The 72,089-nt window shown below is 40.4% G+C and overlaps 1 protein-coding gene across 2 annotated transcripts; it reads right to left on the reverse strand.

Moving 5' to 3' along the window:
- Positions 1–26,447: 26,447 nt before the first annotated feature.
- On the reverse strand, positions 26,448–56,552 carry PTP4A1 (protein tyrosine phosphatase 4A1). Of its 2 annotated transcripts, XM_053710408.1 has the most exons (5): positions 56,423–56,552; positions 55,325–55,417; positions 54,216–54,346; positions 48,125–48,199; positions 26,448–29,036 (listed from the first exon to the last, which is right to left on the reverse strand). In XM_053710408.1, exons 1-5 carry the CDS (start codon positions 56,525–56,527, stop codon positions 28,919–28,921), a joined length of 522 nt encoding a protein of 173 aa, XP_053566383.1. In that variant the 5' UTR covers positions 56,528–56,552; the 3' UTR covers positions 26,448–28,918. The 2 variants fall into 2 exon arrangements, with proteins under 2 accessions (XP_053566383.1, XP_053566384.1); XM_053710409.1 differs by lacking the exon at positions 48,125–48,199 and having other exon boundaries at positions 27,752–29,036.
- Between the last annotated feature and the right edge of the window lie 15,537 nt (positions 56,553–72,089).

Raw genomic sequence — 72,089 nt, forward strand, 5'->3', positions numbered from 1 at the left:
AATCTGACAGTGATCTGGCCTCCATGAAAGGACACAAGTTTAATAGAGATCAGGAAGATTATGTGAAAAATACTGTCTATGATTGGTCCCGTTTTACAAGACGACCTAGGAGATTCTCAACAAGTCATCAGAACAAACAGGGGAATGAAGATGCTAAAGCTGATGGCAATAAACAAGATAAGGTATTTTCACATAAAAAGAAGAAAGAGAACAAAAATAAAAGTAAGGTAACCGCACCCACAATGGAGCCAAGATCAATTCTAAAAAATAAAACAGATAAGAAACTGATCTTTTCATCCACGGAACCTGAGACATCTGACCAGGAGTCTCTACTCTCTGATGAGAGTTCTTCTTCTTCCTCTCTTTCCGCTCATCCCTCGTTGCAGGGTTCAACAAATGATAGTTCAGATGGAAGTGAGCCGGTGGTACGCCTCAAGACAAAAAGTGTAGTTGTCCCTTTAGGAAAAGGAAAAGAACACATAGAGCTGGATGTGGAAGAAGGAAAAAGAGCCTCAAAGCGAAAGAAGAACTAGCATTGGCAGTTATGAATTTATCAGACATTTGATCATATTAGTGTTTTATCTAAGGGTCTAGGTTTTGTTCCCACTCATGTTTTCTCTACTTTCAATACATTATTGGACATTAACAAGTTTGTAAGAAAGTTAACTTTGAAAAGGTTTTTTCATCTGTTGTGGGTTATGAGACATGTATGAATACTAATGAAATATGTGGTGATACCCATACTGATCCAAGTAAGATTGAAGTGAGCTCTAATCTGGATTTTGCAGATTTGTGTACATTGGAACAATTTAAAGACTTGGATCAGAGTGGATATAAACCATGTGATGAGGATATACCTAGGCCCAGGAAAATGAAGTCGGATTTCTATCCCACTCATTTTAGGGGTAGTTATCTTAACCTGTTTCAAAAGCAAGTAGAGCAGGAGGTCATGGAGCTGGGGAGGAAAGTTAAGAATGATAATCTGCATAACATTCTTACAGTTAAACAGAGGTTAGCTGTCAAACAATTAAGAGAGAACCATGAGATAGTAATTAGATCATCAGACAAAGGAGGCAACATGGTTGTTCTGAATAAGAAAGATTATATTACAGAAGCTGAAAGGCAGCTCCATGATGGGGTTACTTATAGGAAGCTACCCTTCAATCCAGAACGTGACTTCACTAAGAAATTGATTAAATTATTGGATGAAGCAGTCGCACTGGGGGTGATGACAAGTGAAATGACCATGTCACTGGTTCCACAACATCCATTGACACCCGTCTTACACCAACTACCGAAGGTACACAAAAATCCCCTTAGTCCGCCAGGACGTCCCATTATCTCTGAAGTGGATTCATTATTTGAGCCTCTTTCAGAATGGGTTGACTCGATATTATAGCCTTTGGTCCAAGGACTTAGTAGTTACCTTAGGGATTCCCCTGAGTATTCTCAGAGGTATGAGTTGGCATGGGGACTCCAGGTGGGTGGTGATAGATGCGGTGTCTCTATATTTCAGTATACCTCATGCATTGGGTGTTCGGGCAATATCATTCTTCTTGAATGGTAGAACAAATTAATCAGATGAATTTAAATTGTTCTTTTACAAGGTGGTTGAGTTCCTGCTATCCCACAATTACTTTATATTTGATGGAGATTTTTATTTGCAAATTTGTGGAACGGCAATGGGGGCTGTTTGCCCCCTCATTTGCAAATTTGTTTGTGGGATGGTGGGAACTCAACATCCTCTATAATATAGGTAATAATCCTTTTGCTCGTAACATCAGTTTATTTATGAGGTATATTAATGATTTGATCTTTGTAGTGAGGGGTTCCTTTGTATTGGAGGAATTTTTGAGTTATGTGAATGACAATGACATTGGCCTGAGTTTTACAAGCGTGATCCAACAAGATAAAATTAATTTCTTAGATCTCACACTAACAGGACTGGTTGAAGAAAATAAAATAATTACTAACACCTATAGGAAGTCTACATCTGGTAACACCATATTGCATGCTAGATCATGTCACCCTAATCATCTCATTAGGTCTATACCAAAAAGCCAGTTCTTACGGCTAAGGAGAAATACTAATTCTGATGAGCTTTTTGAACAGCAAGCCAATCAATTAATTGATAGACTAGTTGTGAGGGGGTATAACGTGGATGTTTTAAAACGCACAGCAACACATGTTAGGGAGATATATTCAAACCAAGTCTCTACTGATTATAAAGAGTCTCCTAAAGAGCATAGATTTAATGATGAAACTATAGTGTTTTCTACTGAGTTCTCATTACAGTTTAATCAACTCTGTGATATTATTAAGAGAAATCTATGTCTTTTGGATAGAGATGATCTTCTATCTAATGTTAGAAGTAAAGTAAAATTTGTTTCAAAGAAAGCCCCCACCTTAGCTAAGACGTTATCTCCAAGTTCAGTCACTAGTCATCAGGGCAAACATATAAGTAATTGGTTATTGAAGAAAGGCACCTTTAAATGCCTTTCTAGGAATTGTGTTATGTGCGAAGTGATCGCTTTAGGTGATAGATTTAAGAGTACTGCCACTGGCGAGAGTTTTAATATGGAGCATTATGCCAATTGTGGCACAAACTTTGTTATATTTACTAACAAGCCCAAAATATTGGTCAAGGCAATAGATATAGCAAGGAAACCGTCACCGGGGGGGGGGGGGGGGGTAACAGGTTTAATGTCCTCACTAAAAAGGAATTGTACTGGATATGGAAGTTGGGTACTAGGGAACCGACAGGCTTGAACAAGGAATGGGACATTAGCTATTTTGTGGAATAAGATGTTTAATTTTTAATATTTATTGCAAATTACAATTTAATATAGCTTGTGTCCTCTCATTTGGTTCTATTCCCTCCTTCTTTGTTTTCATGTGTTCTCTTTTTTTGTTTCCTTGCGTTCCTTTTTTGTTCTTTTTTGTTCTCTTTTACTCTCTTTTGTTCTTGTTTTCTATTATTCAGCAGCTAATTTCTAGAGACATTTCTAAAAATATTTCTGGAGATGTTTCTGGAAATGTTTTGAAAATATTCTAGAAATATTCTGGGAATTTCTTGGGTGTATGTTGAGTGCATTCTGGAAATGTCAAGAAAAATTAACACATAAAAAGTGTCATGAAATATCATGAAATGTTATAAAAGCTGTGGGAATTCATGAATTTTCAGGGTGTTACATATTTTTAAGTATTTTTGTATGATAACATGATGATTTTTAGTGTATTTAATATTTCATGATTGTGTAGATTGTTCAAACATATTAATTTTGTTATAAGTGAGGAATCATTGAGGGCTTATCCTTGTTTTTATTATTACTGTTATTAATAATTTCGTAGATTGTTTGAACATATTTATTAATGATGTAATGGGTCAGGAATCTCTCATTGAGGGATTATTCCGGTTATCATCATCATTATTATTAACATATCAGTTTGTTGGGGCTTGAAATGAGTACTGTACAGTCTTAAATCAGATTTATTGGTGGAATTATTTGATTTTTAAATATATTTTTATCTGTGTTGTACTTATTTAGCACGTTTGTCTGTGGGTTGGATTTGTTCCTGCTTATAGTGTTATAAGTGAGGAATCTTTCATTGAGGGATTATCCTTGTTTTTATTATAGATTATTTGAACATATTTATTAATTATGTAATGGGTCAGGAATCTCTCATTGAGGGATTATTCCAGTTATCATTATTATTAACATATCAGTTTGTTAGGGCTTGAAATGAGTACAATAATAATTATTTTAAATATATTTTTTATCTGTGTTGTACTTATTTAGCACGTTTGTCTGTAGGTTGGATTTGTTCCTGCTTACAGCCGTTGATATGGCAACTGTTGTTGTTGCTTTTATTTGATTAGGCTGTGGTTGGTATAAATTCCTTCCCTTAGGTGCAGGGGGTGAAGCCTATGATTAAGTGCCGCAGGGTACGAAACATGTAAGGTCTCCTCCTCCTTCTCCTATTTGTTTAGTGCCAGTGAGTTTCTATTTTATATATTGGAAATAAAGCAGTGTTTTTATCTTTATTTCTGTGAAGCCTTTTTTGAGTGCCGCCTATTTTTTCTACTTCGTGTATATCTTGGTAAGCTCAACCATCTTAGGGCTGGCACCACGCTATTGTGTGCAACGCACTTTGCGCATACCGGACTGCTCTGAACCCTGCTGGGATTGGTCAAGTTCTCTGCCACTCACTCATGGACTGGAGCAACACCACTTCCTGACTACCAAGCATTCCCTCCGCTCCCTGTATATAGTTGGCGCATATTTCCCTATTGGACCCTTTTTATTTATGCCGTTTACGAGTATACAAACGGCGGTCCATTATTTCTTTGTTGAAGGAATTTTTCAGGGAATATTTACTTAAGGTGTTACACAGTCTTTTTAAATTATTATGTGTAATCTGACTGTAGCTGTATGCTTCACTGTAACTAGTGCCTGTTCGTTTTTTTTGGGGGGGGGGGGGGGGCTGGTTAAAATACAGTACTTTTTCCTGATATTAAGCAATTGTCAGTTCTTTGATGCCACCCAGTGGTGTGTAAGGATCAATGTTTTATTAACGGAGGTGTGAAATATTACTCCTTAAGGGAAGTTTTCAATCTGTACATTTTTATCAGTATTTAGACTTTGTTTTATCGTTCAGGTTAGAACAACTGTCTATCCTCAGGTTACTTTCCCTGTATAGCAGAATTTCTGATTCACTTATATTTGATCCCAGAGAATTTTTCTGCCTGAGCATTGCTATATGAATGGTAGCGTTCGTGAGCTCAGGTTTTTTCAGACTAGGAACCTACTCTAATTTTCTCCTCAGAGGGTTTTGTAGAGTTCCTTTTCTCTCAGGGTTTTTTGTGTCACAACTTTGTGGCAGTTCCTCATAAATTCTTTCACCCTGGATTGATCTCTGTGGCAGAACAGAGATTTCCTTTGGTATCCAGTGTCCTTATGGTGAGATGACTCCCTCTCTATATTTCAGGAGCATGACTGGAGCAATCTTAATATAGTTCTGGGTGCTCTCAGGACTTTAAATTTCTTGTCTTTTATAGAGAATTTTTATTTAATTGAAACATGATTTCAGCTCTGTTTCATGTCTTTTGCATGTTATATGGCCATAGGTTTATGCAGTACTCATTTTGTCTATTGCTTTTTACACTAAAACCTTATTTTATGTCCCTAGTGTGGGCATTGTGGTTCTATATTATCAAAATAGGATCAAGTCTTGCCCTCCAAGGGGCAGATTTCTCCTGTCAAGACCTCCCTCAATCCAGAGAAGCTATGACTCAGTGGTTAAAGGCATGGACTGGAACCTCAGAGGCCTGAGTTTGAATCCAGGTGAGAGCAACCTTGTATTTTTAAAACTTGTATGGCATAGAGGACCTATCCTTCCTGGGAGTTATTGTTACTGTCCCTCTAGAGGAACTAGGTCCAAGATTTTATTCAAATCTATTTGTGGTTCCCAAACAGGAGGGAACTTTCTGACCCATCCTAGACCAAGTGTCTAAACGAATACCTCAGGGTTCCGTCCTTGAAGATGGAAACTATTCGTTCCATTCTTTCTATATGCAGGAAGGTCAGTCCATGACCTTTTAACCTAAAGGACACATATTTACATGTTCCCATTCACAGGGATCATCATTGTTTTCTAAGATTTACTTTTCTAGACAAACATTTTCAATTTGTTGCACTTCAGTTTGGTCTTGCCACAGCTCGCAGAATTTTCCAAGGTTCTCGGAGCTCTATTGGCAGAGATCAGATCCCAGGGAATTGCTGCGGGGCCTTATCTAGATGACTTCTTGATTCAGACGTCATCTTTTCAACTAGCAAAATCTCATACACAGATGTTGTCTTTTCTACGTTTCCACGGGTGGAAATTGAATCTAGAAAAGAGTTCTCTAGTTCCAGCTACAAGAGTGTGATTCCTAGGGGCAAACATAGATTCCCTATCCATTAAGATTTTCCTGACGGCTATAAGAAAAACATAATTTATGTAAGAACTTACCTGATAAATTCATTTTTTTCATATTAGCAAGAGTCCATGAGCTAGTGACGTATGGGATATACATTCCTACCAGGAGGGGCAAAGTTTCCCAAACCTCAAAATGCCTATAAATACACCCCTCACCACACCCACAAATCAGTTTAACGAATAGCCAAGAAGTGGGGTGATAAGAAAAAAAGTGCGAAAGCATATAAATAAGGAATTGGAATAATTGTGCTTTATACAAAAAAATCATAACCACCACAAAAAGGGTGGGCCTCATGAACTCTTGTTAATATGAAAGAAATGAATTTATCAGGTAAGTTCTTACATAAATTCTGTTTTCTTTCATGTAATTAGCAAGAATCCATGAGCTAGTGACGTATGGGATAATGACTACCCAAGATGTGGATCTTTCCACGCAAAAGTCACTAGAGAGGGAGGGATAAAATAAAGACAGCCAATTCCTGCTGAAAATAATCCACACCCAAAATAAAGTTTAATGAAAACATAAGCAGATGATTCAAATAGAAACCGCTGCCTGAAGTACTTTTCTACCGAAAACTGCTTCAGAAGAAGAAAACACATCAAAATGGTAGAATTTAGTAAAAGTATGCAAAGAGGACCAAGTTGCTGCTTTGCAAATTTGATCAACCGAAGCCTCATTCCTAAACGCCCAGGAAGTAGAAACTGACCTAGTAGAATGAGCTGTAATCCTTTGAGGCGGAGTTTTACCAGACTCGACAGGCATGATGAATTAAAGATTTCAACCAAGATGCCAAAGAAATGGCAGAAGCTTTCTGGCCTTTTCTGGAACCGGAAAAGATGACAAATAGACTAGAAGTCTTTCGGAAAGACTTAGTAGCTTCAACATAATATTTCAAAGCTCTAACAACATCCAAAGAATGCAACGATTTCTCCTTAGAATTCTTAGGATTAGGACATAATGAAGGAACCACAATTTCTCTACTAATGTTGTTGGAATTCACAACCTTAGGTAAAAATTCAAAAGAAGTTCGCAACACCGCCTTATCCTGGTGAAAAATCAGAAAAGGAGATTCACAAGAAAGAGCAGATAATTCAGAGACTCTTCTGGCAGAAGAGATGGCCAAAAGGAACAAAACTTTCCAAGAAAGTAATTTAATGTCCAATGAATGCATGGGTTCAAAAGGAGGAGCTTGAAGAGCCCCCAGAACCAAATTCAAACTCCAAGGAGGAGAAATTGACTTAATGACAGGTTTTATACGAACCAAAGCTTGTACAAAACAATGAATATCAGGAAGATTAGCAATCTTTCTGTGAAAAAGAACAGAAAGAGCAGAGATTTGTCCTTTCAAGGAACTTGCAGACAAACCTTTATCTAAACCATCCTGAAGAAACTGTAAAATTCTCGGAATTGAAAAGAATGCCAGGAAAAATGATGAGAAAGACACCAAGAAATATAAGTCTTCCAGACTCTATAATATATCTCTCTAGATACAGATTTATGAGCCTGTAACATAGTATTAATCACAGAGTCAGAGAAACCTCTTTGACCAAGAATCAAGCGTTCAATCTCCATACCTTTAAATTTAAGGATTTGAGATCCTGATGGAAAAAAGGACCTTGCAACAGAAGGTCTGGTCTTAACGGAAGAGTCCACGGTTGGCAAGAGGCCATCCGGACAAGATCCGCATACCAAAACCTGTGAGGCCATGCTGGAGCTACCAGCACAACAAACGAGCATTCCTTTAGAATCTTGGAGATTACTTTTGGAAGAAGAACTAGAGGCGGAAAGATATAGGCAGGATGATACTTCCAAGGAAGTGACAATGCATCCACTGCTTCCGCTTGAGGATCCCGGGATCTGGACAGATACCTGGGAAGTTTCTTGTTTAGATGAGAAGCCATCAGATCTATTTCTGGGAGTTCCCACATTTGAACAATCTGAAGAAATACCTCTGGGTGAAGAGACCATTCGCCCGGATGCAACGTTTGGCGACTGAGATAATCCGCTTCCCAATTGTCTATACCTGGGATATGAACCGCAGAGATTAGACAGGAGCTGGATTCCGCCCAAACCAGAATTCGAGATACTTCTTTCATAGCCAGAGGACTGTGAGTCCCTCCTTGATGATTGATGTATGCCACAGTTGTGACATTGTCTGTCTGAAAACAAATGAACGACTCTCTTCAGAAGAGGCCAAGACTGAAGAGCTCTGAAAATTGCACAGAGTTCCAAAATATTGATCGGTAATCTCACCTCCTGAGATTCCCAAACCCCTTGTGCCGTCAGAGACCCCCACACAGCTCCCCAACCTGTAAGACTTGCATCTGTTGAGATTATAGTCCAGGTCGGAAGAACAAAAGAAGCCCCCTGAATTAAACGATGGTGATCTGTCCACCACGTCAGAGAATGTCTTACAATCGGTTTTAAAGATATTAATTGAGATATCTTTGTGTAATCCCTGCACCATTGGTTCAGCATACAGAGCTGAAGAGGTCGCATGTGAAAACGAGCAAAGGGGATCGCGTCCGATGCAGCAGTCATAAGACCTAGAATTTCCATGCATAAGGCTACCGAAGGGAATGATTGTGACTGAAGGTTTCGACAAGCTGAAATCAATTTTAGACGTCTCTCGTCTGTCAAAGACAGAGTCATGGACACTGAATCTATCTGGAAACCCAAAAAGGTTACCCTTGTCTGAGGAATCAATTAACTTTTTAGTGAATTGATCCTCCAACCATGATCTTGAAGAAACAACACAAGTCGATTCGTATGAGATTCTGCTAAATGTGAAGACTGAGCAAGTACCAAGATATCGTCCAAATAAGGAAATACCACAATACCCTGTTCTCTGATTACAGACAGAAGGGCACCGAGAACCTTTGTAAAAATTCTTGGAGCTGTAGCTAGGCCAAACGGCAGAGCCACAAACTGGTAATGCTTGTCCAGGAAAGAGAATCTCAGAAACTGATAGTGATCTGGATGAATCGGAATATGCAGATATGCATCCTGTAAATCTATTGTAGACATATAATGCCCTTGCTGAACAAAAGGCAGGATAGTCCTTATAGTTACCATTTTGAATGTTGGTATCCTTACATAACGATTCAATGTTTTTAGATCCAGAACTGGTCTGAAGGAATTCTCCTTCTTTGGTACAATGAAGAGATTCGAATAAAATCCCAGCCCCTGAACTGGAACTGGCATAATTACCCCAGCCAACTCTAGATCTGAAACACATTTCAGAAATGCTTGAGCTTTCACTGGGTTTACTGGGACACGGGAAAGAAAAAATCTCTTTGCAGGAGGTCTTATCTTGAAACCAATTCTGTACCCTTCTGAAACAATGTTCTGAATCCAAAGATTGTGAACAGAATTGATCCAAATTTCTTTGAAAAAACGTAATCTGCCCCCTACCAGCTGGGCTGGAATGAGGGCCGCACCTTCATATGGACTTAGAAGCTGGCTTTGCTTTTCTAGAAGGCTTGGATTTATTCCAGACTGGAGATGGTTTCCAAACTGAAACTGCTCCTGAGGATGAAGGATCAGGCTTTTGTTCTTTGTTGAAACGAAAGGAACGAAAACGATTATTAGCCCTGTTTTTACCCTTAGATTTTTTATCCTGTGGTAAAAAAGTTCCTTTCCCTCCAGTAACAGTTGAGATAATAGAATCCAACTGAGAACCAAATAATTTATTACCCTGGAAAGAAAGGGAAAGTAGAGTCGATTTAGAAGACATATCAGCATTCCAAGTTTTAAGCCATAAAGCTCTTCTAGCTAAAATAGCTAGAGACATAAACCTGACATCAACTCTGATAATATCAAAAATGGCATCACAGATAAAATTATTAGCATGTTGAAGAAGAATAATAATATTATGAGAATCATGATCTGTTACTTGTTGCGCTAAAGTTTCCAACCAAAAAGTTGAAGCTGCAGCAACATCAGCCAATGATATAGCAGGTCTAAGAAGATTACCTGAACACAGATAAGCTTTTCTTAGAAAGGATTCAATTTTCCTGTCTAAAGGATCCTTAAAGGAAGTACTATCTGCCGTAGGAATAGTAGTACGTTTAGCAAGGGTAGAAATAGCCCCATCAATTTTAGGGATTTTGTCCCAAAACTCTAATCTGTCGGACGGTACAGGATATAATTGCTTAAAACGTTTAGAAGGAGTAAATGAATTACCCAAATTATTCCATTCTCTGGAAATTACTTCAGAAATAGCACCAGGAACAGGAAAAACTTCTGGAATAACCACAGGAGATTTAAAGACCTTGTCTAAACGTTTAGATTTAGTATCAAGAGGACCAGAATCCTCAATTTCTAATGCAATTAGGACTTCTTTAAGTAAAGAACGGATAAATTCCATTTTAAATAAATATGACGATTTATCAGCATCAACCTCTGAGACAGAATCCTCTGTATCAGAAGAATCATTAGAATCAGAATGATGATGTTCATTTAAAAATTCATCTGTATAAAGAGAAGTTTTAAAATACTTTTTATGTTTACCAGAAAGAGGAATAACAGACATAGCCTTCTTAATGGATTCAGAAACAAAATCTCTTATGTTATCAGGAACACTATGAACATTAGATGTTGATGGAACTGCAACAGGTAATGGTACTTTACTAAAGGAAATATTTTCTGCATTAACAAGTTTGTCATGACATTTAATACAAACAGCTGGAGGAACAACTACCAAAAGTTTACAGCAGATACACTTAGCTTTGGTAGTTCCAGCACCAGGCAGCGATTTTCCAGTAGTATCTTCTGACTCAGTTGCAACGTGTGACATCTTGCAATATGTAATAGAAAAAACAAGATATAAAGCAAAATTGATCAAATTCCTTAAATGACAGTTTCAGGAATAGGAAAAAAAAGCCAGTGAACAAGCTTCTAGCAACCAGAAGCAAAAAATAACGAGACTTAAATAAAGTGGAGACAAAATTGACGCCCACATTATTTGGCGCCTAAATGCTATTAGCGCCAAAAATGACGCAACTTCCTGCGACACGTATGACGCCGGAAACAGGAAAAAAAAATTTCGCGCCAAGAAAGTCCTCGCCAAGAATGACGCAATAAAATGAACCATTTTCAGCCCCCGCGAGCCTAACAGCCCACAGGGAAGTCAAATTTTAAGGTAAGATAAAAATTATATATTTAAATGCATTATCCCAAATATGAAACTGACTGTCTGAAATAAGGAAATGTTGAACATCCTGAGTCAAGGCAAATAAATGTTTGAATACATATATTTAGAACTTTATAAAAAAGTGCCCAACCATAGCTTTAGAGTGTCACAGAAAATAAGACTTACTTACCCCAGGACACTCATCTACATGTTGTAGAAAGCCAAACCAGTACTGAAACGAAAATCAGCAGAGGTAATGGTATATATATATATATATATATATATATAAGAGTATATCGTCGATCTGAAAAGGGAGGTAAGAGATGAATCTCTACGACCGATAACAGAGAACCTATGAAATAGACCCCGTAGAAGGAGATCATTGAATTCAAACAGGCAATACTCTCCTCACATCCCTCTGACATTCACTGCACGCTGAGAGGAAAACCGGGCTCCAACCTGCTGCGGAGCGCATATCAACGTAGAATCTAGCACAAACTTACTTCACCACCTCCATAGGAGGCAAAGTTTGTAAAACTGATTTGTGGGTTTGGTGAGGGGTGTATTTATAGGCATTTTGAGGTTTGGGAAATTTTGCCCCTCCTGGTAGGAATGTATATCCCATACGTCACTAGCTCATGGACTCTTGCTAATTACATGAAAGAAATTCAATCTTTTTGCTGCTAGCCTTTCTCTCCAGTCTGCCTTTCATCCAACAGTGGCTCAATGCATGGAGGTGATTGGTCTGATAGTGACTTCCATGGACAACATTCCTTTTGCTCGGTTCTATTTGCGTACGCTGCAGCTTTGCATGCTCATTCAATGGAAAAAGAGACCATTCCGACTTATTACAGAGGATAAATCTGGACTCCCTAACAAGAGACTCTCTTTGTGGTGGATTTCTCAGGAAATCTGGCTTGGAGCCAGCCTATTAGGTTGGTGAGCAGTTTGGTACTCTCTAAAAGCTCATTGCCTGTGCACTCGAGAGGAATCTTCTCTCCCCATAAACATCTTAGAGTTGAGAGCAAAATTCAATGCCTTTGATAGCTTGGACTCAATTATCTTTAGTCTGGTTTATCAGATTCCGATCAGACATCACCTCAGTGGCTTACATCAACCACCAGGGAGGAACTCAGAGTTCTTTGGCTATGAAGGTGACTTGCATTCTGCAGTGGGCGGCAGCTCACGATTGTCTCCTATAAGCCATCCACATTCCAGGAGTGGATAATTCTGAGCAGACTTTTTTTTTCCGGGGAGTGGGCTCTCCACCCGGAGGTGTTTCGCCAGGATAATTTTCATGTGGGTGGGTTCCGGAGTTGGGCCTGAGGGCGTTTCGTCAAAATGCCAAGCTTCCAAAATACGGTTCAAGGTCAGGAGATCCTCAGGTCGCCCTGATAGATGTCCTAGCGGCTCTGCGGTTTTTCGGTCTAGCATTTCTATTTCCTCCTGTTCTCTTTCCACGAGTCATTGCTCGTATCAAGCAGGGAAGAGCGTCTGTGATTCTAATATATCATACAATAAATCAAAAACTATGGGCGCCTAAAAGGCAAGTCTAAAGGAAAAAATACATATATGGAATGAAGCAATAAAATATATGTATATTTATTAAGACTATCACATAATATATGTAAAAGAAAGAATCATATATGTCTAAATGATTAAAAGAAAATATTGAACAGCAAATATTGCAATAGATATTACAGTATGTAAGCAGCAATCTGTAAGATAAATAATTTAATGCTGTTCAATATTTTCTTTTAATCAATTAGATGTATAGGATTCTTTCTATTACATATATTATGTGATATCCTTAATAAATATATTTTATTGCTTTATTCCATATATGTATTTTTTTTCATTTAGACTTGCCTTTTAGGCGCCCATAGTTTTTGCCACTAGGTTGTAGGGATCTGGTTAGACTGTGGTGCAGGTCTATCTCCAACTATTTGTAGCGCAAGTAGTGACCATTTGCCATATTCTAATATATCCTGCCTGGCCTTGCAGGATCTGGTTTGCAGATCTGGTAAATATGTCATCTCTTCCACCTTGGAGGTTACCTGTGAGGAAGGATCTTCTAATCCAGGGTCTTTTCCTCCTCCCAAGCCTGGATTCTCTGAAGCTGACTGCTTGTAGATTGAACGCCTAGTTCTATCTAGACATGGTTTTACCGAAGCGGTCATTGATACTATGCTTAAGGCTTGCAAACCTGTTACTCGCAAGAATACCATAAAGGTATGGCATAAATATCTTTATTGGTGCGACTAAGGGTTTCTCCTAGAGCCATGTACTGATATTCCCCATATTTTATCTTTTCTTCAGGATGGCCTGGAGTAAGGTTTGTCAGTCAGTACACTGAAGGGTCAGATTTCTGCATTATCTATCCTTTTGTACAAACGTCTGGCAGACTTCCCAGATGTTCAAGCTTTTGTACAGGCCCAGGTCAGAATCAGGCCTGGGTTTATACTTGTTGCTCCTCCTTGGAGTTTTAATCTAGTTCTTTAGTTTTGCAGCAGGCTCCGTTTGAGCCGATGCATGTTGTCGATATTAAATTGTTATCTTGGAAGATTTTCGGCACACTTTGTCGTTTTCTCTGGAAACCGTGAGGGTCAGAAGGCCACTTCTTATACTCTTTCCCTCTGGTTAAGAAGTATGATCGTTTGGCTTATAAAACTGCTGGACAGCAGCCTCCTAGGAGAATTTCAGCTCATTCCACTAGGGCTGTTTCCTCCTCTTGGGCTTTTAAAACTAAAGCTTCTGCGGAGCAGATTTGCAAGGTGGCAACATGATCCTCTTTGCATATTTTTTTCTAAATTCTTCAAATTTGATACTTTTGCCTCAGACTGAGGCTTCTTTTGGAAGAAAAATTCTTCAAGTGGTGGTGCCTTCTGTTTAGGTCCTCCTGCCTTGTTCTCCCTCCCTGTTCATTCAGTGTCCTCTAGCTTGGGTATTGGTTCCCACTAGTAATTGGAATGACGTTGTGGACTCTCCATGTCATAGGAAATGAAACAAAATGTATGCTTACCTGATAAATTTCTTTCTGGACATGGAGAGATTACGACCCCGCCCTCTTTTTTATAATATAAAAACATAATTTATGCTTACCTGATAAATTTATTTCTCTTGTAGTGTATTCAGTCCACGGGTCATCCATTACTTATGGGATTATATCTCCTTCCCAACAGGAAGTTGCAAGAGGATCACCCAAGCAGAGCTGCTACATAGCTCCTCACATGTCATATCCAGTCATTCGACCGAAACAAGACAAGAAAGGAGAAACCATAGGGTGCAGTGGTGACTGTAATTTGAATAAAAAATTTAGATCTGCCTTAAAAGACAGGGCGGGCCGTGGACTGAATACACTACAAGAGAAATAAATTTATCAGGTAAGCATAAATTATGTTTTCTCTTGTTAAGTGTATTCAGTCCATGGGTCATCCATTACTTATGGGATACCAATACCAAAGCTAAAGTACACGGATGATGGGAGGGACAAGGCAGGAACATTAAACAGAAGGAACCACTGCCTGTAGAACCTTTCTCCCAAAAACAGCCTCCGAAGAAGCAAAAATTTGTAAAATTTTGAAAAAGTGTGAAGCGAAGACCAAGTTGCAGCCTTGCAAATCTGTTCAACAGAGGCCTCATTCTTAAAGGCCCAGGTGGAAGCCACAGATCTAGTGGAATGAGCTGTAACTCTTTCAGGAGGCTGCTGTCCAGCAGTCTCATAGGCTAAGCGTATTATGCTACGAAGCCAAAAGGAGAGAGAGGTAGCCGAAGCTTTTTGACCTCTCCTCTGTCCAGAGTAAACGACAAACAGGGAAGAAGTTTGACTAAAATCTTTAGTTGCCTGCAAATAGAACTTCAGGGCACGGACTACGTCCAGATTATGCAAGAGTCGCTCCTTCCTTGAAGAAGGGTTAGGACACAGTGATGGAACAACAATCTCTTGATTGATATTCCTGTTAGAAACTACCTTAGGTAAGAACCCAGGTTTAGTACGCAGAACTACCTTGTCTGAATGGAAAATCAGATAAGGAGAATCACAATGTAAGGCAGATAACTCAAACTCTTCGAGCCGAGGAAATAGCCATCAAAAACAGAACTTTTCAAGATAACAGCTTAATATCAATGGAATGAAGGGGTTCAAAAGGAACACCTTGAAGAACTTTAAGAACTAAGTTTAAACTCCACGGCGGAGCAACAGTCTTAAACACAGGCCTAATCCTAGCCAAAGCCTGACAAAAGGCCTGAACGTCTGGAACTTCTGCCAGACGTTTGTGTAGAAGAATAGACAGAGCAGAAATCTGTCCCTTTAACAAACTAGCAGATAAGCCCTTTTCTAACCCTCTTGTAGAAAAGACAATATCCTAGGAATCCTAACCTTACTCCATGAGTAACTCTTGGATTCGCACCAGTATAAATATTTACGCCATATCTTATGGTAAATTTTTCTGGTAACAGGTTTCCGAGCCTGTATTAAGGTATCAATAACCGACTCCGAGAAGCCACGCTTTGATAGAATCAAGCGTTCAATCTCCATGCAGTCAGTCTCAGAGAAATTAGATTTGGATGATTGAAAGGACCCTGAATTAGAAGGTCCTGCCTCAGAGGCAGAGACCATGGTGGACAGGACGACATGTCCACTAGGTCTGCATACCAGGTCCTGCGTGGCCACGCAGGCAATATCAGAATCACCGATGCCCTTTCCTGTTTGATCCTGGCAATCAGTCGAGGAAGCATCGGGAATGGTGGAAACACATAAGCCATGTTGAAGACCCAAGGGGCTGTCAGAGCATCTATCAGCACCGCTCCCGGGTCCCTGGACCTGGATCCGTAACAAGGAAGCTTGGCGTTCTGGCCAGACGCCATGAGATCCAGTTCTGGTTTGCCCCAACGATGGACCAGTTGAGTAAACACCTCCAGATGGAGTTCCCACTCCCCCGGATGAAAAGTCTGACGACTTAGAAAATCCGCCTCCCAGTTCTGTACGCCTGGGATGTGGATCGCTGACAGGTGGCAAGAGTGAGACTCCGCCCAGCGAATTATCTTTGAGACTTCTAACATCGCTAGGGAACTCCTGGTTCCCCCTTGATGGTTGATGTGAACCACAGTCGTGATGTTGTCCGACTGGAATCTGATGAACCTCAGTGTTGCTAACTGAGGCCAAGCTAGAAGAGCATTGAATATAGCTCTTAACTCTAGAATATTTATTGGGAGGAGTTTCTCCTCCTGAGTCCAAAATCCCTGAGCCTTCAGGGAGTTCCAGACTGCGCGCCAACCTAGAAGGCTGGCATCTGTTGTTACAATCGTCCATTCTGGCCTGCGAAAGGTCATACCCTTGGACAGATGGACACGAGAAAGCCACCATAGAAGAGAATCTCTGGTCTCTTGATCCAGATTTAGTAGGGGGGACAAATCTGAATAATCCCCATTCCACTGACTTAGCATGCATAATTGCAGCGGTCTGAGATGCAGGCGCGCAAATGGCACTATGTCCATTGCCGCTACCATTAAGCCGATTACTTCCATGCACTGAGCCACTGACGGGCGTGGAATGGAATGAAGGACACTGCAAGCATTTAGAAGCTTTGATAACCTGGACTCCGTCAGGTAAATTCTCATCTCTACAGAATCTATAAGAGTCCCTAGGAAAGAGACTCTTGTGAGTGGTGATAGAGAACTCTTTTCCACGTTCACCTTCCACCCACGCGACCTCAGAAATGCCAGAACCATCTCTGTATGAGACTTGGCCCTTTGAAAGCTTGATGCCTGTATCAGGATGTTGTCTAGATACGGAGCCACCGCTATGCCTCGCGGTCTTAGAACCGCCAGAAGTGAGCCCAGAACCTTTGTAAAGATTCTCGGGGCCGTAGCCAACCCGAAGGGAAGAGCTACAAACTGGTAATGCCTGTCTAGAAAGGCAAATCTTAGGTACCGATAATGATCTTTGTGAATCGGTATATGAAGGTAGGCATCCTTTAAGTCTACCGTGGTCATGTATTGACCCTCTTGGATCATGGGTAGGATGGTTCGAATAGTTTCCATTTTGAATGATGGAACTCTTAGGAATTTGTTTAAGATCTTTAGGTCCAAGATTGGTCTGAAGGTTCCCTCTTTCTTGGGAACCACAAACAGATTCGAGTAAAACCCTTGCCCTTGTTCCGTCCGCAGAACTGGGTGGATCACCCCCAATACTAAGAGGTCTTGCACACAACGTAGAAATGCCTCTTTCTTTATTTGGTTTGATGATAACCTTGAAAGATGAAATCTCCCTTGTGGAGGAGATGCTTTGAAGTCCAGAAGATATCCTTGAGATATGATATCCAATGCCCAGGGATCCTGGACATCACTTGCCCAAGCCTGGGCGAAGAGAGATAGTCTGCCCCCCACTAGATCCGTTTCCGGATAGGGGGCCCTCTCTTCATGCTGTGTTAGGGGCAGAAGAAGGCTTTCTGGCCTGCTTGCCCTTGTTCCAGGACTGGTTAGTTTTCCAGCCCTGTCTGTAACGAGCAACAGGTCCTTCCTGTTTTGGAGCGGAGGAAGTTGATGCTGCTCCTGCCTTGAAATTACGAAAGGCACGAAAATTAGACTGTTGGGCCTTTGACTTGGCCCTGTCCTGAGGAAGGGTATGACCCTTACACCCCCAGTAATGTCAGCAATAATTTCTTTCAAGCCGGGCCCGAATAAGGTCTGCCCTTTGAAAGGAATATTAAGCAATTTATTTTTAGAAGTCACGTCAGCTGACCAGGATTTAAGCCATAGTGCTCTGCGCGCCTGGATGGCGAATCCGGAGTTCTTAGCCGTTAGTTTGGTTAAATGTACAACGGCATCAGAAACAAATGCATTAGCTAGCTTAAGTGCTTTAAGCTTGGCCATAATCTCATCCAATGGAGCTGTGCGAATAGCCTCTTCCAAAGACTCAAACCAGAATGCCGCAGCCGCAGTGACAGGCGCAATGCATGCAAGGGGCTGTAAGATAAAACCTTGTTGAACAAACATTTTCTTAAGGTAGCCTTCTAATTTTTTATCCATTGGATCCGAAAAAGCACAGCTATCCTCCACCGGGATAGTGGTACGCTTAGCTAAAGTAGAAACTGCTCCCTCCACCTTAGGGACCGACCGTCTGCCATAAGTCTCGTGTGGTGGCGTCTATCGGGAACATTTTTCTAAACATTGGAGGTGGGGAAAAAGGCACACCGGGTCTATCCCACTCCTTGCTAATAATTTCTGTAAGCCTTTTAGGTATAGGAAAAACGTCAGTACACACCGGTACCGCAAAGTATCTATCCAACCTACATACTTTCTCTGGAATTGCAACTGCTAATACCTCCCCTAGCAATACGCGGAGGTTCTCAAGCTTAAATTTAAAATTAGAAATCTCTGAATCCGGTCTCCCTGGATCAGATCCGTGACCCACAGAATGAAGCTCTCCGTCCTCATGTTCTGCAAATTGTGACGCAGTATCAGACATGGCTCTCACATCATCAGCGCGCTCTGTCCTTAACCCAGAGCTATCGCGCTTGCCTCTTAATTCAGGCAATTTAGATAATACCTCTGTCATAACAGCAGCCATGCCTTGCCACAATATCACGCGCCCCCTGAGCGGGAGGCGAAGGTACTGACATGTGAGGAGAGTTAGTCGGCATAACTTCCCCCTCGTTGTCTGGTGATAATTTCTTTACAGATATAGATTGACTTTTATTCAAAGTGACATCAATACAATTAGTACACATATTTCTGTGGGGCTCCACATTGGCCTTCAAACATAGTGAACAAGCAGATTCATCTGTGTCAGACATGTTTAAACAGACTCGCAATGAGACTAGCAAGCTTGGAAAAACCTTTCAAGTAAATTTACAAGCAATATAAAAACGCTACTGCGCCTTTAAGAAGCACAAAAAAACGTCACAGTTGAAATAAAGAACCAAATGAGTTATAGCAACCAAATCTTCACAGTAAATGTATTAAGTTAGAAGAGTATTGCACCCACTAGCAAATGGATGGTTAACCCCTTAATACCCAAAAACGGATAATCAAATGAACAATTAACGTTTTTTATCACAGTCAAACACACTGTCACAGGTCTGCTGTGACTGATTACCTCCCTCAAAATGACTTTTCAAGACCCTTGAGCTCTCTAGAGACGTCCTGGATCAAGGAGGAAGGAGCAGGAAGACTGAAACTGAATTTTTACTGCGCAAAAAAAGCGCTAAAATAGGCTCCTCCCACTCCTATTACAACAGTGGGAAACCTCAGTTAATCGTTTCTATATAGAAATAAACAGCCATGTGGAAAATTTCATGCCCCAAAAGATTTATCACCAAAGTACCTCACAAAAAACGAATAACATGCCAGTAAACGTTTTAAACATACACTTTAAAAGTTTGATAGTGTTATTAATAAGCCTGCTACCAGTCGCTTCTACTGCAGTTAAGGCTTATACAATACTTCGGTGTTAACAGTATTTTCTTAGTCAATTCCATTCCTTAGAAAATTACTTATTGTACATACATTCATCAGCCTGATACCAGTCACCGCTGCATTTAAGGCTGTACTTACATTACATCGGTATCAGCAGTATTTTCTTAGTCAATTCCATTCCTTAGAAAAATAATTTACTGCACATACCTCGTTTGCAGGATTCCCCGCATGCTATTCCCTTTCTGAAAGTTACCCCACTCCTCAGAATGTGCGAGAACAGCCAGTGGATCTTAGTTACTTCCGCTAAGATCATAGAAAACGCAGGCAGATTCTTCTTCTAAATACTGCCTGAGAGCAAACAGCACACTCCGGTGCCATTTAAAATAAACTTTTGATTGAAGAAATAAACTAAGTATAAAACACCACAGACCTCTCACAACGACCTATCTAGTTGAGTTGCAAGAGAATGACTGGATATGACATGTGAGGGGAGGAGCTATGTAGCAGCTCTGCTTGGGTGATCCTCTTGCAACTTCCTGTTGGGAAGGAGATATAATCCCATAAGTAATGGATGACCCGTGGACTGAATACACTTAAAAAAAAAAAAAGCTGAATTTCTCTTGTTAAGTAAACCTCAGGCACCTTTTTCACCCTTGTGTTTCTTCTTTTTCCATTTTCCTCAGATGGATTACTGGGGATTGGTAAGGGAAGTTACACTTAACAGCTTTGCTAGGGTGCTCTTTGACTCCCCCTGCTGGCCAGGAGTTGAATATCCCACTAGTAATTGGAATGATGTTATGGACCCTCCATGTCCGAAAAGAAAGAAATTTATCAGGTAAGCATACATTTTGTTTTTTCATCTTCATTCTCAAAATAAACCTAACCTTCCTATCCTTACATTTATTTATTTGCTACTGTACTTATTTGACATTTCATTCAACCACCGTAACAAACCATTACTAATTCTTACAACTCCTTTATCCGATCATCATTCTACTCTTACAAACTCGTACTAAAACCTTAACCTACTAAACCTTGTACTACTAATCACGCTAGGACATTACTTATAATTTTCCTAACTGTGAATACAAGTTGTATGAAAGTGATATGAATGTGTTGTATCTAGTAGAGATATTGCCGATTGGGCTTGTGAGTGTGTGGTTGTTGGTTGACAGCAATACCATGGTGTTACTGACACTACAAAAGTAAAACCACATTGCGATAATTCAACCAATGAGAAGTATGTGTGGAATGGAAAAGTAAATGAGTGTGTATTTGTTTTTTTGTTATCATTTGTAACCTGTACTTATTTTATTAACAAAAACACTGGAACCAGGTGCACACTGCAAATTCACTCAGATCCTGCTAACTCATATTGGGGGTGTGTGAAGGTGCCTGCCTGATAGCAAATGCATAGAAGATGTAACAGAGTTCCACCTCATATGTTCAGATGGAAAAATGTCAATGCCTGTCCTTGAGAGAATCCTAGAATAAATAAAAGCATGGATTCTCAATGGGGTTGGGTGCCACTTCCAATCTGTCCAGTGCAGAACTGTTGGGCGCTTTGTCAAGGAGTCTGGAGAGACCACGGCACTATGAATTGAATGCACGTTAGTGGGGGGTTTTTTTTTGTCCTCCAATTATACCATGATGCCAGTTTGCATATTTTAATGGAAACGTCATAAGAGGGATTTCCAGGCAGTAAGAAAGTATAACTACTGCTTCAGAGGAATGAAAATAAATTTAATATTTCAGCTGTACCAGCTATTACCACCCATGAACTTCAGCTTTTTCATAAAGGTGTGTGTACTGCACAAACAATAACATCCTTATTTCCTTTTTCATCATAGGTTTGGGTGAAAAAGATGAGGCGCTCAACATTAAAGCTTGTCCTCTGTCCTGGCTGCCTGCTTAGTTACTGTACTTTTAAGTTATTTTTTTTTTAATTTTACCAAAAATGTAGTGCATAAAAATCATATAAACTGAATGTATGCTTACCTGAAATCTATTCGACACTGAGTCCACAGATCATCATCAATTACTGTTGGGAATATCACTCCTGGCCAGCAAGAGGAGGCAAAGAGCACCACAGCAAAGCTGTTAAGTATCACTTCCCTTCCCATAAACCCCAGTCATTCGACTGAAGGAAAAGGAGAGAAAGGAAAAAAAGGAAAAGGAGAGAAAGGAAAAAAAAGAAAAGAAAATAACAGAAGGTGTAGGGGTGCCTGAGGTTTATATAACTGTCTGAAAAACAGGCCAGACCGTGGACTCACCATATCAAGAAAGAGAAATCAGGTAAGCATAAATTTAGTTTTCTTTCTAATGACACAGTGAGTCCACAGATCAATTACTGTTGGAAATCAATACCCAAGCTAGAGGACACTGATAAGGGAGGGACAAGATAGGTAACCTAAACAGAAGGCACCACCACTCAAAGAACCTTTCTCCCAAAGGAAGCCTCAGCCGAAACCAAATATATATATTTAAAAAAAAATTAAATTCGGAAAAATTAAAGTAAAGAGGACCAAGTTGCATTCTTGCCACTCTGCTTCTTGGCTTTTCAAGAATGAAGCTTCTGTGAAACAGACAGCCCTAGTGAAAAGAGCAGTAATTCTCTCAAGAGGTTGCTGTCCAGCAGTCTCCTAACCAAACAATTATACTTCCAACCAAAGGGAGAGAAGTAGCTGTCCCAAAGAAAAACAGAAAACTGGCGAAAAATCCTTAGTCACCTGTAGAAAGAAATTAAGAACACCAACATCCAAGTTGTGCCATCAACGTTTCTTATTATAAGGATTAGGACAAAGGGCAGGAACAACAATTTCCTAAATAATGTTCCCATCTGAAACAACATAGGAAGAAAACCTAACTTAGTACGAAGAACCACCTTATTGGCAAGATAAGACAAATCGAATCACACTGTCAAGCTGAGAGTTCCAAGACGCTCCAAGCAGAAAAGATAGCCTTCCGATGATAACCCTAATATCTATGGAAGGTACCGGAAAACTTGAAGAAAAAGATTAAGGCTCCTAAGGGAACAATCGACTTAGACAGGCCTGATTCTGACCAGGCCTGACAAAGGATTGCATAGCTAGCACATCCGCCAGACGCTTATGTAGCAAAATAGACAATGCAGAATCTGACCCATCAGGGTACTGACTGACAAACCCATCTCCAGGCATCCTAGAGACAGAACCAAATTCTAGGAATCCTGACTCCACTCCAAGAGCAACCCTTGGATTCACACCAACAACACCATATTCTACGGCAATCCTCCAGAACAGGCATGCAACCCTAAGTCGTGGTCCCAATGACTGACTAAGAAACCCCACGCTAAAACAAAACCAAGCGTTCAATCTCCAAGCAGGCAGCATCAGAGAAACTAGATTTAGATGAATAAAGGGACCCTCACTCAGAAGGTCCTTCCTCAGGTACCATCACCAAAGTGGAGAGATGACATAAGATGGCCTGCATACCAGATCCTGCGAGGCCACACAGAGGCTATTAGAATCCACTGCTGCTCTCTCCTATTGAATACAAGCAATGGCTTGTGGAAGGAAAACAAACAGAAAACAGTTATGCCAGACTGTAATCCAAGAAAAAACACACCAGAAGATCAGGATGTCAGTGGATAACTTGACTGAATCATACCTTGGAAACTTGGCATTCTGTCGAAATGCCCTCAGAATGCAACTCCGGACCCCCCATCGAAGAATCTTCTGGAGGAAGTACGATTGCCAAGAAGCCACTCCTGGGAAGAGGACGACACAGAAAATGTGAGCTTTCGCCCACTGAACAATGCAAGTCACCTCCTATATGGCTAAGGAACCCAGAGTTCCTCCCTGCTGGACAATATCTCAATGGTTTATATCAACCAACTGGAACGGAGACCAAGCCATCAGCGCATTGCAAATCACTCTACTCCAGATGTTAGAGGAGAGCAGACACTTCCGAGTCCATAATCTTAAGACCCAGACAGCTTACCAGCCCTGCAGGTTGGCATCTGTGGTCACATCACCCAGGAATCTCTCCAGAAGCACGCGCCCCGAGATAGATATTCCTGGAAAAAAAATACTAGGGAGAGTGACAACTGATCTAGATCTATCCTATGAGACAGAACTGAAGTTTCTCATTATATGGAAAAAAGCAAAAAGGAATGATGTCTATGGGAACCATTAGACCGATCCCCTCCAAAATCGAATCACTGAAAAGTGAAGGAAAATCAGCTGCAGCTAGATCCGAACTCCCAACCTACTGGTTGCAAAGGGCTAAGCTGTCTACTGGATATCTAGAGCTTGCTTTTGGCTGGACAGTAGACTGCAGAGAGGAAAAGGAATAAATGCTAAATATCTGACCTCTGTTAGGAAAATTCTTCTAGATACAGAGACTATAAAAGTCCAATAAACCCCCCATGAAGATGGAACAAGGGAACCCTTCTCCAGATTCATTTCTCATCCATGGGAAAATAGATTGGACAAAATCTCTTGAAGAAGAGATAATTCGAAGGAAGGATGAAACCTGAACCATATATAGCCCAGAAAGGCACCCTTATACTACCCCAGGACCTAAAAGTGTTTCGGCTGATGAAACTCAGAGAAAATCCCGAAACATGGGAAATAAATTTACAAGCCAGGTGGCCCTTGAAGAGGGGGTACCTGTCACACCCAAGGATTGAACCTGGGACCACAGCTTTCCAGGCTGTTTCTTTAGCTATCCTTGCAACTGTCCAAACACACATCCCTCAAGTCTATGTTCTTAGGAACAGACCACCCAGAACCAAAAAAGAATGGATATCTTTGAAGGTCAGCACCAGAGAAACTTAAGGTAAACACCCAGATCTCGTTCCCAGAAAGAAACGTCCTGAACCCTGTTGAAGGAATGTTTCTCATCGTACCCAATGTAAGATTTGCACCTGGGGGTGGATTCAAACCCTTGACCTTTTGCTTACAAAGCTGACATGATAACCATAGGGCTACATTAGAAGCACAATGGTTGGATTGCAGATACTCTAGAAGGAGAAATCTGCCCCTGGGAAATCCAAGAAGGGTCTAAAAGACAAGACTCACCCTGCAGAAAGATGAAAAAGGAACATTTTCCTTGACGAGTGAAAGAAAAACTTTTTTCACCCGCAAAGTCAGAGGAAAAAACCATCAGGCCAGGTCCAAACAAGGGCTCCTCAAAAAGCAAAAAACCCCAAAAGCGTGGATTTGGAAGAAAACTAAATATTGAATCTGCCACTGCAGAACTATAAAGCCTAGTCTGTACCATTAAGGCACATGTAGGCCTCTCAGCTGAACAGCTGCAAAGCCCGGTGAGCTATGACAGCAAGTCTAATGATGCATTGTTCTAAAAGAACAAAAAAAAACCTCCAGCTTCTTATCTTCTACTTAGGGTACCATGCATTTCAATGGAGTCAGCAACAGAAAAAAAAAAAAAAAAAAAAAACTATAAAAGGTCGGGAAACGGGTATCCCTAGCTTCTACACCTGTGCCATTTTTCTAGAAACTTCTCAAAAGAACATAGAAATGACCAAGTTTACAAAACTTCCAAGGGTTGACTAGCTAGCTATTATCTAAAACCTCCTAAAACAGTACACAAGGTGTGCAAGCATACATCTGAAGGAGATGACTTCAGTATCAGATGAAGGAATTACAGTCCAAATCTGAGAATTCACCCTCAAAATACCGGCAAATCCCCCTCACCAGACTTAGGAAAGGGAACAGCCTGAGTAGTAGAATGTGGAACAGAACCTTACCATCTGGATCTTTAAATGTCCTCTTACGTTTTCCCAGTAGGAAAGAAAAACCCGGAAAAAATAAACTGCAGATACCGCTGAGGATACCTGAGCTGTAAAATCTGCCAGCAATTATACTTTACCAGGAGATTTAGAGGAACCGCAGGGCACTGCATGTGATGCCATCGAGGCATGGGACAAAAAAGGAGAGCGGTGGCATTGCCTAAACATCTTGGGAGACAATGGCTCAAATCAAAACATTTAAACTTTAATTCCTAAACGAGAAACAAAAAAGTTAAAGTGAAGGTAAAGTTTAGCTTTTTTGTAAGCTGTATTATGTTACCCATGTACTATATAGTAAGATCGCTAACTTTTTATAACATAAGTATATATATCAAAGTATAAGAAACAGTTTATGTTTTCGGCCGGTCTTAGCTCCTCCCTCCATGTATTTCCTGGTTTCTCACTGTATTACATACAGAGCGGTCCCACCCGCTCTATACGTACTGGAAAAGCGCGTTCACGATTTAGGGGCAACTTGCGCATTCGCACGCCTCGCCGTACATTCGAATTGCGCCCGCGTGACTAATCATTTGTGACCTAAAGCACAGGCGTCAAATTGCTTGGAAGTAGACTACGTTCTGAAGATTTCAACTTATAAGGATGAATTGCGCATGCGCTAATCAGGAACGAGCACGGCTTGGAAGGGAGAGGAACTTAGAATAGCCAGCGCATGCGGAGAACTTCTCTAAAATGTGACGTCAAATGACGGCCGCCTAACGGCCAGACCTATTATTGGCTAATGGAACAACATGACCGGACTGCAAAAAAAACAAACAACGGGCTGTTTAGATAACGACTAAAATTGTATAGAAAACCGGGGATAACTAGGTAAATATTTCAAAATAACAAAACTGATGACAAAGTACAGATAAAATTATATTTAAACAGGAGCGTTGTAGCTAAAGGTGTTGGTGGATGTGAAACAAATCTCAAATTTATGAATAGAACAAGTGATAAAATTACAAAAAATACGTGTTAAAACATCAATATTGATAAAAATTGATAAAAATATTGGGATAGTGACAAAAACTTAGTGATAAGGTTATTCGTGCATATTGTGAATAATCAAAAAAAGGGCTTTATGAAGCAAAATAAACTGAAATAAACAGTGACAAGTAAAGTGTAGTTTAGCAAGGCTCTGCCTAAAAATATTTAATACAACATATGCAAATACAGAATAAAAACACAATATACTAAAAACGGACGTCTCCGTATATAACAAAATATGCCAATACACCGACAATGTCAAAATGTATCTCCTTATAGCCAGAAACGGGATAAAACAGTCCAGGTAGAAGTTAATATGTGGATAGATGATGCAGGCTTACCCCCAAACAATTGCGGCTCTCGTTGAAGGAAAAGAGAAAATTACCGCCGTAGCGGAAGTGACGTCACTTATAGGGGTGCTGGCCTGACTGAGCACTCCGATTGGTTCCTGTTACGATCGCTCTCAGGTTTAGGCTTCTTAGCACAGTGGCAAGGTATCCGCTCTTTATGTTATTGTACATAGTAGGAAAATGCATAGTTAAGCCACCCCATCATGTTTGTTGAAGGGACATGAAACCCAAAAATGTTCTCTCATTATTCTGATACAGCGTGTAATTTTCCAATTTACTTCTATTATCTAATTTGCTTCTTTCTCTTGGTATCCTTTGTTGAAAAGGATATCTAGATAGGCCTAGGAGCTTGGAGTTAGCTGCTGATTGGTGGCTGAAATCATATGCCTCTTGTCATTGGTTTACATATGTGTTCAGCTAGTTCCCAGTAGTGCATTGCTGCCCTTCAATAAAAGATAAGCAAGAGTTTCGAGCAAAATTAACCCTTTGGCTGCTAAGCCATTTCCCACCTGGGTGCTAATATTTTATTTAAATTTTTTTATTTTTGAAAACTTGTTAATTTTAATTTTTTTTTTTTACAGACCCCCAAGATTCCTGAGATACAGGCTAAGCAGCATGCCCCCTCCTCCTATACTTAACATTGTTAAGTATAAATAAAGTTTTGCGGTAACGTCATCACGTTATTGTGCGTGACGTCACAGCACATCACGTGAAGCCCCGGGGATGCCTGTCACTCTACAGGCACGATCGCCAGGGTAGGAGCAGTAAGGAGCCCCCAGATCTCCCTCAAGGTGGGAGAGTGCTCATGACGGCTGAGCCGTCATTCGCACCAGAGTGAGAATCTGACGGCTCAGAGCCGTCATTAGCACGCAAAGGGTTAATACAAGTCAATTTGAACGTTATTTAAAACATGTTCTCTCTGCATCAGAAAAGGCATTTTTGGGGATTTAATGTCCCTTTAAACACCTTCTACTATTAGTAAAATGTTTAGTTAAAATTTGGAGACTGGGACAAATGTAGAATGAAAGAAAAAAAAAGTGCAATATATGGTGCAAAACTCAGGGGAAGAAAAAAATAAACAAAACAAGTTTACTTTTTATACTGCAATAACTCCATATTCCAGCAATAGGTGTATTTTCCTTCTTTATTTAGGCTCATACTAGATTTTACAAGCTGGTGAACACTGGTAAATTTATTCTCCCACAGAACACCACACATTCCCAAGACAGTATAAATATATGGTTGAGCTAACATCAATACATCACCATTTTTATCAAATACATAAAACAAAATCAAGTATTCAAATATTAAGTTACACAGCTCATAGGGCATACAAAATATTAGACATGGACTTCTGCCGCGATGTGAGCAGAATCTCAGATAGGGAAATAAGGAACGGGTAGTAAACAACTCTAAATGCACAGTAAAAGAAATTACAAGTTCAGAATTTTTATGTTAAGAATTAGCTACATTAAAGCAAATAAGTTTTAAAAATATTTCACAGAAAAAAGGGCATATTCTACACTTCCTGCACAAGACAAAGGCAACATTTTACTAGAAAAAAATACACTATATCAGGTCCTCCATATCAAGATGCACCAAGCGGTACAGACATGAATTCAAACAGTAAGGCTTTGTCTGTAAAGTTGTACAATATGATGTGCTTCTATACAACAGTTGATAATGCTTTACCTAGATAGATATGGTGCCAAATTTACACCATGTAAGGTCTGAGAATCTGGCAATGCACATTTTTTAGCACAAAGGAAGCCAAATATATAATGGCAGTGGCATACACTAAACTGTACAAAAACCTGATACTGCTGCATCTGTGGGAGAAGATGTAAACAGCTAGCCAACCTGTTAAACTGCAGGGCTTTAGAGGGTTAAATGTAAAAAGTTGTTAGAATTATCAGGCATTGTAGTGTATGAAAAACAAAACACATTGTGCTGGGTATTTTGGCATTAGATTCTCTATGACTAGCCTATATGCTTAAAAAAAAAAAAAAAAAAAAAAAAAAAAAAAAAAGTGGATTAGATTACTATTACATGATTAGACTAACTAGTTAGCATGGAGATAGAGATCAAGAAAAGAAATAAGGAAGCCCAATTGCATTAGCATTGAAGCAGTTTTATTACTGCCAGGGCTGTGACCTACACATGTTCATACTCGTCAGGTTTTTATTTGACCTATGCAATACGTTGGCTTCTACAACAGCCATGGCCTACATTTTCCTGCAGGCATCTACACTGGTTTACTGAATGCAACAGTTGTTTCTGTGACCATTTGAATCTTTAAAACGTAAACGCATCTTTGGACGATATTTTTCTAAGTACAGTAGCTGCTTGCTGTTAAATGCTCCTCTGCGCTTCCTGTAAGATGGAAAAAAAAAATATAGTTTAGGTATATACTTAGAGCTTGCTCCTTCTAGTGTGCAATATAGAAAATACCTAAAACATTTTAGATTAAAAAGCTTTGTTAAGCGAGCATGTGTTTGTTTTTTCTTAAAGGGCTGACCAAACAACATTCAATACAACACTTGTGTTAAAATCAGTCCATCACAACAACCCAAAAGATCAGAGCACTTAAAGGGACACTTAACACCTGCTTAAGATTTTCTGAACCAACTTTCCGAGGAATCAAAATAAACTAATACACTGTTCTTAATGCTGTATGTTCATCTTACTAGAAACTTTTCATGAAGACTCCTATTTTCTATGCTTATCCCCAGCTTGTGTTTTCCTATGTAGGGTGCCATCTTGTAACGCACGTTTCAGGCACTGCAGTCACGTGACACGTGTGCACGGCAGCTTCTCTCACTGATGTTATAGAAGGCAGGCAAATAGACAATGCTAATTCACTGTAATGCAAAGCGTGCATTAGTGTATGAGGACAAAGATCTATTTTATATTTGTAATACAGTAATTGCATCTTCTTTTAGCAAACATTTATCAAACGTTTTATGTACTGAACATACCCACAGTCTGTGTGTTTCACTGTTAACTAAGTTGAGTTTCAATCGCCCGCCCGATGTTCAGAGGCAGAGGGGGAAAGTCTAGAAGCAGTTTTTTTTTTAAACTGTTATACAGTTCTCTGCAACATCTGAGGAGAATTTTGTCTGTGTTCCAGGAATCTACTTTTGTTTTCATAATCATATTGTAATTATCCAACAGCACAACACTTTTTATATAGCATAAAAAGTATATATATATATATATATATATATATATATATATATATATAGCATAAAAAGTGTGGTGCTGTTGGATAATTAAAATATCATGGTGAAAACAAAAGTAAATTCCTGGAACAAACAAAAGTAAATTCCTGGAACACAGAGAAATTTCTCCTTAGATATAGCAGAGAACTGAATAATAGCGAGTTAAAAAAAACATAATTTATGTAAGAACTTACCTGATAAATTCATTTCTTTCATATTAGCAAGAGTCCATGAGCTAGTGACGTATGGGATATACATTCCTACCAGGAGGGGCAAAGTTTCCCAAACCTCAAAATGCCTATAAATACACCCCTCACCACACCCACAATTCAGTTTAGTGAATAGCCAAGAAGTGGGGTGATAAAAAAGTGCGAAAGCATATAAAATAAGGAATTGGAATAATTGTGCTTTATACAAAAATCATAACCACCACAAAAAAAGGGCGGGCCTCATGGACTCTTGCTAATATGAAAGAAATGAATTTATCAGGTAAGTTCTTACATAAATTATGTTTTCTTTCATGTAATTAGCAAGAGTCCATGAGCTAGTGACGTATGGGATAATGACTACCCAAGATGTGGATCTTTCCACACAAGAGTCACTAGAGAGGGAGGGATAAAATAAAGACAGCCAAAGAAATGAATTGTGGGTGTGGTGAGGGGTGTATTTATAGGCATTTTGAGGTTTGGGAAACTTTGCCCCTCCTGGTAGGAATGTATATCCCATACGTCACTAGCTCATGGACTCTTGCTAATTACATGAAAGAAAACTGCTTCTAGACTTTCCCCCTCCCCTCTGCCACTGAACATCGGGCTGGCAATTAAAACTGAACTTAGTTATAGCAGCGAACAGTGAAACAGACTGTCAATCTGTTCAGTACATAGAATGTTTAAAATAGGCTTGATAAAAGATGCAATTACTGTATTACAAATATAAAATAGATCTTTGTCATCATACACTAATGCACGCTTTGCATTACAGTTAATTAGCATTGACAATTTGCCTGCCTTCTATATCAGTGAGACAAGCTGCCGTGCGCATCACATGACTTAGGTGCACACGTTACAAGATGGCACCCTACATAGGAAAAAGCTATGTATAAGCATAGAAAATATGAAGAGTTTTCATGAAGAGTTTGTAGTAAGATGAACATACAGCATTGAGAACAGTATTAGTTTGCTTTGATTTCTCAGAAAAAGTTTAAAACATTTTCAGCAGGTGTTAAGTGTCCCTTTAAAGATGGTGACACTGTAAGCATGTTAATATTTTTTGCATGAGGGAAACTTTCTGCATAGACTGCCTATGTAATAAATAAGGAGCTGCAGACACTGGAAAAACACAATTTATGCTTACCTGATAAATTTATTTCTCTTGTGGTGTATCCAGTCCACGGATCATCCATTACTTGTGGGATATTCTCATTCCCAACAGGAAGTTGCAAGAGGACACCCACAGCAGAGCTGCTATATAGCTCCTCCCCTAACTGCCATATCCAGTCATTCGACCGAAAACAAGCCGAGAAAGGAGAAACCATAGGGTGCAGTGGTGACTAGTTTAAATTTAAAAATAACCTGCCTTAAAATGACAGGGCGGGCCGTGGACTGGATACACCACAAGAGAAAGAAATTTATCAGGTAAGCATAAATTGTGTTCTCTTGTAAGGTGTATCCAGTCCACGGATCATCCATTACTTGTGGGATACCAATACCAAAGCTAAAGTACACGGATGAAGGGAGGGACAAGGCAGGTACTTAAACGGAAGGTACCACTGCCTGTAAAACCTCTCTCCCAAAAATAGCCTCCGAAGAAGCAAAAGTATCAAATTTGTAGAATTTTGAAAAGGTATGAAGCGAAGACCAAGTCGCCGCCTTGCAAATCTGTTCAACAGAAGCCTCATTTTTAAAGGCCCAAGTGGAAGCCACAGCTCTAGTAGAATGAGCTGTAATCCTTTCAGGAGGCTGCTGTCCAGCAGTCTCATAGGCTAAGCGGATTATACTTCGTAGCCAAAAAGAAAGAGGTTGCCGAAGCCTTCTGACCTCTCCTCTGTCCAGAGTAGGTAAACAAAGCAGATGTTTGACGGAAATCTTTAGTAGCTTGTAAGTAAAAAACTATAAAGCACAAACCACGTCCAGATTGTGTAAGACGTTACTTCTTTGAAGAAGGATTAGGACACAAGGATGGAACAACAATCTCTTGATTGATATTCTTGTTAGATACCACCTTAGGTAAAAACTCAGGTTTGGTATGTAGGACTAACTTATCCGTATGGAAAATCAGATAAGGAGAATCACATTGTAAGGCAGATAACTCGGAGACTCTGCGAGTCGAGGAAATAGCTACCAAAAAAAGAACTTTCCAAGATAAAAGTTTGATATCTATGGAATGAAGAGGTTCAAACGGAACTCCTTGAAGAACCTTAAGAACCAAATTTAAGCTCCATGGCGTAGCAACAGGTTTAAACACAGGCTTGATTCTAACTAAAGCCTGACAAAATGCCTGAAGGTCTGGAACATCTGCCAGACGCTTGTGCAAAAGAATAGACAGAGCAGAAATCTGTCCCTTTAAGGAACTAAGAAGAAACAGGGATCGCAACAGTGGTATAAATGATGACCGGGAGAGATTTGCAAGTAAAATAGTTATTTCATATCCAAAGCGTACACATAATGACAGGCACAGCAAACAAACCCCGCTGAAGCGTTTCCCGCTTCACAAGCGGTTCATCAGAGCTGGGAGAACAAGTGTTACAAGCAGCTGTTAAATCTCAGGTAACACAGTTGAATAGCCAATAAGCAAACACTGGTCTCACCTTCGACTTAACCTTTCACACTCCATGAGCTTACAAGTTTTAACTGACTATAAGAGTAACAAAAGAATGTCACAAATTCTCTATATACATTACACAATAACAATACATGTTAAAACTGAATAAAGCACTTATCCTAAAAATGAATTTAATCAAAGTTTAGAAAAACGGAACCCTAAAGCTAAGATGTTATGTCACTGCTATTGCAATAAAGTAACAAATCTCCACACATATGTAGCCATATTAGTATAAAAGTCAAATGCAAACATTATTATATTACGGCAATCATGGGGATAAGTTACAATGGAACAACTTAACAAAGAGTAATACACTGTAATACATTAAGAAATTGTGGGACTATAAGAAGTGTATAAATGGAAAAATAATGTATACGATATAATTATACAAACCAGATATAGGACATTAAAAACTCAAGCATCAATAAACAATTTAATGTCACTTATTTTGTTGATCCCTAGTGGGGAACCTGTTTTAAGAGTGTAGATCCAATAAATTTCACTTTTACCAAGAGCCTTATATCTGTCCCCACCTCTAGTATTCATTTTAACCTGTTCAATACCTTGAAACCGGAAATACCTGAATTTATCAACATGTTCAAAAAAGTGTTTAGCCACTGGAGTTTTTGGTACCTCAGCCTCTAAGGACAAAAGATGTTCCCTAATCCTGTCCTTTAGGCCCCTAGAGGTGAGACCCACATATTGAAAATTACAGTGTAAACAGGTGATAAGGTAAACAACAAAATTGGAGTTACAATTAATACGTCCCCTGATGTTATATGTTTTATTGGTGTTTGTTGAATGGAAAGTGTCTCCAACCAAAGCAAAATCGCAACTCTTACATGGCCTCACACCACATTTATAGAAGCCACATTTTTTAGAAAGCCAATTTCCAGGTACTATTGTAGTTTTAACATTGGTGTGAGTGTTAAAGTTCTTATTGATTTTATCTCCTATAGTGTCTGATCTGTAGGAGATAAACTTACAATTTTTTGATAATGACTTGAGATCTTCATTTCCAAAAGAGGTAACCTTTTCTTAATGATGTTACATATGGCATCATATTGATTGCTGAATTTTGTTATAAAGTTAACACCACTGTTACGCTGACTCCCAGCATTATTTCTTGGTTTATGTTTATCCCTAAGTAATTTATTTCTGTCAAATCCAGAAACTAAAGTAGCTATTTCCTTTAAGTCACCTGGATTGTAGCCTCTGTCTACCAACCGTGAAATCAGATCTCTGGCATGTTTCCAATACATATCCAATGAGCTACAGTTACGCATCAGCCTAATAAATTGTCCCTTAGGGATCCCCTTCTTCAGATGTTTAGGATGTGATGAATCAGCTCTGAGGATGGTATTCCCAGAGGTCTCTTTTCTATAGACTTCAGTGACAATAGATTCATCTTTATGTCCTATAAGAACATCCAAGTAGGGTATACTGTCACCAGAAACATAGGTGAAACTGAGGTTGTTATTTATATTAAGATTATCAACAAAATTCTTTAGATTATTCATCTCACCTCCCCAAATTAACAAAATATCATCGATATATCTGGTATATAACTTAATATCATCTTTAAAGAGGTTTTCATTGCCAAAGATCTTCCTGGTTTCAAAATCTGCTAAATATAAGTTGGCATACGAGGGGGCAAATTTTGCCCCCATCGCTGTCCCTCTGAGTTGCAGATAAAACTCACCATTGTACATGAAATAGTTATGATGTAGGAGAAATGATATAGCCTCTAATAGAAAATCTATTAGTCTATCATCATACCCAGAGTACCTGACAAGCATCCTTTTTATAGCACTCAATCCCTGTTCATGCGGTATGCATGAATATAAAGAAACTGCATCTATTGTGGAGAAAACATAACCTTCTTTCCATTCAAATTGCTGTATGGACCTAAGTAGATGTTTAGTGTCTCTCAGGAAACCAGGCAGCGATTGAACTATTGGCTGTAGCTGCGCATCTACCCATTGGCCTAGTCTTTCCCCCAGCCAATAGTTCAATCGCTGCCTGGTTTCCTGAGAGACTGTGTGAAAGCTGTGTGAAAGGTCTCGACGTCACATATGACGCCGGAAATGACGACGTTGCGTCAACAACGTAATTTCCCGCGCCAAAAAGGACGCAATAAAGTCTAACATTTGACGCACCCACGGGCCTAATACCCGCAAATGCAAAAAGTAGTCAAAATTGAAAAAGACTAAACCCCAGGTAAGAAATAAATTTCTTAAATTGTTTATATTCCCAAATATGAAACTGACAGTTTGCAGAAGGAAATACATGAACCTGACTCATGGCAAATATAAGTACAATACATATATTTAGAACTTTATATAATTTGCATAAAGTGCCAAACCATAGCTGAGAGTGTCTTAATAAAAACATACATACCAAAAGACACCCATCCACATATAGCAGATAGCCAAACCAGTACTAAAACAGTTCTTTAGTAGAGGTAATGGTAAATTTGAGAGTATATCGTTGATCTGAAAAGGGAGGTAGGAGATGAATCTCTACGACCGATAACAGAGAACCCATGAAAAAGACCCGTTAGGGAAAACATCGTATTCAATAGGTGAAAATGCCTTCACGTCCCTCTGACATTCGCTGTACTCAGAGGAATCGGGCTTCAACAATGCTGAGTAGCGCATATAAACGTAGAAATCTTAGCACAAAACTTACTTCACCACCTCCATAGGAGGCAAAGTTTGTAAAACTGAATTGTGGGTGTGGTGAGGGGTGTATTTATAGGCATTTTGAGGTTTGGGAAACTTTGCCCCTCCTGGTAGGATTGTATATCCCATATGTCACTAGCTCATGGACTCTTGCCAATTACATGAAAGAAATATAAAGCTGTAGGGGAGTAGGCAAATGCATGCATTATATACAGCTAGATAATAGCGGTTCTAAGGGTTAAAAACTCCCGGTCGGCTACAATGTTAATAAAGCCGTTGGGAGTAGTAAAATGCATACATCATCGAAAGCCAGTATCATGACTCGAAATGTATATCGTTATGAGCAGGAATCTACATGCATAAGCTAAGGCTAGAAAAAACAGAATTTATGCTTACCTGATAAATTACTTTCTCCAACGGTGTGTCCGGTCCACAGCGTCATCCTTACTTGTGGGAATATCTCTTCCCCAACAGGAAATGGCAAAGAGTCCCAGCAAAGCTGGCCATATAGTCCCTCCTAGGCTCCACCCACCCCAGTCATTCGACCGACGGACAGGAGGAAAAAATAGGAGAAACCATAGGGTGTCGTGACTGTAGTTAAAGAAAATAATTCATCGGACCTGATTAAAAAACCAGGGCGGGCCGTGGACCGGACACACCGTTGGAGAAAGTAATTTATCAGGTAAGCATAAATTCTGTTTTCTCCAACATTGGTGTGTCCGGTCCACGGCATCCTTACTTGTGGGAACCAATACCAAAGCTTTAGGACACGGATGAAGGGAGGGAGCAAATCAGGTCACCTAAACGGAAGGCACCACGGCTTGCAAAACCTTTCTCCCAAAAATAGCCTCCGAAGAAGCAAAAGTATCAAATTTGTAAAATTTGGCAAAAGTGTGCAGTGAAGACCAAGTCGCTGCCTTACATATCTGATCAACAGAAGCCTCGTTCTTGAAGGCCCATGTGGAAGCTACAGCCCTAGTGGAGTGAGCTGTGATTCTTTCAGGAGGCTGCCGTCCGGCAGTCTCATAAGCCAATCGGATGATGCTTTTAAGCCAAAAGGAAAGAGAGGTAGTAGTTGCTTTTTGACCTCTCCTTTTACCAGAATAGACGACAAACAGAGAAGAAGTTTGTCTGAACTCTTGTAGCTTCTAAGTAGAACTTTAGAGCACGGACTACATCTAAATTGTGTAGCAAACGTTCTTTCTATGAAACTGGATTCGGACACAAAGAAGGTACAACTATCTCCTGATTAATATTTTTGTTGGAAACAACCTTTGGTAGAAAACCAGGCTTAGTATGCAGAACAACCTTATCTGAATGGAACACCAGATAGGGTGAAGTACACTGTAGAGCAGATAACTCAGAAACTCTTCTAGCAGAAGAAATAGCAACCAAAAAACAAAACTTTCCAAGATAACTTAATATCTATGGAATGTAAAGGTTCAAACGGAACCCCTTGAAGAACTGAAAGAACTAGATTTAAACTCCAGGGAGGAGTCAAAGGTCTGTAAACAGGCTTGATCCTGACCAAAGCCTGAACAAATGCTTGAACATCTGGCACAACTGCCAGTCGTTTGTGTAGTAGGACAGATAAAGCAGAAATCTGTCCCTTTAGAGAACTCGCAGATAATCCTTTATCCAAACCTTCTAGTAGAAAAGGAAAGAATCCTAGGAATCTTTATCTTATCCCATGGGAATCCCTTGGATTCACACCAGCAGATATATCTTTTCTATATTTTATGGTAAATCTTTCTAGTTACCGGTTTTCTGGCTTGAACCAGAGTATCTATCACGGAATCTGAAAACCCACGCTTTGATAGAATCAAGCGTTCAATCTCCAAGCCGTCAGCTGGAGGGAGACCAGATTTGGATGTTCGAATGGACCTTGAACAAGAAGGTCCTGTCTCAAAGGTAGCTTCCATGGTGGAACCGATGACATATTCACCAGGTCTGCATACCAAGTTCTGCGTGGCCACGCAGGAGCTATCAAGATCACAGAGGCCCTCTCCTGTTTGATCCTGGCTACCAGCCTGGGAATGAGAGGAAACGGTGGAAACACATAAGCTAGGGTGAAGGTCCAAGGCGCTACTAGTGCATCCACGAGTCGCCTTGGGATCCCAGGATCTGGACCCGTAGCAAGGAACCTTGAAGTTCTGACGAGACGCCATCAGATCCATATCTGGAATGCCCCATAGTTGCGTCAACTGGGCAAAGATCTCCGGGTGGGGTTCCCACTCCCCCGGATGGAATGTCTGACGACTCAAATAATCCGCTTCCCAGTTTTCCACACCTGGAATGTGGATCGCAGATAGGTGGCAGGAGTGATTCTCCGCCCATTGTATTATTTTTGTCACTTCTTTCATCGCCAGGGAACTCCTTGTTCCCCCCTGATTGAGATACGCAACAGTCGTCATGTTGTCTGACTGGAATCTTATGAATCTGGCCTTTGCTAACTGAGGCCAAGCCCTGAGAGCATTGAATATCGCTCTTAGTTCCAGAATGTTTATCGGGAGAAGAGAGACTCTTCCCGAGACCACAGTCCCTGAGCTTTCAGGGATTCCCAGACCGCGCCCCAGCCCACTAGGCTGGCGTCGGTCATGACGATGACCCACTCTGGACTGCGGTAGCTCATTCCCTGGGATAGGTGATCCTGGGTTAGCCACCAACGGAGTGAGTCTCTGGTCTTCTGATCTACTTGAATCACTGGAGACAAGTCTGTATAGTCCCCATTCCACTGTTTCAGCATGCACAGTTGTAATGGTCTTAGATGAATTTGTGCAAAAGGAACTATGTCCATTGCCGCAACCATCAAACCTACTACTTCCATGCACTGAGCTACGGAAGGACGAGGAATAGAATGAAGAACTTGACAAGCGTTTAGAAGTTTTGACTTTCTGACTTCTGTCAAGAAAATCCTCATTTCTAAGGAATCTATTGTTCCCAAGAAGGGAACTCTTGTCGACGGAGACAGGGAACTTTTTTTTCTATGTTCACCTTCCATCCGTGAGATCTGAGAAAGGCCAGAACGATGTCTGAGTGAGCCTTTGCCTTTGAAAGATACGATGCTTGTACTAGAATGTCGTCCAAGTATGGTACTACTGCAATGCCCCTTGGTCTTAGAACCGCTAGAAGGGATCCAAGTACCTTTGTGAAAATCCTTGGAGCAGTGGCTAACCCGAATGGGAGTGCCACAAACTGGTAATGTTTGTCCAGAAAGGCGAACCTTAGGAACTGATGATGTTCTTTGTGGATAGGGATATGTAGATACGCATCCTTTAGATCCACGGTAGTCATAAATTGACCTTCCTGAATTGTGGGTAGAATCGTTCGAATGGTTTCCATCTTGAACGATGGTACTCTGAGAAATTTGTTTAGGATCTTTAAATCCAGGATTGGTCTGAAAGTTCCCTCTTTTTTGGGAACTACAAACAGATTTGAGTAAAATCCCATTCCCTGTTCCGCCGTTGGAACTGGGTGTATCACCCCCATCTTTAACAGGTCTTCTACACAATGTAAGAATGCCTGTCTCATTATTTGGTTTGAGGATAAGTGAGACATATGGAACCTTCCCCTTGGGGGTAGTTCCTTGAATTCCAGAAGGTAACCCTGAGAAACTATTTCTAGCGTCCAGGGATCCTGAACATCTCTTGCCCAAGCCTGAGCAAAGAGAGAGAGTCTGCCCCCAACTAGATCCGGTCCCGGATCGGGGGCTACTCCTTCATGCTGTTTTGTTAGCAGCGGCAGGCTTCTTGGCCTGCTTACCCTTGTTCCAGCCTTGCATCGGTTTCCAGGCTGGTTTGGTCTGTGAGGTATTACCCTCTTGCTTAGAGGATGCAGAATTAGAGGCCGGTCCGTTACTGAAATTACGAAAGGAACGAAAAACAGAATTTATGTTTACCTGATAAATTACTTTCTCCAACGGTGTGTCCGGTCCACGGCGTCATCCTTACTTGTGGGATATTCTCTTCCCCAACAGGAAATGGCAAAGAGCCCAGCAAAGCTGGTCACATGATCCCTCCTAGGCTCCGCCTACCCCAGTCATTCGACCGACGTTAAGGAGGAATATTTACATAGGAGAAACCATATGGTACCGTGGTGACTGTAGTTAAAGAAAATAAATTATCAGGCCTGATTAAAAAACCAGGGCGGGCCGTGGACCGGACACACCGTTGGAGAAAGTAATTTATCAGGTAAACATATATTCTGTTTTCTCCAACATAGGTGTGTCCGGTCCACGGCGTCATCCTTACTTGTGGGAACCAATACCAAAGCTTTAGGACACGGATGAAGGGAGGGAGCAAATCAGGTCACCTAAACGGAAGGCACCACGGCTTGCAAAACCTTTCTCCCAAAAATAGCCTCAGAAGAAGCAAAAGTATCAAACTTGTAAAATTTGGTAAAAGTGTGCAGTGAAGACCAAGTCGCTGCCCTACATATCTGATCAACAGAAGCCTCGTTCTTGAAGGCCCATGTGGAAGCCACAGCCCTAGTGGAATGAGCTGTGATTCTTTCGGGAGGCTGCCGTCCGGCAGTCTCGTAAGCCAATCTGATGATGCTTTTAATCCAAAAAGAGAGAGAGGTAGAAGTTGCTTTTTGACCTCTCCTTTTACCGGAATAAACAACAAACAAGGAAGATGTTTGTCTAAAATCCTTTGTAGCATCTAAATAGAATTTTAGAGCGCGAACAACATCCAAATTGTGCAACAAACGTTCCTTCTTTGAAACTGGTTTCGGACACAGAGAAGGTACGATAATCTCCTGGTTAATGTTTTTGTTAGAAACAACTTTTGGAAGAAAACCAGGTTTAGTACGTAAGACCACCTTATCTGCATGGAACACCAGATAAGGAGGAGAACACTGCAGAGCAGATAATTCTGAAACTCTTCTGGCAGAAGAAATTGCAACTAAAAACAAAACTTTCCAAGATAATAATTTAATATCAACGGAATGCAAGGGTTCAAACGGAACCCCCTGAAGAACTGAAAGAACTAAATTGAGACTCCAAGGAGGAGTCAAAGGTTTGTAAACAGGCTTAATTCTAACCAGAGCCTGAACAAAGGCTTGAACATCTGGCACAGCAGCCAGTTTTTTGTGAAGTAACACCGACAAGGCAGAAATCTGTCCCTTCAGGGAACTTGCAGATAATCCTTTTTCCAATCCTTCTTGAAGGAAGGATAGAATCCTAGGAATCTTAACCTTGTCCCAAGGGAATCCTTTAGATTCACACCAACAGATATATTTTTTTCCAAATTTTGTGGTAAATCTTTCTAGTTACAGGCTTTCTGGCCTGAACAAGAGTATCGATAACAGAATCTGAGAATCCTCGCTTCGATAAAATCAAGCGTTCAATCTCCAAGCAGTCAGCTGGAGTGAAACCAGATTCGGATGTTCGAACGGACCCTGAACAAGAAGGTCTCGTCTCAAAGGTAGCTTCCAAGGTGGAGCCGATGACATATTCACCAGATCTGCATACCAAGTCCTGCGTGGCCACGCAGGAGCTATCAAGATCACCGACGCCCTCTCCTGATTGATCCTGGCTACCAGCCTGGGGATGAGAGGAAATGGCGGGAACACATAAGCTAGTTTGAAGGTCCAAGGTGCTACTAGTGCATCCACTAGAGCCGCCTTGGGATCCCTGGATCTGGACCCGTAGCAAGGAACTTTGAAGTTCTGACGAGAGGCCATCAGATCCATGTCTGGAATGCCCCACAGCTGAGTGACTTGGGCAAAAATTTCCGGATGAAGTTCCCACTCCCCCGGATGCAATGTCTGACGACTCAGAAAATCCGCTTCCCAATTTTCCACTCCTGGGATGTGGATAGCAGACAGGTGGCAGGAGTGAGACTCCGCCCATAGAATGATTTTGGTCACTTCTTCCATCGCTAGGGAACTCCTTGTTCCCCCCTGATGGTTGATGTACGCAACAGTTGTCATGTTGTCTGATTGAAACCGTATGAACTTGGCCCTCGCTAGCTGAGGCCAAGCCTTGAGAGCATTGAATATCGCTCTCAGTTCCAGAATATTTATCGGTAGAAGAGACTCTTCCCGAGACCAAAGACCCTGAGCTTTCAGGGATCCCCAGACCGCGCCCCAGCCCATCAGACTGGCGTCGGTCGTGACAATGACCCACTCTGGTCTGCGGAATGTCATCCCTTGTGACAGGTTGTCCAGGGACAGCCACCAACGGAGTGAGTCTCTGGTCCTCTGATTTACTTGTATCTTCGGAGACAAGTCTGTATAGTCCCCATTCCACTGACTGAGCATGCACAGTTGTAATGGTCTTAGATGAATGCGCGCAAAAGGAACTATGTCCATTGCCGCTACCATCAACCCGATCACTTCCATGCACTGAGCTATGGAAGGAAGAGGAACGGAATGAAGTATCCGACAAGAGTCTAGAAGTTTTGTTTTTCTGGCCTCTGTTAGAAAAATCCTCATTTCTAAGGAGTCTATAATTGTTCCCAAGAAGGGAACCCTTGTTGACGGGGATAGAGAACTCTTTTCCACGTTCACTTTCCATCCGTGAGATCTGAGAAAGGCCAGGACGATGTCCGTGTGAGCCTTTGCTTGAGGAAGGGACGACGCTTGAATCAGAATGTCGTCCAAGTAAGGTACTACAGCAATGCCCCTTGGTCTTAGCACAGCTAGAAGGGACCCTAGTACCTTTGTGAAAATCCTTGGAGCAGTGGCTAATCCGAAAGGAAGCGCCACGAACTGGTAATGTTTGTCCAGGAATGCGAACCTTAGGAACCGATGATGTTCCTTGTGGATAGGAATATGTAGATACGCATCCTTTAAATCCACCGTGGTCATGAATTGACCTTCCTGGATGGAAGGAAGAATAGTTCGAATGGTTTCCATCTTGAACGATGGAACCTTGAGAAACTTGTTTAAGATCTTGAGATCTAAGATTGGTCTGAACGTTCCCTCTTTTTTGGGAACTATGAACAGATTGGAGTAGAACCCCATCCCTTGTTCTCTTAATGGAACAGGATGAATCACTCCCATTTTTAACAGGTCTTCTACACAATGTAAGAATGCCTGTCTTTTTATGTGGTCTGAAGACAACTGAGACCTGTGGAACCTCCCCCTTGGGGGAAGTCCCTTGAATTCCAGAAGATAATCTTGGGAGACTATTTCTAGCGCCCAAGGATCCAGAACATCTCTTGCCCAAGCCTGAGCGAAGAGAGAGAGTCTGCCCCCCACCAGATCCGGTCCCGGATCGGGGGCCAACATTTCATGCAGTCTTGGTAGCAGTGGCAGGTTTCTTGGCCTGCTTTCCCTTGTTCCAGCCTTGCATTGGTCTCCAAGCTGGCTTGGCTTGAGAAGTATTACCCTCTTGCTTAGAGGACGTAGCACCTTGGGCTGGTCCGTTTCTACGTAAGGGACGAAAATTAGGTTTATTTTTTGCCTTGAAAGGCCGATCCTGAGGAAGGGCGTGGCCCTTACCCCCAGTGATATCAGAGATAATCTCTTTCAAGTCAGGGCCAAACAGCGTTTTCCCCTTGAAAGGAATGTTAAGTAGCTTGTTCTTGGAAGACGCATCAGCCGACCAAGATTTCAACCAAAGCGCTCTGCGCGCCACAATAGCAAACCCAGAATTCTTAGCCGCTAACCTAGCCAATTGCAAAGTGGCGTCTAGGGTGAAAGAATTAGCCAATTTGAGAGCATTGATTCTGTCCATAATCTCCTCATAAGGAGGAGAATCACTATCGACCGCCTTTATCAGCTCATCGAACCAGAAACATGCGGCTGTAGCGACAGGGACAATGCATGAAATTGGTTGTAGAAGGTAACCCTGCTGAACAAACATCTTTTTAAGCAAACCTTCTAATTTTTTATCCATAGGATCTTTGAAAGCACAACTATCCTCTATGGGTATAGTGGTGCGTTTGTTTAAAGTGGAAACCGCTCCCTCGACCTTGGGGACTGTCTGCCATAAGTCCTTTCTGGGGTCGACCATAGGAAACAATTTTTTAAATATGGGGGGAGGGACGAAAGGAATACCGGGCCTTTCCCATTCTTTATTAACAATGTCCGCCACCCGCTTGGGTATAGGAAAAGCTTCTGGGAGCCCCGGCACCTCTAGGAACTTGTCCATTTTACATAGTTTCTCTGGGATGACCAACTTGTCACAATCATCCAGAGTGGATAATACCTCCTTAAGCAGAATGCGGAGATGTTCCAACTTAAATTTAAATGCAATCACATCAGGTTCAGCCTGTTGAGAAATGTTCCCTGAATCAGTAATTTCTCCCTCAGACAAAACCTCCCTGGCCCCATCAGACTGGGTTAGGGGCCCTTCAGAGATATTAATATCAGCGTTGTCATGCTCTTCAGTATCTAAAACAGAGCAGCCGCGCTTACGCTGACAAGTGTTCATTTTGGCTAAAATGTTTTTGACAGAATTATCCATTACAGCCGTTAATTGTTGCATAGTAAGGAGTATTGGCGCGCTAGATGTACTAGGGGCCTCCTGAGTGGGCAAGACTCGTGTAGACGAAGGAGGGAATGATGCAGTACCATGCTTACTCCCCTCACTTGAGGAATCATCTTGGGCATCATTGTCATTATCACATAAATCACATTTATTTAAATGAATAGGAATTCTGGCTTCCCCACATTCAGAACACAGTCTATCTGGTAGTTCAGACATGTTAAACAGGCATAAACTTGATAACAAAGTACAAAAACGTTTTAAAATAAAACCGTTACTGTCACTTTAAATTTTAAACTGAACACACTTTATTACTGCAATTGCGAAAAAACATGAAGGAATTGTACAAAATTCACCAAAATTTCACCACAGTGTCTTAAAGCCTTAAAAGTATTGCACACCAAATTTGGAAGCTTTAACCCTTAAAATAACGGAACCGGAGCCGTTTTAAACTTTAACCCCTTTACAGTCCCTGGTATCTGCTTTGCTGAGACCCAACCAAGCCCAAAGGGGAATACGATACCAAATGACGCCTTCAGAAAGTCTTTTCTAAGTATCAGAGCTCCTTTCACATGCGACTGCATGCCATGCCTCTCAAAAACAAGTGCGCCACACCGGCGCGAAAATGAGGCTCTGCTTATGCTTTGGGAAAGCCCCTAAGGAATAAGGTGTCTAATACAGTGCCTGCCGATATTATTATATCAAAATACCCAGATAAAATGATTCCTCAAGGCTAAATATGTGTTAATAATGAATCGATTTAGCCCAGAAAAAGTCTACGGTCTTAATAAGCCCTTGTGAAGCCCTTATTTACGATCGTAATAAACATGGCTTACCGGATCCCATAGGGAAAATGACAGCTTCCAGCATTACATCGTCTTGTTAGAATGTGTCATACCTCAAGCAGCAAGAGACTGCACACTGTTCCCCCAACTGAAGTTAATTGCTCTCAACAGTCCTGTGTGGAACAGCCATGGATTTTAGTTACGGTTGCTAAAATCATTTTCCTCATACAAACAGAAATCTTCATCTCTTTTCTGTTTCTGAGTAAATAGTACATACCAGCACTATTTCAAAATAACAAACTCTTGATTGAATAATAAAAACTACAGTTAAACACTAAAAAACTCTAAGCCATCTCCGTGGAGATGTTGCCTGTACAACGGCAAAGAGAATGACTGGGGTAGGCGGAGCCTAGGAGGGATCATGTGACCAGCTTTGCTGGGCTCTTTGCCATTTCCTGTTGGGGAAGAGAATATCCCACAAGTAAGGATGACGCCGTGGACCGGACACACCTATGTTGGAGAAATTAGACTTATTCTTGGCTTTGAAAGGCCTATCTTGTGGGAGGGCGTGGCCCTTTCCCCCAGTGATGTCTGAGATAATCTCTTTCAATTCTGGCCCAAAGAGAGTTTTACCCTTGAAGGGGATATTAAGCAATTTTGTCTTGGATGATACATCCGCTGACCAAGACTTTAGCCAAAGCGCTCTGTGCGCCACAATTGCAAACCCTGAATTTTTCGCCGCTAATCTAGCTATTTGCAAAGCGGCATCTAAAATAAAGGAGTTAGCCAACTTAAGTTGAACTCTGTCCATAACCTCCTCATATGGAGTCTCTCTACTGAGCGACTTTTCTAGTTCCTCGAACCAGAACCACGCTGCTGTAGTGACAGGAACAATGCACGAAATGGGTTGAAGAAGGTAACCTTGCTGTATAAAAATCTTTTTAAGCAAACCCTCCAATTTTTTAGCCACCCGCTTGGGTATAGGAAAAGCGTCGGGGTGCACCGGAACCTCTAGGAACTTGTCCATCTTGCATAATTTTTCTGGAATGACCAGGTTGTCACAATCATCCAGAGTAGATAACCCCTCCTTAAGCAGTGCGCAGAGATGTTCTAATTTAAATTTAAATGTCACAACATCAGGTTCAGCCTGTTGGGAAATTTTTCCTGAATCTGAAATTTCCCCATCTGACAAAACCTCCCTCATGGCCCCTTCAGATTGGTGTGAGGGTATGACAGAACAATTATCAGCGCCCTCCTGCTCTTCAGTGTTAAAAACAGAGCAATCACGCTTTCTCTGATATGCAGGAATTTTGGATAAAATATTTGTGGCGCGCTAGAAGTACTAGGGGCCTCCTGCGTGGGCAAAACTGGTGTAGACACAGGAGGAGATGATGTAGAACCATGTCTACTCCCTTCATCTGAAGAATCATCTTGGGCAACTTCATTATCTGTGACAGTACTGTCCTTACTTTGTTTGGACGCTTTGGCACAATTATCACATAATTTAGAAGGGGGAGACACATTGACTTTCATACATACAGAACATAGCTTATCTGAAGGCACAGACATGTTAAACAGGCTTAAACTTGTCAGTAAAACACAAAAACCGTTTTAAAACAAAACCGTTACTGTATCTTTAAATTTTAAACAGAGCACACTTTATTACTGAATATGTGAAAATATTAAGGAATCGTTCAAAAATTACCAAAATTTCACCAGTGTCCTAAAGCATTAAAAGTATTGCACACCAATTTTCAGAGCTTTAACCCTTAAAATAACGAAACCGGAGCCAGTTACAGTTTTAACCCCTCTACAGTCCCAGCTACAGCCTTTGCTGCGACTCTACCAAGCCCAGAGGGGAATACGATACCAAATGATGCCTTCTAGGAACTTTTCCAACTATTTTCAGGTCCTCACACATGCATCTGCATGTCTTGCTCTCAAAAACTGCGCAGTAATGGCGCGAAAATGAGGCTCAGCCTACAACTGGGAAGGCCCTTCCTGACTGGAAAAGGTGTCTAATATAGTGCCTGACGTTAAAAAACGTTCCCCAAGTTTATAAATGTGAAAAACCAGCATAAACATGTATAAAATGCCCAAATAAAGCAATCGATTTTGCCCATAAGTGTCTTCCAGTTTTATAGCCCATATTAAGCCCTTTATTCTGCTTGAGACTAAGAAAATGGCTTACCGGTCCCCATGAGGGGAAATGACAGCCTTCCAGCATTACACAGTCTTGTTAGAAATATGGCTAGTCATACCTTAAGCAGAAAAGTCTGCTAACTGTTTACCCCAACTGAAGTTACTTCATCTCAACAGTCCTATGTGGAAACAGCAAAGGATTTTAGTTACTGTCTGCTAAAATCATCTTCCTCTCACAAACAGAATTCTTCATCTTTTTCTGTTTCAGAGTAAATAGTACATACCAGTACTATTTTAAAATAAACTCTTGATAGTAGAATAAAAAAACAACACCACATACTCTTAACCATCTCCGTGGAGATGTTGCCTGTGCAACAGCAAAGAGAATGACTGGGGTGGGCGGAGCCTAGGAGGGACTATATGGCCAGCTTTGCTGGGACTCTTTGCCATTTCCTGTTGGGGAAGAGATATTCCCACAAGTAAGGATGACGCCGTGGACCGGACACACCAATGTTGGAGAAACAAGCCATTGATAAGGCATACCTCCCAGTCGGCTGAAGAATTACAATAAGCCGTTGGGAGTTCCTGCTATAACACAAAATTAAATAAGAGCCACTTCTCCATGTCCCCAATGCCTGCATTAACTGACATATCCCTAGTAGATTTGTTGAATTATGTTATCTCGTGTCCATATATGTAATTAAGGGCCAAATTGTCTGTGTACATACCCCAGAAATAAAATTGAGCACTTACCTTAGAAATCTGCCCGGCAGTAAGGCAGTTCACCCGGCTTGCGAGGTCCTCTTCCTCACATTGGCCTATGGAAGACAAAAAGTTCCGAGTATTTCTCCCTCAGACTTTTACAAACAGGGCAGAATACAATATATGGGAGGCACAGTGAGAATTATGTCCCACAAGTTCCCATTGCTTTAAAGCCACCACTGCTCTACTGAAGAGACTAATATGGACTACGGCTACACCCCAGGATAAAGCAGCACAATCTTGCACTACTTAAAAAAGATTCTTCAATCAAGAGTTAATGATTTTTAAACACCTCACTTTGCGACTTCCTATCACTAACGTAGACAAAGAGAATGACTGGGGTGGGAGGAGCTATTTAACAGAAGGTCATCCCCTCAGAGGCAGTCTCCAAGGTGGGAGACAAGACATTTACACCTACTCCTTGCACCGAAGGCAAAGAGAATGACTGGGGATTGTGGAAAGGGACATTTAGCTGCTGTGGTGCTCTTTGCCTCTTGCTGCTGGCCAGGAGTTATAAAACCAATAGTAATTGAGGATTCCGTGGACTCACCGTATTTTAGGAAAGAAATAGGTTTTATTGGTAAGATTTTAGAATGTAATATATACTTACTGCCTTATAAACTGCACTGCATCTTCATATTTCATTCCACATTCAATAAGTGCAAGAGCAACAAGAACTGGAGCTCTGTAAATCAAATTTTGTAAAATTAAATATATTCTGAAAGAGGCAACATATTTAGGGTTTATTTATAAACATCATAAATAACTTTAGATGTTTGAAGAAACATAATTTATGTAAGAACTTACCTGATAAATTCATTTCTTTCATATTAGCAAGAGTCCATGAGCTAGTGACGTATGGGATATACATTCCTACCAGGAGGGGCAAAGTTTCCCAAACCTCAAAATGCCTACAAATACACCCCTCACCACACCCACAAATCAGTTTAACTAATAGCCAAGAAGTTGGGTGATAAGAAAAAAGTGCGAAAGCATAAAAAATAAGGAATTGGAATAATTGTGCTTTATACAAAAAAATCATAACCACCACAAAAAAGGGTCGGCCTCATGGACTCTTGCTAATATGAAAGAAATTAATTTATCAGGTAAGTTCTTACATAAATTATGTTTTCTTTCATGTAATTAGCAAGAGTCCATGAGCTAGTGACGTATGGGATAATGACTACCCAAGATGTGGATCTTTCCACACAAGAGTCACTAGAGAGGGAGGGATAAAATAAAGACAGCCAATTCCGCTGAAAAATAATCCACACCCAAAATAAAGTTTAAATTTTATAATGAAAAAAAACTGAAAACATAAGCAGAAGATTCAAACTGAAACAGCTGCCTGAAGTACTTTTCTACCAAAAACAGCTTCAGAAGAAGAAAACACATCAAAATGGTAGAATTTAGTAAAAGCATGCAAAGAAGACCAAGTTGCTGCTTTGCAAATCTGATCAACCGAAGCGTCATTCCTAAACGCCCAGGAAGTAGAAACTGACCTAGTAGAATGAGCTGTAATCCTTTGAGGCGGAGTTTTACCCGACTCGACATAAGCATGATGAATTAAAGATTTCAACCAAGATGCCAAAGAAATGGCAGAGGCCTTCTGACCTTTCCTAGAACCGGAAAAGATAACAAAAAGACTAGAAGTCTTTCGGAAATTCTTAGTGGCTTCAACATAATATTTCAAAGCTCTAACTACATCCAAAGAATGCAATGATTTCTCCTTAGAATTCTTAGGATTAGGACATAATGAAGGAACCACAATTTCTCTACTAATGTTGTTGGAATTCACAACCTTAGGTAAAAATTCAAAAGAAGTTCGCAACACCGCCTTATCCTGGTGAAAAATCAGAAAAGGAGACTCACAAGAAAGAGCAGATAATTCAGAAACTCTTCTGGCAGAAGAGATGGCCAAAAGGAACAAAACTTTCCAAGAAAGTAATTTAATGTTCAATGAATGCATAGGTTCAAACGGAGGAGCTTGAAGAGCCCCCAGAACCAAATTCAAACTCCAAGGAGGAGAAATTGACTTAACAGGTTTTATACGAACCAAAGCTTGTACAAAACAATGAATATCAGGAAGATTAGCAATCTTTCTGTGAAAAAGAACAGAAAGAGCAGAGATTTGTCCTTTCAAGGAACTTGCAGACAAACCTTTATCCAAACCATCCTGAAAAAACTGTAAAATTCTCGGAATTCTAAAAGAATGCCAGGAAAAATGATGAGAAAGACACCAAGAAATATAAGTCTTCCAGACTCTATAATATATCTCCCTAGATACAGATTTACGAGCCTGTAACATAGCATTAATCACAGAGTCAGAGAAACCTCTTTGACTAAGAATCAAGCGTTCAATCTCCACACCTTTAAATTTAAGGATTTGATATCCTGATGGAAAAAAGGACCTGGTCTTAACGGAAGAGTCCACGGTTGGCAAGAGGCCATCCGGACAAGATCAGCATACCAAAACCTGTGAGGCCATGCTGGAGCTACCAGCAGAACAAACTAGCATTCCTTCAGAATCTTGGAGATCACTCTTGGAAGAAGAACTAGAGGCGGAAAGATATAAGCAGGATGATACTTCCAAGGAAGTGACAATGCATCCACTGCTTCCGCTTGAGGATCCCTGGATCTGGACAGATACCTGGTAAGTTTCTTGTTTAGATGAGAGGCCATCAGATCTATTTCTGGAAGTCCCCACATTTGGACAATCTGAAGAAATACCTCTGGGTGAAGAGACCATTCGCCCGGATGCAACGTTTGGCGACTGAGATAATCCGCTTCCCAATTGTCTATACCTGGGATATGAACCGCAGAGATTAGACAGGAGATGGATTCCGCCCAAACCAGAATTCGAGATACTTCTTTCATAGCCAGAGGGCTGTGAGTCCCTCCTTGATGATTGATGTATGCCACAGATGTGACATTGTCTGTCTGAAAACAAATGAACAATTCTCTCTTTAGAAGAGGCCAAGACTGAAGAGCTCTGAAAATTGCACGGAGTTCCAAAATATTGATCGGTAATCTCACCTCCTGAGATTCCCAAACCCCTTGTGCCGTCAGAGACCCCCACACAGCTCCCCAACCTGTAATACTTGCATCTGTTGAGATTACAGTCCAGGTCGGAAGAACAAAAGAAGCCCCCTGAACTAAACGATGGTGATCTGTCCACCACGTCAGAGAGTGTCGTACAATCGGTTTTAAAGATATTAATTGAGATATCTTTGTGTAATCCCTGCACCACTGGTTCAGCATACAGAGCTGAAGAGGTCGCATGTGAAAACGAGCAAAGGGGATTGCGTTCGATGCAGCAGTCATAAGACCTAGAATTTCCATGCATAAGGCTACCGAAGGGAATGATTGTGACTGAAGGTTTCGACAAGCTGATATCAATTTTAGACGTCTCTTGTCTGTCAAAGATAGAGTCATGGACACAATCTATCTGGAAACCTAAAAAGGTTACCCTTGTCTGAGGAATCAATGAACTTTTTAGTAAATTGATCCTCCAACCATGATCTTGAAGAAACACCACAAGTCGATTCGTATGAGATTCTGCTAAATGTGAAGACTGAGCAAGTACCAAGATATCGTCCAAATAAGGAAATACCACAATACCCTGTTCTCTGATTACAGACAGAAGGGCACCGAGAACCTTTGTAAAAATTCTTGGAGCTGTTGCTAGGCCAAACGGCAGAGCCACAAACTGGTAATGCTTGTCTAGGAACGAGAATCTCAGAAACTGATAGTGATCTGGATGAATCGGAATATGCAGATATGCATCCTGTAAATCTATTGTAGACATATAATGCCCTTGCTGAACAAAAGGCAGGATAGTCCTTACAGTTACCATTTTGAATGTTGGTATCCTTACATAACGATTCAATATTTTTAGATCCAGAACTGGTCTGAAGGAATTCTCCTTCTTTGGTACAATGAAGAGATTTGAATAAAACCCCATCCCCTGTTCCAGAAATGGAACTGGCATAATTACTCCAGCCAACTCTAGATCTGAAACACATTTCAGAAATGCTTGAGCCTTCGCTGGATTTACTGGGACACGGGAAGAAAAAAATCTCTTTGCTGGAGGCCTTATCTTGAAGCCAATTCTGTACCCTTCTGAAACAATATTCTGAATCCAAAGATTGTGAACGGAATTGATCCAAATTCCTTTGAAAAAACGTAATCTGCCCCCTACCAGCTGAGCTGGAATGAGGGCCGCACCTTCATGTGGACTTAGGAGCTGGCTTTGATTTTCTAAAAGGCTTGGATTTATTCCAGACTGGAGATGGTTTCCAAACTGATACCGCTCCTGTGGGTGAAGGATCAGGCTTTTGTTCCTTATTGTGACGAAAGGAACGAAAACGATTATTAGACCTAAATTTACCTTTAGATTTTTTATCATGTGGTAAAAAAGTTCCTTTCCCTCCAGTAACAGTTGAGATAATAGAATCCAACTGAGAACCAAATAATTTATTACCCTGGAAAGAAAGGGAAAGCAGAGTAGACTTAGAAGACATATCAGCATTCAAAGTTTTAAGCCATAAAGCTCTTCTAGCTAAAATAGCTAGAGACATATACTTGACATCAACTCTAATGATATCAAAGATGGCATCACAAATATAATTAGCATGTTGAAGAAGAATAATAATGCTATGAGAATTATGATCTGTTACTTGTTGCGCTAAAGCTTCCAACCAAAATGTTTTAGCTGCAGCAACATCCGCCAAAGATATAGCAGGTCTAAGAAGATTACCTGAACACAAGTAAGCTTTTCTTAGAAAGGATTCAATTTTCCTATCTAAAGGATCCTTAAAGGAAGTACCATCTGCCGTAGGAATGGTAGTACGCTTAGCAAGAGTAGAGACAGCCCCATCAACCTTAGGGATTTTGTCCCAAAATTCTAATCTGTCAGATGGCACAGGATATAATTGCTTTAAACGTTTAGAAGGAGTAAATGAATAACCCAAATTATTCCATTCCCTGGAAATTACTTCAGAAATAGCAACAGGAACAGGAAAAACTTCTGGAATAACTACAGGAGATTTAAAAACCTTATCTAAACGTTTAGATTTAGTATCAAGAGGACCAGAATCCTCAATTTCTAATGCAATTAGGACTTCTTTAAGTAAAGAACGAATAAATTCCATTTTAAATAAATATGAAGATTTATCAGCATCAACCTCTGAGACAGAATCCTCTGAACCAGAAGAGCCTTTATCAGAATCAGAATGATGATGTTCATTTAAAAATTCATCTGAAAAATGAGAAGTTTTAAAAGACTTTTTACGTTTACTAGAAGGAGGAATAACAGACATAGCCTTCTTAATGGATTTAGAAACAAAATCTCTTATGTTATCAGGAACACTGAGTATTAGATGTTGATGGAACAGGTAATGTAACTTTACTAAAGGAAATATCTACATTAACAAGTTTGTCATGACATTCAATACAAACAACAGCTGGAGGAACAGCTACCAAAAGTTTACAGCAGATACACTTAGCTTTGGTAGCTCCAGCACCAGGCAGCGATTTTCCAGAAGTATCTTCTGACTCAGCTTCAACATGGGACATCTTGCAATATGTAATAGAAAAAACAACATATAAAGCAAAATAGATCAAATTCCTTAAATGACAGTTTCAGGAATGGGAAAAAATGCCAGTGAACAAGCTTCTAGCAACCAGAAGCAATAAAAAATGAGACTTAAATAATGTGGAGACAAAAGTGACGCCCATATTTTTAGCGCCAAATAAGACGCCCACATTATTTGGCGCCTAAATGCTTTTGGCGCCAAAAATGACGCCACATCCAGAACGCCAACATTTTTGGCGCAAAAGAACGTCAAAAATGACGCAACTTCCGGCTACACGTATGACGCCGGAAACAGAAAAAAAAAGTCTGCGCCAAGAATGACGAATAAAATGAAGCATTTTCAGCCCCCGCGAGCCTAACAGCCCACAGGGAAAGTCAAATTTTAAGAAGAGTATATCGTCGATCTGAAAAGGGAGGTAAGAGATGAATCTCTACGACCGATAACAGAGAACCTATGAAATAGACCCCCTAGAAGGAGATCATTGAATTCAAATAGGCAATACTCTCCTCACATCCCTCTGACATTCACTGCACGCTGAGAGGAAAACCGGGCTCCAACCTGCTGCGGAGCGCATATCAACGTAGAATCTAGGACAAACTTACTTCACCACCTCCATAGGAGGCAAAGTTTGTAAAACTGATTTGTGGGTGTGGTGAGGGGTGTATTTGTAGGCATTTTGAGGTTTGGGAAACTTTGCCCCTCCTGGTAGGAATGTATATCCCATACGTCACTAGCTCATGGACTCTTGCTAATTACATGAAAGAAAAATATATATCATTTAATAGTACTGTTACTCTCCTTTGTATATAAAAAAATAAAAATAAACATGGTGTTAATAGTCTGAATAAATAGCATTCATTGCTTGTTGTGACTATCGATAAGTGAATCTATAAACAGGTGTGTAACAAAATGTTTATCCCTCAAATCTGAGATACTTCATTGGTGGCAAAGCAAAAAAAATACTGAAAAATAAGACCATGCTTAAAGGATTTACAAACATGACAATTAGATGAAAACACTAATGTCTCTTGAAATACATTTAGAGCTTATTGTGTATCTATAAAACACAAGTGAGATGGTATTAGATTGGCTCCCCAAACCTACCTCCCAAGGCCAGCAACACAATGAACAGCAACACAGCAGCCAGGTTCTTCACGGAATTTAGATTTCAGAAGGTTCAACCAATCATCTACAATCTGGTTGGATGGTGGGGCACCATCATCAAAAGGCCAGTCCTTAAAAATAATACAGTATATTAGCTTTAAACCAGATTAGCCCTGTAAAAAATAGAAATTGTTGCTGCAAAAGTGTTGTCTTCTCTGTATGAATTAAAAAACAAGAAAGCCTTTATACTAAACCATACACCCACTATAAACCCCTTGCTTAGGATGAAATTGCAAAAAATTATGCAGACTCTAAAAACAGTCTTGTCCTTCCCAATTTTGTGGGCTAGACACAGAATTCGGAGTAGAACCACCACGATTTGTTTCATTTTTTCAAGTAGAGAAATATTTAAATCTGGAGTTGGACATTACAACTAATAAAGGCAAGTGTAGCATTGAACTACAATCTATAACTAAATGTAGCCAGGTTGTAGTGGAACTCTGACTCAAAGGCTTTAACAGAGGACATATGGTTAAAGGGACAGTAAAGTCAAAACTAAACTTTTATGATTCAGATAGGGCATGCAATTTTAAACAACTTTCCAATTGACTTATCATTAAATTTGCTTTGTTCCCTTGGTGGTATTCTTGAAAAGCTAAGCCTAGCTAGGCTCAAACCGATATCTAAACCGTTGAAAACCGCCTCTTAGCTCAGAGCATTTTGAAATTTTTTCACAGTTAGACTGTGCTAGTTCACATGTGTCATATAGATAACATTGTGCTGACTCCCGTGAAGTTATTTAGGAGTCTTCACTGATTGACTACACTGCATGTCTGTCAAAGGCACTTAGATAAGGAGGCTGTCTGCAGAGGCTTAGATACAAGGTAATCACAGAGGTAAAAAGTATATTAATATAACTGTTGGTTATGTAAAAACAGGGAATGGGTAATAAAGGGATTATCTATCTTTTTAAATAAGAACATTTTTGGTGTAGACTGTCCCTTTAAGCAAGCGCAATCCACTAATTGAATGTCAAGCAGCTAGACATGCAGGTTTTTCTGTGGTAAGTCAAAAAGCTTAACAAAATGCTGAATTAAAAACATACATACCAGAACTTGAATACCTTCTTTTTCCACTAGAGCAGTGTCATAAGTAGCTTCGCAAACTCTTACTACTGTAGTAACGCCATACTTTTTAAGTTCCTGAATATATTAAAAAAAAAAAAAAAAAAAAGTTACATTTGATAAGTCTTTGTTGAGTATTCACTTCATATGGAGGATTAGCTTGTGTGAAAACGATTATAAATTATATTTTAAAAGCAGTGCATTTAAAAAAAAAAAAAAAAAAAAAAAAAAAGCTCACCATAAAAAAAAAAAAAAAAATACACAAGAGCCATAAAATGATTGAAAAACCAATATAGAATGCAAACCTCAAGTATGATACTGTACTTTTTAATAGCTTCAATGTCATTCTCGGATTTGCAGTAATTACATGATATCATAAAGGTCCAGTAGCTGGGTTGGAGCAGTTACTACAGACAAGGCTTTTACACATGCTGGAAAAATCAAAGCTACATAAGCTCCAGATTATAGTTTGGGACTTTATACACACTCTGTGGCACACACACACACACACACACACTGACAGGTGCACGTGTACCCCATCAAATCAATGGCACAAATTGCCAATGTAATTTGACGAATGTAAGCCATTACAATGGATACTGGAATTTATAAACCAGCATAATACACATACAAAATGTTCGGATTTTTTTCAGTTTGACACTGTGATGATCAAATATGCTCCATTGTTCTTCAATTAGATAAATCACTCCTTTTAATCTAGCCTAGTATAATAGCATATGGCTGGGATATGCATAAAAATGAATAGTCACCTTTTACACCAAGGTTCTCATCATTCTATTGACATTTGAAAATAGATGCAAACTCCATTTTGGAAATGTGCTTAACATTCAATGCTAGGAATCAAAACTAGTTTGTTCAGGAAATCTCAAACTCTAAAGATTAATACATTAATTTAAAATAAAATAACCAGCTTCAAACATTAGTATGTTTTTCACAAAAGCAATATAGCCATTGGTTGTACAAACAAATGGATAGCTGTATTCTAAGTTATCTGTACAAATTAAACATAACATTTAGGTTTACTCATCTCATTCCAAATTCAAGTTTCTCTTTTTTCCTTACCTCTATAAACTTATTTAAGGTTGCATTGGTTGGGTTGTGAGTTATAAGGAATCGCATATTCTTGTAAGTTATCTCCACTGGAGCTGGGCGGTTCATTCGGGCCATTTTAAGTTTAAAAAAAAAAGAAATTTGTGCGACAAGAAAAATGAAAAGTTAATCAGAAAAGAAATTATGTTTATAAAGTCGACTTCACTCTACTCCACATAAAATTCGCAGTGCTTGCTCGGATGGACGCAATGGAAGGGAAATGAGCCTCCTTATGAGAAGCAGCAAAATCTTCAATCCAGTTATACGGAGGCAAAAGAATGCAGTACACCGAGGTTTACCCCATTCAGATTTCAGCCCCTAAAGCAAAGTGCTCTGTCAAACTCAATCTGATACTTCTTGTCCAGGTTGACTGCTCCTAGGGGGGTTTCTTGGTGGAGTAGTAATGAATTTCTTCTACAGTTCACTTGTCTGCGTAGAGGTCATGCTGGGCCTGGCAGTAGTCTCCACTGCCCTTCAGAAACTCCATAAATGTGTGACCAAGAACACCACAGAACTGCTGTATTAAAAAAAAAAAAAAATATTGGATTAACTTAAGCAGTGTCAAATACTAAACATTTTTAAATATGCAATCTCACTTAGATACCAAATAAAAGCACAGAAGTTAAATGGTCTATAAAAACATTGTATAAAAGACAATGCACTACTTATATTTGTTGAGTGAAGGACGAGAGAAGAGAGAGATAAATAGATAATAGAAGATAGATGATAAATAGGTAAGAGATAAATAGATATCTCTTCAATAAATAGCGAAGTTATCTTGCATAAATTACAAAAAGGTGCTATGTATCAACAGAAAGTATTTATTTACAATTCCAACAAAGCTGGACAGGATACATACAACAGCACTCATCCCTTCAAATGCAGAGATTGGTATATAAATTAAAATGGGTGAAAACAGTTAAAAACTCAGTGGCTGCTACGAAATAACCGTTAGGCTAAAAGGTACTGAGTCTCAATATATGACGTTAGTTTAACATTGTGATAGATATAAATATATAGATATATACAGTGGATATAAAAAGTCTACACATCAGGTTTTTGTGATGTAAAAAAATAATTTCAGAACTTTTTCCACCTATAATGTGACCTATAAACTGTACAACTCAATTGAAAAACAAACTGCAATCATGCAAAAGAGAAATAAAAAAAAAAAAAATATGGTTGCTTAAGTGTGAACACCCTTAAACTAATACTTTATTGAAGCAGCTTTTGATTTTATTACAGCACTCAGTCTTTTTTTGTTTATGAGTTTTTCAGCATGGCACATCTTGACTTGGCAATATTTGACCACTCTTCTTTGCAAAACACTCTAAATCTGTCAGAATGCAAGGACATCTCCTGTGCACAGCCCTCTTCAGATCACCCCACAGATTTTGAATTGTACTCAGGTTTGGGTTCTGGCTGGGCCATCCCAAAACTTTAATCTTTTGTTGAAGCCATCCCTTTGGGCAAGTTGTCATGCTGAAAGATCAAGTTCCTCTTCATGTTCAGCTTTCTAGCAGAAGCCTGAAGGTTTTGTGCCAATATTGACTGGTATTTGGAACTTTTCATTATTCCCTCTACCTTGACTAAGTAGAAAAACAGACCCAAAGCATGATGCTGACACCACCATGCTTCACTGTGGGTATGGTGCTCTTTTGGTGATATGCAGTGTTTATGCCCAAACATATCTTTTGGAATTATGGCCAAAAAGTTTGACTTTGGTTTCATCAGACCAGAACACCTTTTCTCACATGCTTTTGGGAAACTTCAGATGTGTTTTTGCAAAATTTAGCTGGGCTTGGATGTTTTTCTTCGTAAGAAAAGGCTTCCGTCTTGCCACTCTACCCCATAGCCCAGACATTTGAAGAATATGTGCGATTGTTGTCACATGTACCACACAGCCAGTACTTGCCAGATATTCCTGCAGCTCCTTTAATGTTGCCGTAGGCCTCTTGGCAGCCTCCAAGAACAGTTTCTTCTAATCTTCATCAATTTTGGAGGGACATCCAGTTCTTGGTAATGTCACTGTTGCACCATATTTTCTTCACTTGATGACTGTCTTCACTGTGTTCCATGGTATATCTAATGCCTTGGAAATTCTTTTGTACCCTTCTCCTGACTGATACCTTTTAACAATGAGATACCTCTGATGCTTTAGAAGCTCTCTGCGGACCATGGCTTTTGCTGTAGGATGCGACTAACAAAATGTTACAGAACAGCTGAACTTTATGTACTAAAAACAGCTGAACTTTATCTGGGGTTAATCAGAGGCACTTTAAATGACAGGTGTGTACGGACTCCTATTTACCATGATTTTGAATGTGATTGCTTAATTCTGAACACGGCTACATCCCCAGTTATAAAAGGGTGTTCACACTTATGCAACCATATTTTATTTTTTTATTTTTTATTTCCCTTTACCTAAAAGATTTCAGTTTGTTTTTCAATTGAGTTGTACAGTTTATAGGTCACATTAAAGGTGGAAAAAGTTCTAAAATGATTTATATTTGTCTCATTTTTTTACATCACAGAAACCTGACATTTTAACAGGGGTGTGTAGACTTTTTATATCCACTGTATATTTATAAGTTACCCTAGATCAGCTGTGGCTATTGTACAGATAATGTGCCACATTCAATGAATATATATGTAGAGAGATTTCTGGTATTCACAAGTCCCTAACATTGAAAGGACAAATATCAAATTCAGAGTATTTGCAAGGGAACCTGTGATGTCTCATTCACAAGCTATATAAACCTCTAATAAATTATAATATATTAAGGAGTCAGTGAATATGAATACACTGTAGGCGATTAATGGTCAAAGTACCCCCAGTGTGTTATATCAAAATGGATGATTTATATACCACATAAAACAGCGTGTTAGCCTTGTAGGATTTCGGATGTTTGTATGAATTAATATTCTGAAGTCAGATAGATATAGGTTCCTAATGTTTATAGGCTATTACTACAACTGATATCCGGAAACATACTGTGGAGGTCTCAGGTGTGCTGAAAAATGAACCACCTAACACTCTCAGTGTGGGTAACACTACTCGTGCACAAGTACTATGTGGTTATTCAAATGACTACCTGTCTATAGTTTGACTACTAGATACATTAGTAATAGAGGTTGTGTATATAGATTTGCCGAGAGCCACAGATTGGCAGATAAATGCCTGTGAGTAATGCAGTTCTATATTAGCAATAGCGGATAGTGAAAACTATTGGTAGAAATTAACAGCAACCTTTTGATTTTATTACAGCACTCAGTCTTTTTGGGTATTAGTTTTTCAGCATGGCACATCTTGACTTGGCAAGATTTGCCCACTCTTCTTTGCAAAAACACTCCAAATCTGTCAGATTGTGAGGGCATCTCTTGATCACCCCACAGATTTTCGATTGGATTCAGGTCTGGGCTCTGACTGGGCCATTCCAAAACTTTAATCTTCTTCTGGTGAAGCCATTCCTTTGTTGATTTGGATGTATGCTTTGGGGCGTTGTCATGCTGAAAGATGGAAGTTCCTCTTCATGTTCAGCTTTCTAGCAGAAGCCTGAAGGTTTTGTGCCAATATTGTATTTGGAACTGTTCATAATTCCCTCTACCTTGACTAAGGCCCCAGTTTCAGCTGAAGAAAAACAGCCCCAAAGTATGATGCTGACACCAAAATGCTTCACTGTGGGTACAGTGTTTTGGTTATACGCAGTGCTTTTGCGCCGAACATCTCTTGGAATTATGGCCAAAAAGTTTAATCTTGTTTTTCATCAAACCAGAACACCTTTTGCGACATGCTTTTGGGAGACTTTAGATGTGTTTTTGCAAAATTTAGTTGGGCTTGGATGTTTTTTTGTAAGAAAAGGCTTTCGTCTTGCCACTCTACCCCATAGCCCAGACATATGAAGATTAAGGTCGATTGTTGTCACATGCACCACACAGCCAGTACTTGCAAGATATTCCTGCAGCTCCTTTAATATTGCTGTAGACCTCTTGGCAGCCTCCCAGACCAGTTTTCTTCTCGTCTTTTCATCAATTTTGGAGGGACGTCCAGTTCTTGGTAATGTCACTGTTGCGCCATTTTTTCTCCACTTGATGACAGTCTTCACTGTGTTCTATGGTATATCTAATGCCTTGGAAATTCTTTTGTACCGTTCTGACCGATACCTTTTAACAATGAGATCCCTCTGATGCTTTGGAAGCTCTTTGCGAACCATGGCTTTTGCTGTAGGCTGCGACTAAGAAAATGTCAGGAAAGACCTACTAGAACAGCCAAACTTTATTTGGGGTTAATCAGAGGCATTTTAAATGATGGCAGGTGTGTACCGACTCCTATTTAACATGGATTTTGAATGTGATTGCTCAATTCTAAACACAGCTACATCCCTAGTTATAAGAGGGTGTGCACACATATGCAACAATATTTTAGTTTTTTATTTTTACTTCCCTCCACCTAGAAGTTTCAGTTTGTTTTTCAATCAAGTTGTACAGTTTATAGGTCACATGAAAGGTGGAAAAAGTTCTGAAATGATTTATCTGTCATTTTTTTACATTACAGAAACCTGACATTTAACAGGGGTGCGTAGTCTCTCCCCCCCCCCATCTCCCCGAGGCTGCAGAGCTTTGCAAATTCGTTCTACAGAAGCCTCATTTTTGAAGGCCCAGGAGGTAGAAACAGAATGAGTGGAATTAGCAGTAATTCTGGCAGTTGTTGACCCGCCTCCAAGTAAGCCTTCCGTATCAAACCCCTTAAAGGGACACTGAACCCAAATTTTTTCTTTCGTGATTCAGAGAGCTTGCAATTTTAAGCAACTTCCTAATTTACTCCTATTGTCAATTTCTTTGTTCTCTTGCCATCTTTATTTGAAAAAGGCATCTAAGCTTTTTTTGGTTCAGACCATGGACAGCACTTTTTTATTGGTGGATGAATTTATCCACCAATCAGCAATGACAACCCAGGTTGTTCACCAAAAGTGGGCTGGCATCTAGACTTAAATTCTTGCACTCCAAATAGATACCAAGAGAAGAAAATTTAATAATAGGAGTAAATTAGAAAGTTGCTTAAAAGTTCATGCGCTATCTGAATCACGAAAGAAAACATTTGGGTTCAGTATCCCTTTAACCAAGCAGCCAGACACACAGCAGTAGCTTTCTGGATCTTATGTTTACCAGAAAAGAGAAGACTTTCAAAGCTCGGACATAATCCAAATTATGTAATAGTTCCTCCTTAGCAGAAGTAGGATTAGGACATTATGATGGAACAACAATTTCTTGATCCATCTCCAAACACCAACGACTAAGCTGGTCGAAGATCTCACGGTTGAGACCATTTTCCTGACTGAAATCGTGCATTGACGTACCTTCACCCAAGTTAAAATCTGTGATACTTCCTGCATTGCTAGGGAACTGAGTATACCACGATTGATGTATGCTAGTCATTGTTGGATTGAAAGCGGATAAATGCAACTGAAGCAGGGGCCATTCCAGTAGCGCGTTGGTTTGCTCTTACCCCTCAACGTCTTGGAACGGGACAAAATGCCCTGAGCCCTCTGAAGACCCCATGCTGCATTCCATCCTGACTGGCATCTGAGGTATTTATCTCCCACGTTGGATGATGGAACCCCATGCCTAGAGATACCGGGCAAGGAGACATCCAAGAGAGATTGTCTGGTGGAAGGGTCTAGGATGTACTATTTGGGACAGATCTGAGTGATCCATGTTCCACCGACAGCATGCAGTTGTAGAGATCGCAAATGAAACCTTGTAAACGGCATGGCTTCTGATGCTGCTACCATGGAGGTCCAATACCTTTATGCACTGAGCTACAGAAGGGCAAAATTGCCCTATCCCTGTAGAGATAATTGAATCTAAGCCAGGGCCAAATAGTTTCTTGCCTTTAAAGCCTAAATAAAGTAGTTCCTTCAGACGTTGTTCCAGTTAATCAATGTATGTTGTGCAAGATGGTCAGGGTATGGTCCCCTGCAAAGCTTTGCAGCTTTTGCTGATGAGAAAGTTTTTAACTCATTCCTCGCCACAGGTAAACAAATGCACTATGTTCTCGCTCTGACACCACTGCTGCCTCAAAGCACCGAAAGACCAAACATGAGACTGGCGTTTTGAGATACTGAAGCACAGGGTAAATTTAAAGTGCCAGAATCCATTTACATAGCCTAAAATAAAGCTCCTAACCACATGCACAATTATCCCACAGTACCAAGAAGCCAAACCAAGGAGCCACAATAACCACACGGTCCTCAGAAAGTCCTATGAATTAAAGTTGTCTGACTTGTGCACAAGCATGTACTCAGTGCACAAATTGTCAACCTGTGGGGGGAAAAAAAGCCTGATGAAACGGCACGTAGCCGAGAAATGCGTTGCTAAGCAACAATTTTATTTGTTTTAATACAAATATTTCACCTTTTTATCCTTGCTCTGGAGTTGAGAATTTATTATATACCCGAGTGTGAAAGATCCGCCTGGTTGGAGTCATATCACTAGCGTCTATTTGCTGGCAAGTTGATCTGAGCCCCGTATTGGGATTTGTTACCGGAAGCAGCTGCTGTGAGGAGCCTCGTTGTGGTTACAGCGTCTTTTGCCTCTGCGAGTCAGCCGAACGGCTCTGAAGCTTCGGCTTGTTCGATATTGCACTGAATGTGCAACGCCTCTTGTGAGCATACTACCAACATTGTTCTGTTCCTTGATGTTTGTCTAGGACTTACTACACCAAGAGCTCCTCTCGTTTTTTGTCTTTCAGGACTTGTTCAAAAAAATGCAATGTGGTGGCTAGGAGTACTAACAGCGCGAGACTGAATGCACTCTTCGGTATGATGAAAGGGTTTGATTAGTACCCTCTTCCCTTGGATGCAGAGATCTGGAAAGAGTCCACAGCTGCATTCATTACTTTTGGGAAAAGAATACCAAAGCTATAGGACACTGAATGACAAGACGGGAGGGTACAATAGGCAGCCCATACTGAGGGCACCAGGCCTGAACTTGACCCCAATAAAAACTCCCGCTTCGTCCGAAGCTGAGAAAATTCTTTTTTTTTTTTTAAAAAAAAGCCCCAAGAACACCGACTCGCAGCTAGTCCAGAGCCAAACGAGAGACCGCAAAATGGACTTGACTGAGCCAACAGTCCACCAAGAGACACCATCGCCCAACAGACGGTCCCCCACCCCTCACAAATGAAGTGGATACCAGCCGAAACCCCCAAGGGGACGAGAAAAGGAGAACCGAGGAATCAAAAGGTCCCTTAAAAAAAAAAAAAAAACTCCAAGAGTGGGCCCAGCTCACAGAGATCCAAATGGACCTAAACAGGGAAAGGAGGCCACACCTATACAAGCGAAACCCGGGATAAGACCGGGGCACAGAGACAGAACAGACGTCTCTCCAACATCCTACAAGCATGGAATGCAACTAAAAAGGCAAAGTCCTCCCAGCGCCTGAACATAGAGTACCAAAGTATTCGATCATGAAGTGTGTAATAGACCCAGGCGAAAAAGCACCAAGTATGAAAACACAGAGTCCATAACAGGATGGCACAGAGGGTGTTTGCGACGAAGAGGCAGTCAAGAAACAGACCGCAAAAGCAACCCCCAGACAGAGGGCATGCTCCAGGCAACGTAAGCCGCCGGACCTACCCACAGGTCCCTAGAAAGGGGAACACAAAGCCTCCATTGAGGCCCCCCGAGAAGGAGAGATACTCTCAGAACCCAAAGGAAGAGTAAACCCACTTCTGAAATCAATGGAGCAAGGTGAATGGAAAGCTATATCCTAGCAGACTGAGTTAACAGGATAGACTCAACAAGCTCACACATCCAAAGGAGACTGCCATCCGAACGCAGCGTCTTAGACTGCTCGGTCATCCTGACCTGCAGACCCACACCCAGCTGGACCAACGCAGCCTCAGGGATCCAAGACAGGGGAACAAAAGAACACTGAAACTGGTACAGGAACGAGCGTAAAGATAGCACAGCCATCCCCAGAGTACAAATACAACCCGACTCTGAAAACAGACCAAAAAACAAAAAATAAAACACACCAGGTCCGGGAACCTAATAGTTCAGACAAACCTTACCCTAGAACACTTTAACTGGCCAAAAAGCCAGACACAAGGGATATAGATGCATAGCCAGAGAATCCGGATAGCAAAAAACTCAAAAGCCCCGACCAAAAAGGAAGGAACCACCCCTAGCTTAAGTCCAACGCTCCAAAGAGCAAGGGCTAGAAGTCATATGAAAATACTTCTCAAAGCCTCAGGACAAACAAGGGATACCTCGAGGTAAAAAAAAAAAAAAAATCCTACTAGCAGGACTAGTCTCCCTTTCACCTCCGCACAAGCAGAGGACACAAGGAAGAGAAATCAAAGGCACTAAGCCCACCCAGCTCCGGAAACCCTGAGCTAAACAAAGTCCCCACAGGGAACAACCATCAGCCGGAAACACAGATCCCTAAAAGGAGATCCAACTCACCAGGAGACAATGGAATAAGACCCAAAGGTCTCATAACTCAGACCTACAGTACGCGTCAAAGAGTAAGAGCTTCATCTAGATACAGACACCTGCAAGGTGCCAAGAGCTGCAACTGGTTTCAAACTGCAAACCTTCCGCATGCTATCCCGTACAAGCTGTTGGATCAAGCCCACAAGGACAAATCCAGAAGCCTGAAAATGAAGGCCAAACCGCTCAACTGCAGTAAGGGGCGTAAAGCCCTCCAACACATGGGGGAGGAAAACTCTAGGTTCTGATGAAATCAGATGTCAGTGTGACGCAGCAGAAAAACTCCCCTGCCCGGCCATCTATGACTGAAGGCTATAAGGACTGCAACAATCCTTCCCGCCTCACAGACCCACAGGTCCTCTCGAATGCTTAGTTGAACATGAAAAACAATGATAACCTGAGCACTCTGCGCTTCTACCGAACAGCGCACGTGTCTGAACAGCCGCAAGACCGAAAGAACTTGATAGGACCAGCCTGAATCTAGGGTCCTAACCAGCAAGCCGCATAAATAAATTAATCCCAGAAGCTTCCCAAAGGAAACAAAAACAAATAAGACATTCCATCGGACATAACCTAAAAGGCAACCCGGAGGTTAAAGCCCAAAAAGATACAGGCCTACCCGCAGGACCAGCCAAACTGAGCCCTATCTTTCAAAACTGGGAAAGATCTCAAACAAATGACAATCAGATTACCTCATCCCCACGTCTAATGAGGTGCACCATTCGAATTAGTAGACTGAAAATCCCTGTATCTGGTAACGATAGGGTCATTCAATAACTGAAAAACATGTCAGAGCAATATGCAAATGCACGCAATGAAAGACACAACACTCAGGGACAGTTACACCGCGGGGAACTGTAGAGGCCCTCCCCAAGGCAGAAGGCCCGGGACAATAGGGCACGAGCACATTCTCAAATAAACGTCTGGAATCTGCAGCTGAACAACATTATGTGGAAGCGAAAACATGCTGCAACCTCAGGGGGGAACACACCACCCTGCATGGATGAATCAGAAACTGGGTAACCCGCATGTGTAGAAGTATGAATTGGTAGGGAACTCGCCTCGGAGGACGGGACCCCCAGAGGCAGATGGCTCAGCAGACCCTTGATTCCCCGAGGAACTAGGCGCTCTCATATAGCATACAGAACAAAACTGGTTGACACGTGTCAACGAGGCCAATCCGGATTTATCACCAGACACAGAATCTGAAAACAAAATAGTCTCAGTATCCGAATCCACTGTAACTGAATCTGAAATTAGCACAGTCTCAGAATCCTCCACAACTGGATAGAGGATATATAAGTATGGACTAAAGTAGTAAAAACAAAAACGGCACCTGACACCCTCAATGGCTGGGGCACTCACCACCTCCTATGACCAGACCCCTGCGGACTAGAAAATTTCCTCCGCCACACAGTCGGAATTGCGGAAATGGAAAACTGAACCGAACCATGCCCGAACACCAGGTGAACCATACAGTCTAAAAAGCGAGCCCAACCAAAAGGCCACGTTACTTCCAAAGGCCTCAAAGTTCAAAACCACAAGCCCATAAACATCACACATAAGCAGGTTGAATCACAAACATGATTATAAACCCCCCCTGTTCAATAACCCCCCTCAGGAGTTATTAAACCTTGATTCCAAGATACTAACAGAGACTCACTGAGACCCTTATGTCATGTAGTTTTCCTCTCGGGAACACATTCACATTACAGTACATTGATAAAGTAAAATAAAACTATCTTACCGGAATCTACGTTGTGGAACAGGAACACTGCCTTTCAAGTGTGACTAATAGTGGCATTGCCTCCGCCATGAACTTGAAAGAAAGCAGCGGAGTGAAGTTAGACAACGCTTATTGCTTGAGGAGCTGTTAATGAATTGGGGTGGTTTCGCAGAAAGACTCTTCCTGCATCTCCGGACTCTAACTTTCATCCAAGCCCTCACTGAGAGGCTGACAGGACTACTTAAAACTCCTGTCCCATGCCAGAGTACTACCCTCCATAAGAGACAAAAAAAAAAATTCTGACACTTCTCTGCCAATCTCCTGTGACGAAAGGCAAAGAATGACTGAGTGATGAGGGGAGTGGGAGGAGTATTTAAGCCTTTGGCTGGGGTGTCTTTGCCTCCTCCTGGTAGCCAGGTTCTTATTTCACAAAAGTAATTAATGCAGCTGTTGACTCTTTCCATTTAAGAAGAAAATAGGAGGGTAACCTACCACCTTATGTGTATTTAATAATCCTAAATTTATAGGTGGTCCTTAAAAGGGATATGAAACCCAAATATTTTCTTGTGATTAAAAAAAAAAAGTTTCCAATTTATTTCTGTTAAGTTTGCTTCGTTCACATGATATTCTTTGTTGGAGATACCTAGCTAGGCATCTGCAGCATTAAATGGCAGGAAACTGTGCTGCCATCTAGTGCTCTTGCAAGTGGATAACATTATTGCACAAATTCTGCCATATAGTGCTTCGAAAATGGGTAAAATGGCATGCTCTATCTGAATCATAAAAGAAAAATTTTGGATTACAAATACCTTTAGGGCTTCTAAAATATTGACCTGCAGTTGTTCATTCCTGGTATAAAGAATTGGCCAACATTAGTTACAAAATAGATAGACATTTAAAAAAATATTTACCAAAAAGTGATTTTTTTTTAGTAAGTCACTTATCTATATCATATTGGTGGGGGAGTCTGAACATTAATGAATTTGTATAGAGTTCTTGCTTTAAAGGGACAGTATACTGTAAAACAGTTTTTCCCTTAATGTCTTTACAATTGCTTTTTTTACCAACTGCAGAGTAAAAAATGTATGAAAATTAGCGTTTTAAGGTTTATTTGTGTATATTAAAGCTCTGATTTTGTGTTTTGGAGCCACAACCTAATAAGATGGGTTGAGCTTGTAGGTATAATCAGGTCTCATTACTGTATCACATTGTGTACATATACCTGCTTCTTTATCTTATATCTGTCTATAAAACAATCACCAGTACTTGTAGAGAACAATGGAAAATGAACATTTTATTACCTTATCTCTGCTATATCCCACTGGGAGTGTAATCTCTTCTGCTGGCTGTGTTTCAAAGCTTATCTATAGCTTGGACCTGCGGCCACAAATTTTCAGAATAGGTGGGGAGGCCACATGCTATATCAACTATTTCAAATGCCGATATAAGGGTAAAGGAGCTAATTGTAAACAATTTAATACACTCCAGCAGGTAAAGTGGATCATTGGGAACAAATTAAAGGAGAGAAAAATTTTGAGTAAACTGTTCCTTTAATGGACTGGATTCACAATTTCTTTACAAGATGAAAAAAATAAATTCAAGTTATGCTTTCATAACCAGTTAAACACAAAACAATTTAGTAACATACATTAAGCACTAGACTTGTACATTCTGAGGTTTCAGATTCCTCCAAATGCGGAAAAAGGTGGTCCTGTGAAAATCCATAATTTAGTTTGTTGCGGTTTCACAAGTACTGGAGCGAGTTTGTCACCAAGTGAGCAGACAATTCTGACAGTTTATAAACTTTAAAAACCTTCAACGATTGTGTGATTTCAAAGATGGGATATTGTGTGGGGGGGGTGCCTATAATGTTAGGCACGCCCTCCAGCCCCATTCAGGAAGCGCCTTTGGCTTCAGTACAGCCAAACATCGATGAAGTTCTATGCCGTTCTAAGGGCCTTAAAGCCCAGGGCTGTTAGGATGGCATAGAATGTCATACGGTCGTGAAGTGGTTAAGGGACAATAACTGCGCTTTGAGGAGCCAATCTGGGCTTCAGTCAGCAGACAAGTATAACCCCGGCTATAAGGTTAGTATAGAGTGCATTGTTTAAAGAGAATGTAAATTTTGATGCTAAAGTGCCCGGTTTTTAAAAATTTGATTAAAAACAGGGGCACTTTAATTCATCAAAATTTACATTTCACTCCTGTTGTGAAAAAACAAAACGCCTTTTAATCTTGACAGCAGCTCCAGCTTCCTCCACCCGTCACAAAGCCTCTTCCTGGGTCTAAAATGAGGAATCCGGCTTCATCACGGCATTGAATCAGACACTGATTCCCCCTGGGGGAGAGCTGTGATAGGAGGATGACCTATCCATTATTACTGACATCAGAAAGGGCTTGCGACAACTGGAGGAAGCTGGAGCTGCTGTCAAGTTTAAAAGGTAAGTTTTTTTTCACAACACGAGTGAAATGTAAATTGATGAATTAAAGTGCCCCTGTTTTTAATCTAATTTTTAAAAACGGGCACTTTAGCCTTGGGAAGTCAGCAGGGTGTAGTTTAAGTTCTGGGAATTAGAAGCTGCTCAATTTATTTAAGGGGCCACTAAAGCTAAATTTTTTCTTTCATGATTCAGATAGAGCATGCCATTTTAAGCAACTTTCCAATTTACTCCTAGAATCCATTTTTTCTTCGTTCTCTTGCTATCTTTATTTAAAAAGCAAGAATGTGATGCATAGGAGCTGGCCCACTTTTTGTTGAGAACCTGGGTTATGCTTGCTTATTGGTGGGTAAATGTAAGCCTCCAATAAGCAAGCGCTATCCATGGTGCTGAACCTAAAATTGGCTGGCTGTTAAGATTTCCATTCCTACATTTAAAATAAATCCTCAGCAACATATAGAACAGCTGCCTGGCAAATAGTGTGCTCGTGACGACTGTGGAAATCTGCCCAATTCCACTGGAACAATATGCAATACGAAAATGTCCACAGCACAACTTGCTTAAAAAGTGTCTATTGACAAATGAAAGAGCGACGTTTCGTGACTACTGTCACTTAATCATGCTATATGCTATATAAAGATAGCAAGAGAACGAAGAAAAAAAAGGAGTAAATAAGAAAGTTGCTTAAAATGTCATGCTCTATCTGAATCATAAAAACATTTTTGATTCAGTGTCCATTTAGACAACCCAAGGCATTGATCTAGGCCCAGTTTGGTATGTTTCATGCAACAAATACCTATTGCAACCTTTTTCTGTAGCAGAGCATACCATCCCTCCCTCTTCAAAATGTTTTTTTTTCTTATATATTCCAGCTGCTGTCTAAACTTGATAAAGGGGTCAATATATCAACACCTTTGGCGGGCTTTGCCTGCCTACGACTGCAGGTTCTCACAAGAGAACATGCAGTCTGTATTTAACAAGCAGCGGTCAGACCGCTGCTTCCCTAACCTTTTCGCCACCTCTTAGGTGAATTTCAGTCTCACCCGGTTTTATCTGACCGGGGAGATTGACAGCTCCTGCCCGCGCTTGGTTGTGCGCAGGCAGGGGGCAGAATTGCAGGCGAGCGCAAAATAGCGCTGTGTGCAATGCTGAATTCCGGCAGCAGAATTCAGCCCGTCAGAGCTGCGGCGGACATTTTGTCATTTGAAATTGCTTGTTACCCTGGTTGTAGCCCCAGCTTTACTGAAAATACCAGTATTGGCTATAGAAAAGCTATGTAAACAAAGCAAGATGAAGATACACTTCCAGGGGGAGGTAGAAGAGAAAAGCTAAAATGTTCATGTTTAAATAGTTCTTTTAAGTATTGGGCTTTGTTACATAGAGATAAAGAAGCCTTTGTACATATAAAAAGTAATAAAAATCAGCTTATTTTGATGGGATGTGGTTTCAAAGAGTAAACCCAGTTTCTTATATACAAAAATAAAACGTAAATAAGACATGTTTGAAACCTAGGTTTCCTGGTCTATTCCATTCTGCTATGGACAACATTTTTTTTTTTTAACATGCAAATCAGATAGCTGGTTTAAGCAGTTTGCAGCAGTTACTGGCAATTTGGAGAATTAAGATTTCTAGGAAAATCAGACAAAAGTATATAGCAAAGCAAGTTTCCTTTCACTACACAACTAACATTTTATAATAAAATATACTTTGCGAAAGAGGCTGTGTGGTAACCCTGTTATTTAACTCCCATGTTCCACACAGCCTTGTTTGCAGTCTATTTGGCTGTTTTATCTGCCCCTAACTGATAGATAAGACATTGCAGCACCCATTACTTTAATGGATTTTAGAAAACCAACATTTTTTGGTGTTAAAGTGACACTGAACCCAATTTTTTTTCTTTTGCGATTCAGATAGAGCATGCAATTTTAAGCAACTTTCTAATTTACTCCTATTGTCTAATTTACTTCATTTTCTTGGTATGTTTATTTGAAAAGTATAGATGCCGTCCCATTTTTGGTGAACAATCTGGGCTGTCCTTGCTGATTGGACAGCACCAATAAAAAAATGCTGTCCATGGTGCTAAACCAAAAATTTGCTGGCTCCTTAGCTTAGATGCCTTTTTTCAAATAAAGATAGCAAGAGAATTAATAGGAGTAAATTAGAAAGTTGTTTAAAATTGCATGCTCTATCTGAATCAAAAGAAAAAAATTGGGTTCATTGTCCCTTTAAAAAGGGACATTATACACTAGATTTTTTCTTTGCATACGTATATTTTAGATGATCCATTTATATAGCCCATCTGGGAGTTTTTTGCAACAATGTATAGTTATGCTTTTTATTTTTATTTAAACATTGTGCTGGTTTTCAAACTCCTAACCAAGCCCCAAAGTGTTTGATGTATACATGTTTACAGACCACTGCAGGCTCCTGTTGGTCTAATCTGTCTTTTCATATGCAGGGAAGGGGTTGGGGGGGGGGGGGGGGAGTATCTGCACCCAGCCACTTCTCACTGGGTGTTCCAGCAAATCTGGATTTATAAAGTAAAACACAGTGCACCCCAATTGATTAAAAATCTTTTACTTGAGCTTTTGTCCTCAAAAAGGTATATTATAAAGTATGAGACACTGATATTATGAGTAGTTAAAAAACAAACTAAAAAACAAAACATTCAATGTACTTTCATTAATTTTGCCCCCCTTTGCTGTTATACCCCAATGTTCATATAATTGCATGTAACAAACTACTATGAAGCTCCAAGTTTAGCACTGTTGATTATATTATAGGCAACAAAAGCCTTTAAAAGGGACATTAAACACTTGGAGATGGTAAAATAAAATGATATATTATATATATATATAAAAAAAATATGTCTGCAATATACTTTCATTTATTTTGCCCCCCCTTTCCCGTCATTCCATTCTGAAATTGTGAGCTTATCAGTTCCTGTTAGAAGCAGAAGTACAGAACACATTCTACACAGT

This window comes from Bombina bombina, chromosome 4 (assembly GCF_027579735.1).
Source record: "Bombina bombina isolate aBomBom1 chromosome 4, aBomBom1.pri, whole genome shotgun sequence".
Classification (NCBI taxonomy): Eukaryota; Metazoa; Chordata; class Amphibia; order Anura; family Bombinatoridae; genus Bombina; species Bombina bombina.

What these genes read in the sequence shown, in the direction of transcription:
- PTP4A1 (XM_053710408.1), bottom strand. Translation starts at nt 56,527, where the DNA reads ATGGCCCGAATGAACCGCCCAGCTCCAGTGGAGATAACTTACAAGAAT. An exon ending in AAGAAGGTATTCAAGTTCTG is followed by an intron (nt 54,347 to 55,324) that starts GTATGTATGTTT and finishes ATTATTTTTAAG; the next exon opens with GACTGGCCTTTTGATGATGG. An exon ending in TGTGTTGCTGGCCTTGGGAG is followed by an intron (nt 48,200 to 54,215) that starts GTAGGTTTGGGG and finishes TTTGATTTACAG; the next exon opens with AGCTCCAGTTCTTGTTGCTC.